Raw genomic sequence first — 70,107 nt, forward strand, 5'->3', positions numbered from 1 at the left:
ACCCAGGTTCGATCCCTGGATTGGGAAGATAGCTTCGAGAATGAAATGGCAATTCACTCCTGTATTCTTGCCTGGAGAATCCCATGGACAGAGGAGCCTGGCAGACTACAGTCCATGGGGTCTCAAGAGTCGGACATGACTTAACGACTAAAGCACCACCAGCAGGCTTCTCAGTCTCAGCACCAGTGGTATTGGGGTCAAGTCTTTGTTGGTAGCCAGGATGTCTTGTAGGATGTCTAGGATCATTCCTGGCCCCGACCCACTACTGCCAGCAGCATTCCAACCCCCTTCCCAGGTTGTGACCACCTCAAATCCCTTTAGACATTGCCAAATGGCCCTTGGGGGGCAAAAATCACCTAGAAAAACTAAGCTCCCCACAGTTCTTATAGCCATTGTGACATTTATCACCCTGGGTTCACAGTGAACTGCATTTTGTTTTTTTTCTGTCCCCATCCGTGACTAGAGGGTACCTAGAAGGTGGGGGTGGGGCAGGGACCAGATTTCTACTGAAATCATATTCAAATCCCCATCCTTACCACTTACTTCTGTGACTTTAGGTCAATTACTTGGCCCCTCCAAGCCTACATTTCCTCATCTATAAAAAGGCAATGCTAGTCCCCACCCCAGAAGACTGCATGCTGAGTGCCTGACATGCATGATGGCCAGCCCACAGCAGGGGTGGACAGAGACTGGCACTTATTAATAAATGGGCTTCCCTGGTGGCTCAAGCAGTAAAGAATCTGCCTGCAATGCGGGAGACCCAGATTGAATCCCTGGGTCAAGATCCCCTGGAGAAGGGACTGGCTACCCACTCCAGCATTCTTGCCTGGAGAATCCCATGGACAGAGGCTCCAGTCCGTGGGGTCACAAAGAGTCAGACAAAACCGAGCAACTAACACTTCATAACATTAATAAATGCCTTGACGTGTTACAGATGCTACAAATCTGCCCAGGGTGTGGCAGGACCACCAGAAGTTCTCTGTTCCCTGATGTTCATGTGCGCAGGAAGGGTGGTCGGCAAAGGCTTCAGAGGAGAGTGACACCTGGTTTGGATCTTGGGAGATGACACCATGCGCCCCAGGTAGCAGGGCCTGGCTCACATGGAGGGTTTATGAAATATACAAATGAGACAGAGACCACATGTGACTTGGTGTGAGAAACAAGTCACCCAATCTGCTGACACAGCCAGCCTTCCTCACTATTAAAACCTCTCCCTGCAGACACCCGCCCTGACACGTGCACACCCACCTACCCCAGCATCTCCCACTCAGTGGTTTGAATGACCTTTAATAGGAACGCTGTTTCTGTCTGTCCCTCTCTCCAGAGGCATCCAGGACAGGATGACATAGTGCAGTGTGCAGATACACCACTCCCTGCTCTGCCCCACCCCCAGCAAAGGTCAAGCAGAGGATGGAGCTGCGACATCCATGCACTTCCTGTCTCCCAGGAGGTTTTCTGAGTCACCATCTCCAAGGGATAGCGTTCTGCTCCCATGATAGGAGCCAGGGAGGATGGGGCTGCTGCAGTCCCACGGTCATGTGGGGACTTGAGTCTGACCCAGGTCTCAGTATCAACCCTGGAGCAGAAGGCCCCTGAGGCTGCAGCTCTGCTGGGGAGAAGCTCTGGGGTGTGACTTCTCACCCCTAGAGTCTCTCTGGGCAGCTGGGTCAGCCTCTGTTGTGCTCAAGCACTGCCCCCTGGAAGAAGCAGAGGAAGTGGGACTGGGTTTTTCAGGAAGATGGGTGAGAAAAGACCAGTTGCTACAAAGCAGTGAAAGTGAACAGTTTTTCCCTGGAAGACATCCAGAGCACCAGGAAGGTCCCAGCCAAGGAGCTATGCTCTGCCTCTGTCTGGCCTGCGGCCCCGTCTCTCCGAAGGTGGCTCAAAAGCAGTGAGAGGTCAAGAGCCTGGAGGCTGGATCCCGTTCCCTGGGCCCCGAGGCGCCGGAGGCTGCTGGGCAGTGGTTGTTGACCAAGAGGAAAAGGTCTGTGGTGGCCGCTCCCAGCCAGTTAGGGATCGACGAAGGAGACTGCGATGTAGCGGGTGCCTTTGGTGGTGGGGAGCCCCTCGTGGTAGTGCGTGAGTCGCCCGGGGTGCATCAGGGTCCAGCCCTTCCGTGGGGCTCGGATGGAGCAGTTGTAGCGCAGGAACCGACAGCCCCCGCCCTGCGAGACAGGAAGTGTGGATTCCCCAACAGGAAGTGCCAGTTCCCCAACGGACACCGGGCTCTCCCCCCACCCCCACCCCCATTCTCCCATCTGAGCCATCACAGCCAAGGGGCCCCTCAGTACAGCCTGCCTGGGGATGCCCTGTGGAGCGACAGCCATGAGCTGCCTAAGGAAGACACTCAGCAAAGAGCAAGGAATCAGAAGCACTGGCCTTGGAGGCAGGCAGCACTGGGCAGTGACTCTGTGACCAACCTGAACCTCAGTTTGCCCTTCTGGAAAATGGACATTAAACTGTACAGAGTTGTGAGAATTAAATGAGAAGATACAAGTAAGAGCTAGCTTAGGGCTGGGTTTCTCAACCTTAGCACTATGGACATGTTGGGTTAGATAATTATTTTTTAATTGTGGCAAATACACATAACATAAACTTTACCATCATAATCATTATCAAGTATACAATGATAATAAGTACATTTACACTGCTGTACAGTTATCATCACATGGGCCAGATAATCTTTCTTATGGGGGAGCTGTCCTGGGTACCCCTGGCTTCTACCCAAGAGATGCCAATAGTACCCTCATAGTTGTGACAACTGAAAATGTCTTCAGTTATCGCCAGTGTCTGCTGAGAGGGAATCACTGTCCCCTATGAAAACCCCTGATATACTGTAAACTCTCAAAAAAATGATAGGTGTTTTATGGGTGTCCTTCACAATGCCTGCCCAGGGCTGAGTCCCTAGAAGCCTTTATAAATAGTAACTTGGGACTTCCCCTGCGGTCTAGTGGTTAAGACTTTGCTGTTCAACACAGAGGATGTGAGTTAGATTCCTGGTTAGGGAACTAAGATCCCACATACCTCATGGCCAAAAAACAAAAACAAAACATAAAGCAAAAACAATATTGTAACAAATTCCACAAAGACTCTTAAAAGAAAATAGCAGCTTAAGGAGTAAATGGTGAATAAATGGCTGTCTCTCTAGCTGATCACACCTAGAGGCCCTTCCTTGGGGCCCTGAAGCCCCCAACTACTCCCTCCGCACTCTCAAGTCTTCCTGGTTTCCCCATCCCCCACTCTGGTCACAAGCCTGTGCCCCACACCTACTCTAATCTTGTCCTGCCATTCCCAAAGCTGCCCTCTTATTTCAAGAGTGATGAAAACCCTAAACTTTTTATTACTAATAGCTATTATTTTCCTTGATTACTTATTATGGATTCACATAAGCAATTACCTGGATGAGCTCATTTAATTCTCACAATTCTACAGAGGGTCCTCTAGGTTTTCCCATCTAAGATATGAGGGAAATGCTAAGAAACGTACCTGGTTACCTGTTACACAGAGCTGGTGAGAGGGAGGTAGGACCCAAGCCCAGCCAGTCTGGCCCCCAGACATCCCGAATCCTTGCTCTGTTGTATCTAAAGCTTTCTCCCCCCAACCAAATTGTGCTCTGAGCCCACCTCTTCTAAGAAGCCGTCTCCACGCACCAGGCACCTTCTCCTTAGGGTTCTCTGGCACTGGCATACCCTGACTGGCCACTCTGTGAGCTGCTTACTCCTGTCAGCCCTGGCCCTGGCCCGCCCCTGGCCCAAGATGCCCCCTGCTCACCTCATAATCCACTCCAACCCGGTTCAGGGCGATGTTGATGGTGAAGGTGGAGGCGTCGTGGTGTGGCACCAGCGAGGGCTGCTCATCGGGCTTGTAGCGGACGACAAAGGCCAGGTCGAATTGGGCCTGCGCCAAGGACGTGGGACAAGAGAACTGGAGTTAGAGAGAGGCCCCCAAATGCTGGGAGAGGCAGGGGTGCACAGAAGGGACCCCTCATCCAATCGCTGCAAAGTCGACCAAGACAGCAGATCTGCTTATGCTGTGTTCTCCAGCGTCTGGCACAGACAAGTTTCTCAATTAAAACATGGGGTGGAAGGGAAGGAAAAGTAAAGAAAGGGAGGACGTGGAGGGAGGAAGGAAGAGCAGGAGAAGAAGATGAAGAGAAGAGAGGAAATAAACGTAACCCTCACGACTTTCTGGCTGGTGATTCCTTGGGGGCAAGGCCCTGGCACACTCAAAGCAGGTGTTTGGAGAAAACCAGGGTAAACAAGGAGGAGGTGACTGAGTGAAGGAGGGCAAAAGTCAAAAGAGGCAGCCAGACACACGAGGGAGGGAACTAAAGGAATGAGCATGCCAGCCAGCTAACACGGGCTTATATGAGCCTCTAGAGCAAGATTTAAGTACACAGAGGAGGATGCAAAGAAGTGAGTCCTGGCTGGAGGCAGAGTGGCCTCCCCTTACCAACTAGATGACTCCCGAGGCCCCGCCCACAGTATCCGCCTCCCGAGGCCCCACCTTCCGGGGGCCTAGCCTCACCCCTGAAGGGAGGAGACGCCACTCCTGGAGACTAAATATTCAGTAAACTCTCCCCCAAGCCTGGAACGCCTTCCTCCCCTCCCCCAACCACTCCACCCCACACCCTCATCCCGGTTGCACCCCAGTCGCACCCACCCTGGTGTAGTAGCCCGGGTAGAGTTTCTCCGTCATGGGGGCGATGTACTCCACCAGGAACTTGTGCCACTCCCGCTCAAAGTTGATCTGGTTCATGTGGATGTCGATGGTTGGCACGTTTTCGTAGCCACCCTGGATGCGGTTGTCCTAGACGTGACCAAGGAGAATTTGGTAAGCAGAATTCTAAGATCTAACCCCCTAACACACACCATGAAATTCCAGCTCCCTGGTGTAGTGCGTGTTTCAGTCGTGTCTGATTCTGTGCGACCCCATGGACTGTAGCCTGCCAGGCTCCTCTGTCCATGGGATTTTCCAGGCAAGAATACTGAAGTGGGCTGCATGCCCTCCTCCAAGGGATCTTCCCGACCCAGGGATAGAACCCTTGACGTCTCCTGTGTCTTCAGCATGGCAGGTGGATTCTTTACCCCTGAGCCACCCAGGAAGCCCCCCTGGTGTACATGCTCTGTCTAAATTCCCTCCCTTTGACCTGTGAACCTGATGGGGTAAGGTTAGGTTACAGGACAAAAGTGAAGGGATTCAGGAGATGTAATTAATGTAATATCTACTGCCTTTGGGTTCATCCAGAGGGAGATCATCTCAGGTGGGCCTTCAAGGAGGGTTTGGAAGACAGAGATTTTGTGTCCTGCTGGCCCAGAAAAGGCAAGCTGCCTGAAATGATGCAGCTGCAAGGATGTGAGTTCTGTCACATGAGGTTGGAAAAGGACCCCAAGCTTCAGATGGGAGCCCAGTCCCGGATGACACCAGGGCTGCAGCCTCGTGAGACACTGAGCCGGACTCCCAACCCACAGAGACTGGGAGATAATAAATGGGTATTGTTTTAAGCTGATAAGCTTTGTGGTGATTTGTTACGCAGCACAGAAAACCAACGCAGAGGCCACAGGTTAGTTGGGGTACTAGAGCCCCAGTGCTGGCTGGGTCACTGGAGCACAAGAGTTCACCAGACCCCACATGTGGGCTATTTGGGTTACTGGGTTCTGGAGATGAGCTCTGGCACCAAGTATGTCAGTTGGGCAGACCCATGAACCATGCTTAGTCCAGCTGCTAGCCCAGATGTTAGCTGGTCCCAGCGGCATATAGGCCCAGGGGTTCATGTGCCTTTAAAAATGGCTCCTGAACTTTCTAAGAGGCTTGCAGGTATGAATTCCTCGTACAGGGAAGGCACAGCCTGTCACATGCACCATGCCCCTTGCTTCTTAACACTGGTGTCTGGTGATCTTAACACTGCTGTCGCTTCCAAATCCTTCTGCATCCCACATTATCTCATTCCTCCCCATCTCCATGCCCAATCTGGGGAAGGAAGAGAAATCATTCTAATGACACACCAGGAACTGGAAACCTAGCAATTCAAGACAAAGGCAGCTCTAAGTCACCCAGCAGCAATGGCAACTTGAAGACCAACATTCCATCCCATTTCTCACTCCCTCTACTCCTAAGTGTCTGCAGGCACCCCTGCCAATGCCCCCATCTCTAGGAGTCCCAGAGAGGTTGGCTAGCTTGTCAAGAAAAGAGCCCCGAGGGCAGGCATGGGGAAAGGGCAGCATCCCACCATCGCAGTCCAGGCATCTGGACCCCCACCTTGTTATCTCCCAGGGACCACTGGCCGTAGTGCTCCATCTCTTCCACCAGCTCATCACAGGCCGTCTCCGTGAAGATGGGGAACCAGTAGACGTCCGGGCAAGGCTGAGGAGGGCGGGGATTCAGTCACAGGGTCCAGAGAAGCATCACTTCGTCCTCCCGCTGCCCCCACGGCCCTCTGCAGACCCCGCTGCAGGCAAGGCCCCTCATGTGGCCTATGTCAGTCCCAAACCCCAGTCTGTGAGCCCTCCGTGTCTCCACAAGTGTCCCCAGGGAACAGGAGCTCAGCAGGCTGCTGAAGGGAGGAGGAACCAGAGCTCAGAGCTGGCCCTTCTCAGCCAAGGTCACAGAGTTGCCTAAGCCTGGAAAGGAATATGCAGATCCAGGGAGCAGAGGCCCACAGACTCCAGGAGAAGCAGAGAAGGAAGCATCTGTTTCTCATTCTAGGCCCACAGTCCACAGCTGAGACCACAATTGGGGACATTTTCTTCTTTCCTGCTCTGGCCAGGGAAGATGCCTCAGGCCCCTCCACCCCCGAAGACTCCAGCTGCAAAGTGCCATCAAGATGCAGGGGCACCCCACTGCATGTTCCCTTGCCCCATGCAGCACCAGAGCACAGGATGGGGGCTCCTGCTCCTCCCCCAGGTCAGCTGGTCTTGTTGCTCTGCCGTCTGTCCCCTGCAGCCGCTGCAGGGTGTAAATCCAGCAGCTTTGTTCACAGAGGGCGCTGGGGCCTTACCATCTCCACCATCTTCCCCGCCAAGGCCTTGGTGTAGTTCTCGTGGATGTATTTCTCCTTCCAGTCCTGTGGGGAGAGGGGGAGCTGGGTCCTCGGGCCAGCCTGGGCCAGCTGGGACTCACCTGCATGGGCTGTTCCAAGAGGGAGTTCTGCCCCCCAGGCCCGGTGGGGTGCGGGAGCATTGGGGGTGGGAGTGGGGGAGCCTGTATGCGCCTCTGCCCGCTGGGTCATGTGAGCTGTTTGGGCGCACAAGTATGTCCATGGGAGTCCATGTTTGCATGTGAGTGCACATGTATAGGTCCCCCTGCAGGTATGTGCCTGTGCCCACATCAGCCACAGGCTTGAACATCTAGTGATGCTGTCAGGACTTCCTCCTCCTCTGATCAGCACAGCACCCTCAGAGGTGAGGCAGGCTGGGATAGCATGCCCATTTTAGAGCTGAGATAACTGAGGCCCCATAGATTCTGGACAAAAGATAACGGAAGGACTAAACAACCTCCACTGCCACTTCTCAAGAGCCAAGAGCAAAATCGGGGTACTGAGCATGCCCCCTGCACTCAACATCAGAGGGCAAAACACCTAAGCTACTGCTCCGCCCGGACCCCTGGACACAACCCAACTCTCACCCTATACAGGGAACAAGCTCAGGACTCTCTCAGAACAAACTCTCCTCAGGAAGAGAGTGAGCAAGGGAGCCTGACGTTAGTTCTCACTCCCCACTGCTGCAGAAGGGGCCCCAGTAAAGCCTTGCCTGGAAAAAAAAGATAACCGAGGCCCCAAAGGCGGACAGGTTTAACTGTCACAGCTGATGGACCACAAACCTCAGCCTCTAACTCCAGGTCCCTCCTCCACCAGATGGCGCTGCCTCGAGAGACACTCTCCTCTCCACACTGGAATCCTGCCTGACAAGCCCTCTGGGGTGGAGGGAGCCAGGGGGGACCATGGGGTCCCAGCCCAGCCAAGGTCAGGCTCTGGGAGGGAGATGCCTCAGGTCACAGGATCACAGAGGTCCCTTTTGTTCCCATGCCTGCCCACCCACCCAGGGCCTCACCTCGGGGTTGCTGAACACCTCCCAGAGGTCGTTGTGGAGGTGGGTGGTCTGGTAGCTGTCCAGGGAGAGCAGGTGGCCAAAGGAGTGCCGGTTGGTCAGGAACATGAACACATCCTGGGGAGAAGAGGCTGGATGGAAGAGAGCCTCCCTTCTCCTGCACACCCCACCCCTGGCGTGGGCAAAACTGAAGCCTCCTCTACCCACCATATTTAAATTCACAACCCATTGTGGGTCACTCCATTTCCCAAGTGCCCAAGGCCTGAGGCAATCAAGGAAGACTTCCTGGAGGACTGAACAGGAGTGAAAGAATGAGCGTGCAAAAGAAAAGGATGGAGTTCTGATCCTGGAGTGAGTTGTGGGCACAAGGAAAACATCATCCCGCTGTCACATTTAAAAAAAAAATAACCACAAAATAGTATCGAGTGGGGCACAGGGAAATAGTAAGGGCATCTCTTGGGCATATTACTTGGAGTAAAGGTGGAAAGTTCAGTTTTCTGTGGGCTCTGTCAAAATGTACATAAAAGAGATTGTGTAGGGCTTCCCTGGTGGCTCAGTGGTAAAGACTCCACCTGCCACTGCAGGAGATGTGGGTTCAATCCCTGGTCCAGGAAAATCCCACAGGCCATGGAGCAACGAAGCCTGTGCGCCACAACTATTGAGCCTGTGCTCCAGAGCCCGGGAGCCACAAGAAGAGAGGCCATTGCAATGAGAAGACCAGGCACTGCAACTAGAGAGCGGCTCCTGCTCACTGCATCTAGAGGAAAGCCCGCACAGCAATGAAGACCCAGCACAGCCACAAATAAATAAACACAAATTTTTAAAAAGATAAAGATAGTGTGATAACTGGGTCTGCTAAAATGATCCTACAGATCCCGAGGGGCAGCCCTCATGCCTGGGGCTCCAAGTGCCCCCACCAGGGCCTGGCAGCCTGTAAGCAGTCCTGCTGGGATCTCAGAAGCCACAGGGCCCACGGGAACAAGGTAACTCGTCTTCCCCATCAACGGGGCCTCTTCTGACTGCCCAGCCCAGCTAACCTGCTGCCGGATGTTGGCACAGAAGGCCATGTCGGGGTCCAGCTTGCTGTGGTGGAACAGGTCTGTCTCCTGCAACTCAGCCCGCAGGGCGCTTCCCTTGATCAGGTAGATGTTTGAGATGTAGGGTACATTCCAGACACCCCTAAGGGAGAGAGGGGAAGATGGAGGGGGTCACAGGCAATGGTGTGGAGTCATAGGCTGGGGGTCAGGGGTCAGACGAGGGGGAAGTCACAGGCTGGGAGGGCAGGATGGTGCTGATTTGATTCCCCTACTCTGGGCACATGGCCCCAGGATAATTGTCAGGAAGTCCTTCTGTGTGTCTGACTGCAGTCTTCCTTGCTTCAGTTCAGCAGGAATTTGAGCACAACAAGGACAGGAATACTGGGGGAGGCAAGGCCAGGTGGAAGACAGAGGAGGGTGTCCCCCCATCCTGCAGGTACTCACACACGCCGCCCCTGCACGATGTCCACGTAGTCCTCGGAGCGGGCGTAGTAGCCATCTGCACTCAGTGCCCCCCAGAAGTTCGACCACAGCCTCCCATGGCGGGTCATCAATGGGGCGATAACGTTCCTGGGGAAGGGAGCATCTCAGAGGGAGTCCCTCTGCCTGAGGGGAGGTTGGGGCAGGTCCAGGTGTGGGGAAGGGGAGGGAGAGTGCCTTCAACCTGCAAGGACCTCCCTGGAGTAGGGCCTGGGGTGGGGTCTGGCCCATCTGGTGCCAGCTCCCCCTGCCCCTCACAGAGCAGCCAGGAAAGGCACAGAGGAGGAGGGGTGGGGGTAGGGGGTGGGACAGCTTGGAGCTTGGAGCCAGGAGGTGGAGAACATCCTAGACTAAATCAAGGTAGCCAGGACTTCCCTGGCAGTACAGTGGATAAGAAATCCACCTGCCAATGCAGGAGACACAGGTTCGATCCCTGGTCCAGGAAGGTCCCATATGCCGCAGAGCGACTAAGCCTGAGCACCACAACTACTGAGCCTGTGCTCTAGAGCCCATGAGTCACAACTACTGAGGCTGTGGGGTGCAACTACCGAAGCCCATGCGCCTACAGCCTGTGCTTTGCAATAAGAGAAGCCACTGCAATGAGAAGCCTGTGCACTGCAGAAAGAGTAGCCCTCACTCACCGCAACTAGAGAATGTGTGTGTGTGTGTGTAAAGACAAGATAGCCAGGCTGGGAACAGCCCAGGGTCACAGGTGAGGCCAATGTGGAGGAGGAGACAGGCAGGGGAGGGGCCCCCACCCCAAGCCCAGACTCGGGTCCAGGGCCATCGTGAGCCCTGAGGGCCTGCCTGCCAGCCGGCCGCGGCCAGCCCACAGCCTCACTTGTTCTGCTCGATCAGCAGCCGCAGGGTTTTGGGCTCAGTCAGGGCCACGTCGGCATCCACGCTGAAGTAGTAAGTGCAGCCACGGTCCTGCCGGCACAAGTCCCTGTGGGGAGGGAACACAGGGTCGTTGGGGTCAGGGTGCTGGTGCTCACCTCCCCACCACCCAGGATCCCTGCACCTGCAGTCCCCATTGCTGCCCACATCTGTCATCACCAGGTACCAGCCAAGGGTCTTTAGGGAGCTCAGGTCAGCCCTGCTGCAGGCTGGCACCAGCCGCCTCGAGGTCCCTCCCGACTCTGAGACCCAACCCCTGGACTACAAAGCTGTCAAGACAAGGCCCAGAGCCTGGCATCTGGCAGCCAGTGCCCTGGAAACCTGGGCATTGGGGAGAGCAGGCCCACAGACAGGTCCCTACACTGCTCTGTGCTATGGGTAAACTGGCTGTGCCTTTCCAGAGGACAGTCTGGCAACCTACACCAAAAGCTTTAAAAATCTCACACTAGGTAAAATCAGTCAGACAGAGAAGACAAATGTCATATGATATCACCTGCATGTGGAATCTAAAAAAATAACACAAACCAACATATTTACAAGACAGAAATAGACTCACAGACATAGAAAATAAAAACACAGTTACTAAAGTGAAAAAGGGGGAAGGGGAAGAGATAAATTAGGAGTATGGGATTAACAGATACACACTAATATACAAAAAATAAACAACAAGGATTTACTGTCCAGCACAGTAAATAATGGCCCCATAGCACCAAGCAGTGTAGGAACCTGCCTGTGGGCCTACTCTCCCCAGTGCCAAGGCTTTCAGGGCACTGGGTGCCAGATGCCAGAAAGATAATGATATTCAATACCTTGTAATAACCTTTAATAGAAAAGAATCTGAAGTTGTACACCTGAAACTAGCACAATATTGTAAATCAGTAATAGTTAAAATTTTCTTAAAAATCTATGTTCTTTCTGTTTACTGGTGCCAGGCTCAGCAAACTATGGAGCACAGTGCAAATCTAGCCCACTGCCTGAGGTTTTGACCCTTTTCTCTTTTTTTGACTGTGCTATGCGCCATGCGGGATCTTAGTTCCCTGACCAGGGATCGAACTCGTGCCCCTCTGCAGTGGAAGCATGGAGTCTTAACCACTGGACCACTAAAAGAATCCCCAAGAACTTTTGTCAAATTACTTTATTGACGTATAGTTGATTCACAATGCTAATTTCTGCTATACAGCCAAGTGATTCAGTTGTACATATATATATACACAGACATTTTTTTCATATTCTTTTCCATCATGGTTTATCACAGGATATTGAATATAGTTCCCTGTGGTACACAGTAGGACCTTGTTTTTCCATTCTCTATGTAACAGTTTGCATCTGCTAATCCCAAACTCCCAGTCCATCCCTCTCCCACCCCGTGGCAATCACAAATCTGTAAGAACAGTTTCACATTTCTAAATGGGTGGGGAAAATAAAAATCAAAAGAAGTCATGTGAAAATCATATGCACTTCAAATTTCAGTGTTGATAAAGAAAATGTTATTGGAGCACAGCCACGCTCATTCATGCTCTAATAGCCAGGCTGAGTGGTCACGGCAGAGCCCTCAAAGCCAACTTACATAGATTTACTAGCTGGTCCTTTAGAAGGAGTTTGCCAATCTCGGATCTGCACTTTCTAACTCTTTTATAGTCAACACAAATTAAACTTGTTTATTTCCATGATAAAGGAAAAAAATCAGAGGCTGTTTCTCCAATTGTCAGCATTTATCTCCTCTGGCCTCCAGTCCTTCTCTGTCTCTCCTTTGCTTCTCCTTTGCTCAGCCCTCCCCAGGAGCATTGAGGTTGACTCAACGGTTTCCCCATTTGAGAGATGAGAACACCAAGGTCAAGGGAGGGGCAGGACTTGCTGAACACCACATAGCCTTCTGAACCTCTGTCTCCCCGCCCGGGGCTCCTGATTACACGGCCCCTCCGCCATGACCCTCAACTCACGCGCCCATGTTCCTGGCGTCTGCGTTGGCCACCCGCACCTCGGGGCCCACCAGTTTCACAGACTGGTACTCATCGCCGTGCTCTGCCAGGAACTGCTCCACCTGAGCCTTGTGGTGCTGCTCCTGGGGGCAAAGGGATGGAGGCTTAGGATGAGGCTCCACCCCCTGGGACCACAGCGTCTTCTGCTGCCCCAGGCTGCTCCCTCTCATTGCTGGTGCATCCCCGGCCACTTGCTGGAACTTGCTCCCTGGAACTCTGCCATCGTCAGACCTTCTGCCTGGAGTGCCCTTCCTGGCCAGCCTCTGATCGTGCGTGCATGCTAAGTCACTCCAGTCGTGTCTGAATCTTTGTGACCCCTGGACTATAGGCCACCAAGCTCCTCCACGCATGGGATTCTCCAAGCAAGAATACTGGAGTGGGCTGCCATTTCCTCGATACTCTCAAACCAGAGATCGAACCTACATTTCTTATGTCTCCTGCATTGGCAGGTGGGTTCTTTACCACTAGTGCCACCTGGGAAGCCAGCCTCTGACCATCCTCCCCTGACTAGACCAGGTCTACAGGCCTCTTAAAAGCCTCTGTCACCAGGACAGCGCCCCTCACCCCACAGGCCCCACATCAGTCACTGATGACCAGTTCTGCTGGTCCCAGGTATGGCCCAGAGTTTGCTATAAAACACTCCAGGTAATGTTCAAACGGCACTTCGAAAAAGTTTATACCTGGAGCCCCTTGCATGGGGAAAAAGGAAGAGCAGGGTGTTTAAAAACAAACCCAGGGTTCGGAGCGAAGCCTGGATCTGCTCCAGTGAGCTGCATGGCCTTGGACAAGTCACCTGTCTCAGCTTCAGTTTCCTCCCTTGTAAAATGGGAGGGCAATCCTGTCTCCCCATGGGGTCACTGCAAGGAGTTGACAAGTCAGACAAGAGCACACAGTAGGTCCTCAAAGACCATCTGGGACAATTCTCTTTTTCTACACAAAGTCACAATTTATGCGCATGAGGTCTGATGACTCCAGGGAAGCTGGGAGCCTCCCAAGGGCAGGGTCTACAACCTCCTCCTGTTTTCAGGAAGGACAGTTGAATGTCTGTGAGACAGACAAGCTGAGCTGAGTCGGGGCCCACAGGTCCCTGGAGGTGGGGTGCAGACAGTCAGGGCCACGAGGTCTCCGAAGAGGGTGACTATAGACAGGGCAGCTAAGACTCTATGGAAGACAAAGAGCTTTGACAGCAGGCAGGACTTAAGAGCATGTTTGGCTTCTCTCAGCAAAAGCTGAGATGTGGGACTTTATCCTGCTGGAATGGAGAGGCTGGCGAGGCAGGGAGCTCAGAATACTTATTCCAGGCCTGGATTCACAAAGTAGAAGGCCTTCAGGTGCCCCTTGACTCCTCAGAATGTATTATACTCAAGGAATGAAAACCAATTTAACTATCACCAGATCGAATCAGGAAAGACTGGGACTCCTCTGGCGGTCCAGTGGTTAAGACTCAGCACTTCCACTGCATGGGACACAGGTTTGATCCCTGGTCGGGGAACTAAGATCCCACATGTCCTGCAGCTTGGCCAAAAAAAAAGGGGGGGAGGAATGAAAGACTGACTGGAGCAGGAAGGGAAATAACGATAACGACGTCAGCTAAGAGCACCTACTATGTGCTTCCTATTCATCAGGCGCTTGTCTTCATGCTTCAGAGGTCAACTTGTTTAATCCTATGTGGCCAGCACTAATAGTATCCCTATTGAATAGACCTAATAGATGAGAAAACTGAAGCCCAGAGAGGTTGAATAAGATGCCCAAGGTCACACAGCTAATATAAGCAGCGATATTGGGGTTCAAACCCAGCCAGTCTGACTCCAGAGTCAACCCAGTGATTGGGAATACAGCCCACTTCCCACTTCCATCTGACTCAGATAACCCTGGTTTGGTTACTTCCTCAGAGGTCTCAGGGCATCTTGCAAGGGTGGACCCTCGACCCAAACCACATGGTGAGCCCACCAAGAGCCTGCTACTCACGTGGTTGTGAATGAAAAGCCTCAACCGTTTTTGGGGGTAGTGGAGGCGCAAGAGCCGCTGGAAGAACAGGGACAGGAACGGGGTGGGCTGTTCGATGAACACGCCGACCAGAACAGCAGGCAGAGCTTCATCCTGCAGGGAGAGAGGGCGGCACAAGAGTCCAGCCATAGTCCAGCCATGGAGTGGCTGCTGAGCCCTGAGGATGGCCAGAGGGACTAGAAATCAGAGGCTTTGCAGGACTTAGCAGGAAAGGGGCCTGGGCAGGAGCTCCGAGCAGCGTGTGCAGGGGGCAGGGGACGGGACCAGCAGGGATGCAGCTGGAGGCTGTCTCTACAGGGGACAGGTGCAGCGTGAGTCCAGACTCTAGCCAGGACAGGTTGACAGCACACTGTCAGAGAGCTTGGCTGGCATGAGGTCTGAGATGGACCATGAATGAGGAGTAAGGTTCATGGGATGGGGAGAGGGCTACAAGGGCCCCTGAAGGACCAGGCAGAAGAAACCAGAACTTAGGCTTCCCAGGAAGCCAGAGCCATGTGCAATCTGAGAAGGCTTTCAGGAGGAGGTGCCTGGGTGAGGACGAGGAGGAAGGTGACCGCTTTAGGGCCCACCAGAGATGACAGAGTCTCTTCCAGAACCCCTCCCCTTCTCCCACTCCAAGGACAGAGCCCCGGGGCCCAGCAGCCTCACCCCGATGCCCTTGAGGCTGCGCAGGCCCTCGTCACACACAGCGCACCCCGTCTCGAAGGTCCAGAAGCGCGGGATGTAGTTGCCCAAGTAGTTCAGCTGCAGCTGTCGGGAGACGAGGGATATGACTGAAACCAGGCCAGCCCCACTCCTGCCCCAGCCACCACCAAGGAGGGGGGCCTGCACCCCAGCCCTTTGCCCTCCCAAAGAGGGCAGGAATGTGGCTTTGTTGGGGGCAGGTCTTGGAAAGTATATCCACCCTTGGAGATGACCAAAGCTGGTCTGAGCAGGGCAGAGGGAGGACACAGACTTTGGTGCTGCCTCATCTGTAACCGCCTGTGTGTGCTAAGTTGCTTCAGTCGTGTCCGACTCTGTAACCCCATGGACTGTAGCCTGCCAGGCTCCTCTGTCCATGGGATTCTCCAGGCAACAATACTAGAGTGGGTTGCCATGCCCTCCTTCCAGAGGATCATCCCAACCCAGGGTCTGAACCTGCCGCGTCTCCTGCGTCTTCTGCATTGGCAGACGGGTTCTTTACCACTAGTGCCACCTGGAAAGCCCTGTGGACCTCCTGGGAGCGTGTAAAATACAGATTCCTCGGCGCCCCCCCTGCAGACATTTCAAAACTGCAGCTCTTGGGTGGGTGGCGCTAGTGGTAAAGAACCCACTTGCCAATGCAGGAGACACCAGAGATGTGGATTCAATCCCTGAGGGTTGGGAAGATCCCCTGGAGGAGGGCATTGCAACCCACTCCGGTATTCTTTCCTGGAAAATCCCATGGACAGAGGAGCCTGGCAGGCCACAGCCCATGGGGCCACAATGAGGGGGACACAACTGAGCAACTAAGCACACACGCACTTGGGCGGCGTCAGGAAACCTGCATTTAAACACACTCCCCTTCCCCTCCCATCCACCTGATTCTGAAGGAGTGGTTGAGGACCACACTCCTAGAAACCAGTTGGGATCCAGGGGCCTGTCCCTCAAGGGCCAGGGGAGGCTGGCCTGCACCCCTGCCCCTCCTGCAGCTCTGGGAGAACAGGGAACATTCTGTCCTGTTCAGGGCTGGCGGGGCCTCACGCCTTGGTGCAAACATGCAATGATAGTTGAATGTAGGAACAAGTCTGCCCTGGGGTGGCAGAGTACAGATGACTCAAGGCAGCCCCGCCTGGGCCTGATGGAGACAGTGCCTCCTCTGTGGTCCAGCACAGACAGACAGGGCATCACTGACCGTGCGGGTACAGAGAGGCAGCACCATCCTGAACTCAGATGTGAGGACAGAGGCAGTGAGCGTGTCCCAGGTAGGTGGCCCCAAACCCAAGGGGAAGCTTGGGGTCACAGTGAGAGCACAACCCCGGATTCTGGATCTCTCCCCCCACGACTCTCCCCTGGGGCTGGGGCCCCTCCCTACCTTGGTGGGCCCGTTGCCATGAATCAGGACTGGGAGGGTGTCGTAGGCCAGGTTCCTCGCTCTCACTTGGCCCATTTCAAACTTGAGCACGACCTCATCTGTGGGTCAGAAAACAGAGACCTGTCCAGCATCAGGCCCAGAGGCCAAGTTCTGGGCTCCGACCCAGACAGTCTGCACATAAGACAGCAGGTAGGACTGCTCTGTCTGACAGTTATAAAATGCAAACGGGCCTTTTCCCAGAGGCCTGAGAAGACGCCTGGCATGGAGGCCTTTTGTGGTGAGTGATCATGTGAGGGGAGCCCCTCTGTGCAAGCCCCTGACCCACCCAAGAAGCGGTCTGGACCCAGCTTCTTAACCAAGGCTCATGAACTCCCAGAACCCACAGACCAAAGGGTGTGATGTCTCTGCACCTCGCTGGGATGGGACCCAGAGCTCTCCTCAGACTCTCAAAGGGGTCCATTTACCCCCATTAAATCACCAATCAACGATCTGGTCCAACTTCTCTTTTCTAAGGGTGGGAAAACAGACGCCCGAGGGTATGTGTTTGTGTCTTGCCTGAGGTCATCCAGCAAAATAGTGGCAAAGCAACGTCATCACCAGCCACTGACTTGGGACCAGGCCAAGAGCATTTGTGGTTTCAAGTGTCAAGCAGCCTCTCTGCTTCCCATGTCATCCATCAACTCCCTGCCCCCAGCTCAGGAAGTCTTCACTTGGGAGGTGGGAGAGCAGGGGAAGGAGGTGAAGTAGGCTCACCTTGAAGGACCAGGGACGCAGGGCAGGGATGGGGTACCCACTGAGTGCATCACCCAGCCCCTCCCAGTCTGAGCCCTGGTGTCCCGCAGGTTCTCTGGACTGACCTTCTGGCCCTCCTTTCTTCATCCCCAAAGAGACATAGCTCTGCCCCCAGAGAAAATCCCAGCACAACAGCTGAGAGGAACCTTCTTCGCTGGAATCCTCATCTCCTTACCACTCCTCTCAGGATTCCCCTCCCTGTCGGGGCTGCTCACCCAAGGCTCCATCCAAATTCTGGAATATTCGGCAACGGTGGTCCAGGGTGATATTGATCTGCTCCTGTAGGAAAGAGGGTATTGGACTGCACCAGGAACAAGCCCTGGCAGTGGACAGGGCTCCATCACCCAGTGTGGGGAGCCAGCCCTCCCACTTCTGCCACTTCCTCTCCCTCCATCCACTTTTCCCCGTCACATCAGGGCAGCTAGGATCCCTGGGAAGCCAGTCAGTGGCCAAGCCCCTGGGATTTACTGCTCTAGCACCTTTACTCACGAGAACTAGGGACTCTCTGAACTGGAAAGAATCTAAGGGGACAGCTGGTTCAACAACAGCCGTTGTGATAACAGATGCTTGTTTAGCACTCAACTGGGTGCCAATCACTATTCTAAGTATTACATGCACACTCATTTAATCCACAGAACATCCTTGTGAGAAAGTATCATCATCATTGCATTTCACAGATTTAAAAACAAGGCACAGAGAGGTTGGATAATTTGCTCAAGGTCATGCAGCTAGTAACTGGCTAAGCTGGCATTGGAAACGGGCAGCCTGGCCCTGAGGTCCATGTTCACAACATAACGCTACTGCTTGCAGATGCGACTATGTCTCAAGGAGCCCTAGGTCAGGCCAAGTGACACTCTAGGCTCAGCCTTCATCCCACAGAGAGCAGCTCTACCATTTTAGACCACAGGCTTCTACTAGCAATGTCACTGGAGGCAGAGGGGAAGGAGAAGGAAGGACTGAGCCAACAAAGATCAAGTTCATAGTTTCCACTGCACAAGTCCAACTGCTTCACTTCATTATTTCATGGATAATAAAAATTGAGACCCAGAGAGGGAAAGTGACTTACCCTTTGTCAGGCAACACAGCATAAATTGGGGTTGAGGGGGTGTGCAGGGCAGAATCCAGGAATACTGACCCTCTCCCCAAGAGTTCCCTAACTTTCCTGCCTGCCCAGAGGACACTGGCTGGCTTTGGGGCTACACCTGCTCGGTTCTACCACCTCCACTCCCCTCAAGGATCCCTGCCTTGAGACAGGCTCAGAGGCCTGGCCTGTGGGGCCCAGGTCCAGTCAAGACCTCATCAGTCCCTTAGAACTCCTCCAAGTTGGGTGGGCCAGGGGCAGCTCAGGCTGTCAGTTCCTTTCATGACCATCCTCACCACCTGCCACGAGGCTGTAAATTCCTCCTCTGCCCAGTTTGAGGGTTCAGGAGGGCAGAAACCCCAACTGTCTCGTTCATTACCTACGCCTGACAGTGTCTCACACACAACTCAGCAAATATCTGCTGGGGCTTCCCTGGTGGCTCAGTGGTTAAGAATCTGCCTACCAGTGCAGGAGACACAGGTTCAATCCCTGATCCAGGAAGACCCCACAGGCCATGGAGCAACTAAGCAGGCGCACCGCAACTACGGAGCCTGTGCGCTAGGGCCTGGGAGCTGCAACCACTGAGCCCACTTGCTGCAACTACTGAAGCCTGAGTGCCCTGGAGCCCAGACTCTGCAGCAAGAGAAGCCACTGCGATGAGAAGCCTGAGCACCAGAACTGGAGAGTAGCCCCCATTCTCTGCAACTAGAGAAAAGCTGGTCCAGCAACAAAGACTCAGGACAGCCGAAAATAAAAAGGTAAATACTATAAATAAAATGTTTTTTAATACCTGCTGAATAAATGAGTGAATCAAAGAATATGTAAGTGGGGTGTCAATGCCCAGCCCAGGGGGTCAAGTCTGGGGGGTAGGGGCTGCTCCCAGTGCAGCCCAGTCTGGGGGATCCAGTGTCAAGATCTCACAGCCCTACCCACTGCTGCTTACCCTCTTCTCTGGGTCCAAGAAGATCTTGGTGTAAAAGAGCTGATCGCTGTCGCTGTCCTGGCCTTCCCACTCTGCCACCAGTTTGCTAAGGTTGGGAGCATAACCGATGAAGCCTGGGGGTGGGGGACATATAGACAGACACTCAATTTCTGGCCTCTGAGTCAGGGGCCTCCTCCCAGCCTTCCCTCTCACCCACCTTTCACTTCTTTATTCATAAGCCCTGCCTCCTCTCAGAAGCCCTCCTGGATTGAGGGGAGGTGCTGTCTATAGGCTGGAAACAGCCTATCTGTTAATGCCACTTGGTGACAAGTTCCCACTGAGCCCAGAGAGAAAAATCACTGTTGTCCATTAACCTGCACCAGTTCAGGTCCTGGGCAGCACACAGGAGGGGAATGAATGAGTTACACTGAAGCCCAGGAGTAAAGGGCTGGTGGGGCATAGGTTTGGAGCCCCTTTTCGACAGGTATCCAGGAAACTTGACCCAGAGAAGGGCAGAGGCTGAGCCGAGGTCACACAGTGCAGGAGGGGATAGAGGGAAAAGCCCACATAGCTCCTTAACTACTGTGCAGCCTGGTGGGAGGGGAAGAGAAAAAGCAGGTGGGCAGCCAGGAAAGGGCCCCGCCCCAGAGGACACCTCCACCCCTGGGCCAGGGCCAGGCCATCTGGGCTGCGCTATCTCAGCCAATAGGGAAACAAGGTTGCTGGAGCAGATCCTCCCTTCGTGGCTAGACAGGGGAATCCAGAATAAAATATGGGTTTTATTCTCTGTGCAAGGGGAAGTCACTGAGCAATATGTGTGGACTCGCATCTGTGCTGGATGGAGAATGGACTGGAAGAGGAGAGGCTAGAGGCGGGCAGAGCAGTCAGGGGACTACTGCCCATGCCAGCAGCCCGGAGAGGCGGTGGCCAGGGGTGTGGATGTGAGAGGGCAGACTCCAGAGATCTCTTGGAGTGGGAGTGGTGTGACCTGCTGAAGGTGAGGTGGGGGAGGGGAGGGAGGAATTGGGGGTGACTCCCTGTTCTATCCTGTGCAGATCAGGGGAGCTATTGAATGAGATAAGCAAGACTGCAGTGGAGCTGATTTAAAGGTTAAAAACTCAGGAGTTCTTCTGAGGACTCTGCATTCAGCAGCTCGTGATAGCCATGTGGGATGTCGAGCCAGGGGGTCCTCCCCAAGGCAGTGGATGGACCTCTCTGGAGCCTGCCCTGTCCGCCACACACTGTGCACCCGGGGTCCTCACCTCCAGAGCCCAGGAACCTCTTGCCGTCGGACACCACCGGGTACTTGGCCTCCAGCCTGCGGTCCGGGTAGATGAGCTCCTCGGCCGAGAAGACCACCTGGCTCCTGGCCTGCCGGAACTTCTTCAGGAGCTCTCGGGGCCCCGAGGCAAACACCACATCATAGCTGTGGCCAGAGCCGGGAAAAGATGGAGCAGGGCGGCGAGGAGACGGGGTTGGTAGGGGAGCAGGGGCTCAGAAGGGCACAGGCAGGAGGAGCCCAGGCTTCCCTGGTGGCTCAGATGGTAAAGAATCTGCCTGCAGTGCAGGAGTCCCAGGTTCGATCCCCAGGTCAGGAAGATCCCCTGGAAAAGGGAATGGCTACCCACTCCAGTATCTTTGCCTGGAGAATCCCATGCACAGAGGAGCCTGGTGGGCTATAGGCCACGGGGTTGCAGAGTCAGACACGACTGAGCGACTAACACTTTCCTCCTCCCACGCCTGCCCTGGGCCACATCTAGTAAATAGATCAGCTCTGTTACCTTTGACCCTGCCCATCAAGTTTCCACCCCCTCCCTGGGCAGAGACATGGTCCCCATAATCTGTGACCATTTCACACTCAAAGCATAGCTCAGCGGGCTTCCCTGATGGCTCAGTGGTAAAGAATCCACCTGCAGGAGACACAGGTTCGATCCCTGGTCTGGGAAGATTCCACATGCGACAGAGCAACTAAGTCCATGTGCCACAACTACTGAGCCTGTGCTAGAGCCCAGGAGCCAAAACTACCGAGCCCAAAGAGAAAACTGAGCCCCGTACACCACGACTACTGAAGCCCGAGAGCCCGAGAGCCCGTGCTCAGCAACAAGAGAAGCCACCGTAATGAGAAGCCCCGTGAAATGCAACCAGGGAGTAGCCCCTGCTCATCACAACTAGAGAAAAGCTTGCAAACAGCAATGAAGTGCAACCAAAAACAAATATATAAAATTATATATACTATATATACATTAAAAGAAGCACAGCTCACCATACCTGAGCAGGTCCCCCCACCCATCTTTTCACCAAGAGTGGAAATGAGTCTTTTCTGGGGTGCATAGATCCCTTAGAACTGTAGGCAACCCTAGCTACAGTAATCCCCACCTCATCCCTGATGTCCTGGCAGGGCCTCATTCTAGAATATTCTTCTACCTCTCAGATGCCTACCTGTCTGTGAAGAGAATGACCAGGTTCTCCTTGTCGGCGTGCTTCTCCAGGGCTTTCTTCAATAGCCGGACCTTCAGCCCTCCGCCTGCCAACATCGCCTCCCCAGGCCAGTCCTCCCCCAGCCCCAGCGCCTGCAGAGACAGGCCCCTTAACATGGGCTTTTGCTAAAAAGAAACCTGGCCAGCTCAATTTCCAGCCCCACCTGGGCATCTGACAGACCGAGCATCGTGACTTCTATCTGTCCAGCACCTCCCCTCGGCTGTCTCTGCCCCCACCCAGGGAGCCCCCTACCTGGATCTTGTAGTTGAAGAACTGAGCTGAGCGCTTAAAGCGTCGGAACCCCTCGGTCTCCTTCGTAGCCACAGTGAGGACCAAAAGGTTGTCTAGGGACAGAGAAGGGAACGGAGGATGAAGAGAGGTGACGTCAGGAGTGGGTAACTGTGCCCAAAGGGATGTGTCAAATCTCACGGGATGTATCTTCACATCAACCCATCACAGACAAGGGCCCAGGGAGGAAGGGGCACATCTAAGATCACTCCTCAGGTTAATGTCAGAGGTGGGACATGACATGGGTCTCTGTCCATCTGGTGACTGACCAACATGGCAGGAAGCGCCCAGGGCAGAGGCGTCTGCACCTTGCATTGTGGGACTGGGTCTCTGGATTTGGGGGCAGAGGAAAGGATTCGCTCTGAGTGTTGGACACCAGGAGGACCTCTCTGGCCACTGTCAGACATCAGCCTGGGAACAACCTCCACTCTCCCTGCCTGCACTCAGGGCAGACATTGCTAACTGATCTCAACACATTTTTGTGTTGAGCCTCACTTGGCCTTGGATTCTCCCAACACCATGAGAACCAAGAAGAGTTGGCCTGCAGTAGAAATTCACTTGAAATCCTGGCCTTCGGCCAAGAGTGGCTATGCTACCTTTTTTTTTTAAAAAAACAACACTTTTTAAAATTTTATATTGGAGTATAAGCAATTATCCTGGAATAGGAAATGGCACCCCATTCCAGTATTCTTGCCTGGAAAATTCCATGGGCAGAGGAGCCTGGCAAGCTACAGGCCATGGGGCCGCAAAGAGTCAGGCGTGACTGAGCACATAATTGATTAACAAGGTTGTGATAGTTTCAGGTGGACAGCAAAGGGACTCAGCCACACATATCCATTCTCCCCCAGGTTCCTCTCCCCCAGGCTGCCACACACTGAACAGAGTTCCCTGTGCTAGACAGTAGGTCCTTGTTTGTTATCCGTTTTAAATAGAGCAGTGGGTATATGTCCATCCCAAACTCCCTATCCCTTCCTCCCATCCTTACCCCCAGCAACTGTAAGTTCGTTCTCTAAGTCTGTGAGTCTCTTTCTGAAGTAAGTCAGACAGAGAAGGAAAAATATTCTATGGCATTCCTTATATGTGGAATCTAAAAAGTGATATAAATGAACTTACTTATGCTACCTTTTTAACAAGGAACCACTCTGGACTCTGCAGGGTGGCTTTATCTCTACAACAGAACCTCCTGGAAACTCTCCCACATGCCGTCTCTGGGAGCCCTGGACAAACCATTCCCAGACCATACTTTGAGACTGCATTCTCTGGGAAGTAAAGGCTCTGGGAGTTCCCTGGTGTACTAGTGGTTAGGAGTCTGGGCTTTCACTGCTGAGGCCCAGGTTGAATCTATGGTTGGGGAAAAAAAAAACTCTGTAGCTGGCTTGGCTAGGCTCCTGGCTCTTTTCCTTACCAACTGCGTGAGCCTGGGCGAGTCCTTAACCTTCTGAGCTGCAGTTTCCCCCTTGTAAAACAGGGGTAATAACCGTACCTGCTTCCCAGGGCTGCTAGACTAATTAAATGAGATCAGGCTCTGGTGGTTCAGACAGTAAAGAATCCACCTGCAATACAGGAGACCTGGGTTCAATCCCTGGGTTGCAAAGATCCCCTGGAGAAGGGAATGGCTACCCACTCCAGTATTCTTGACTGGAGAATTCTTTATGGACGGAGGAACCTGGCGGGCCACAGTCCATGGGGACCCAAAGAGTCAGACACGACTGAGTGACCAACGCTTTCACATTTTTCACTTTCTGTGCTCAGTCATGAGCGCTTTTTCACTTTCACACGCTCAGTCATGTCTGACTCTTTGTGACCCCATGGACTGTAGCCTAGACCCCTCTGTCCATAGGAATTCTCCAGGCAAGAATACTGGAGTGGGTTACCATGCCCTCCTCCAGGGGATCTTTCCAACCCAGGGATCAAACCCAGGTCTCCTGCATTGCAGGCGGATTCTTTACCGTCTGAGCCACCAGGGAAGCTCATTTCACTTCCAGGCCTGGAATATCCTTGTTGGAATGCTGGCACACACTAAGAGCTACTCTTGGTGCTGATCACTGAGAGGCAAACGCCTTGCTCTGGCATTCAGGGTCCCTGCCCACTGGCCTTTGACATCCTCATTCCCTCCACCAAGCAGGCCCTGCTCCTCACCTTGCTGGGCACCTCCCTCCTGCCAGGGCTTTCTCTCTCTGCCCTTTCTCTAACCTTCCTCCCGGTCTCAGGGCCAGTGACACTTCTTCGCTACCTCCACGTCTATGAAGCCTTCTTGGATTTCTCTTGACCTCTCTCCTGCCCTCAGAGGCAGGACTCCATCATCTGCAGCACTCATCATTGATTCGCTGGGTGAGTCTTGTTTCCCTGGGGTCCAGGACCTAGCACTTTTATGGCCACTCCAAGTGGCCAGGCCAGCACAGGTAGGTCAGGCCCTCTCACCCTGACCTCCCCAAGAAGTCAGGAGGAGCCTGGGCTAAAAGAACAAAGGGGCAAAGCCGGCTGAGCCCCCTGCTCTGGGACCAGGCAGCTGGTCCCAGAGCAGGGGGTTGGCGCCAGGCAGCCGGGCCAAGATTGGCAAGAATCCACTGATGGTGGGTCCAGAGACCTGGGACAGAAAAGGGTGGATTCATTAGGCAGGTGTGCAGAGGGGAGGCCTCACCATCTGACCCTGGGGTCCAGAGAAGAGGGGTGTGGCTCACACTCAGGGGAAGGATTCCCCTCAACCCCTCTGGATGGTTAATTCTGCCCCCAGGCAAGGAGAGCCAAAGCCTCAGCTCTCAGGCCTTCTGGTCGACAGCAGGGACTGCTGGGGACAGGAAGAGTGTCACATTTCATGGATGGAAAAAGCCAGTGTGTGCATCTATGTGAGATTCTGGATTCTCTACTGGCAAGGGCTCCTGAAGTCCGGCGGCAGGAGGAGGGGCGGGGGAAAGACTCAGACACAGTAACCTGCCCAAGGCAGCACAATGATGTGGACGCAGACATCGGGCTCTAAAGGCCCCTATCTTAACTCTGCATGTCCTGCTCAGGCCTGGATTGTGGTCAGGCATCCGTCTCCATCTAAAGAGACGGTCCAGCCAGGCCCTCCCCATATGCCCCCTTCCACCTGCCCAGCCTGTCTCTGCTCAGTTTTCCTTGCCAGGGTCTTGCAAGGGGACCTTACAAATTCTATACTCCTTGGGCAACACAATGTCCACTCTCCTGGCCATGATCGCCCAATACAGGGGGTCCCAAACCTGCCTGCATATTAGCATCACAAAGGAGGTTGTGAAATCTACACTCCTGGGTCCCAGGACCAGCAATCTGAGATGGAGCCAGGAGGCTGGATTGGATTCATCCTCCACTTCCCTGGTGATTTCTGATGTCAGCCATATTTAGAAACCTCTGGTTCCACCCATCCCCTGGTCTTCTGACTCTAGGCTCCAATGCAGGGCCTGGGAGGCTGATGTTGTTCAGTTGCTCAGTTGTGTCCGACTCTCTGTGACCCCATGGACTGCAGTAGGCCAGGATTCTCTCTCCTTTACCATTTCCCAGAGTTTGCTCAAACTCTTGTCCATTGAATCAGTGATGCCATCCAACCATCTCATCCTCTGTCGTTCCCCTCCTCCTCTTGCCTTCAATCTTTCCCAGCATCAAGGTCTTTTCTAATGAGTCGGCTCTTCACATCAAGTAGCCAAGTATAGGCATTTTAGCCTCAGCATCAGTCCTTCCAATGAATATTCAGGGTTGATTTCTTGTAGGATGGACTGGATAGGACCACCCATCCCCTGGTCCTCTGACTCTAGGCTCCCGTGCAGGGGCTTGGGAGGTGGTTCACAGCAAGAGAACTCAAGGCAGGCTCCTGCCCTAAGGGACCCTGGCACCAGCTCTCAACATCCCCAGGAAACTGCCCTGATGAATCCAACCAGCACCCTATTCTTTTGTCCTGCCTGCAAAACTTGCTCCTTCCCCAGACCACCTCCAGGAAGCCCTCCTCAATCTCATCCCCTTATCCATCGGTCCTCAGCTCAAGCAGTCTCAGTGTGCCCAGCAGGTGCAGTACCAGTACAAACCTGCTCGCCCTCCCTTTGTCATGCTGAGCCCAACATGTCTGTTTCCTCGGTGCCCCTCCCCCTCTCCAAGGCTGGGACTGAGTGTGACTTGGGCCTGATGTGCAGAGTGTGGCCTGCGGAGCCCTGTGGGAAGTGACTAGTAGGCACTAGCACCAGCTGAGCCTTGACTCAATGCCATGAACTGCCTGAGGCGTGTCACATCTGTTACCGAACTTAACCATCAACATCTTAAGCGGGGACTTTTCTGGTGGTCCAGTGGTTAAGAATCCTCCTGCCAATGCTGGGGACACAGGTTTGATCTTGGTCTGGGAAGATCTCTCATGCTGCAAGGCAACTAAGCCCGTGCACCAGAACTACTGAGCCTGCACTCCAGGGCCTGTGCTCCATGACGAGAGAAGCTACCGCAAGGAGAAGCCCACTCGCCGCAACTAGAGAAAAGCCTACAGGCAGCCATGAAGATCCAGCACAGCCAATTAAATAATTTTTTAAAAAACCATCCTATGTGATAGGTGATATTTCTACTCTCCTTCTTATAGGTGAAGAAACTGAGGCACAGAGAAGCTACATAACCTGCCCAAGATCACAGAACCTTGAAGTATAGGACAGGAATGAGCTGGAATCCCACACGTCCATGCCCTTCACCTCCCTGTCCAAGATCCTGGAATGCTGGGAATCCCAGCTGCCGGCTGAATCCAGCCTTTCCAGCCGCCTTCTCTCAGGCCTCCCCAGCATGGGCACCCGGCTCCAGTCATGCGGTAAGGTCTCTTACCAATTCACCGCGCAGCCAGAGCTCTGGGCAGCTCACAGGGTAACAACGTGGAGGATTTGCCATCCATGAACACCAGGGACCCGCCCACCTGCTTGCTGTCTGGTCCAGCTAGCTGCCACGGGCTGAGGCCAAGGCCCACGTGAGGCTGGCCATCCAGGGCTCTCGGTCCCCTTGACCTGCTGCTCCAAGTCCAGCAGTGGTTTCCCTGGAAAGATGATGACCCATGATCCAGGGTCAGCAGAGATAAACCAGACAGCAGAGCGGAGTGGCAAACTGCGAAAGACAGACTGCTGGGAGAGTAACTTAAACTCTCTGCGCCTCTGTTTTCCTATCTGCAAAATGGGAGTAGTAACAATAGTATCAGGGAATTCCTCGGCAGTCCAGCAATGGTTAGAACTCTTCGCTTTCACTGCTGAAGGTCCAAGTTCAATCCCTGGTCACAGAACTAAGATCTTGCAAGCTGTACAGCGCAGCCAGGAAAAAAAATCACCTTCCTCCAGAGACTCTTGTGAGGATTGAATGAGCTTGGCTGGGGAGTCCCAGGAGTTTTTGTCATAGGGAACCTCCCCTAACAGAGGGAGCTGTGCTGGGGGGACCAGGATGGAGGGGAGCTGCCTTCCTGAGAGCAAGAATGACCGGAAAGGCTGAGCCAGGGGCTTGCAGGAGTGCAGACATCTCTCTGGGATCCTAAGAGAAGGCTGAGGATTCAGGCCAGTTCAGCTGTGCTCCATGGTATGCCAACTCCTCGCCCCAAGCAATGCCAGCCCAGGCAAGGGGGCAGACGGTCTGTGTGTCTTGGATTTCAAGGTGTGGTCAGGACACACCCGGTCTGCTCCCTAGGGAGGTGGAAATGAATGAAAACTCCTCCCCCGTCCCCAACGCCCACCTGAGGCTGGAACGGAAGCAGAGCCGGGAAATGGGGATTCCCAGGGCCAGAGCCAACCCTGCCTCTCCCCAGAGGTATGGCCTCCCACTCACACCCTTAGGTCTCCTCAGACTCCCCCCTCCCAACACACACACACACACACCAACCAGCTGGGTCTGCCTGCTTCTCCATTTCCCACTGTTCCACAGCAGGGCTTGAAGCTCCCACCCGAGCCTAGCTGGTAATCCTGGAGCCTCAGACTACGGGGCTCAGGCTTGTCCTCCCTTCTCCGTGGCCAGATGAAGGCCTGCAGGGAAAGGCGTGAGCCCAGGAAGAAGGGAGAGGGAAAAAAGGCAGAAAGGACAGGGCTGCCTCTGGGGACTCTCCTGCTCCCTCAGCTATGTGCAAATTTGCTTGTTTGGATCCTGCTTTATTGAAAGCCTTTTCTGGTCCCCCCCATCAGTCTGGGGGCTCCCCCAGGAGGGGGCAATGTCTCTTCCCTCAGGCACAGAGGGCTCTGTATCCCCCACCAGATTGGGTGTCCACTGCGGTGAGGAGCTCTGTGTCTTCCCGCCTCAGATTGGGAGCACCCTGAAAGTGAGAACCATCCATCTTTCCCTCCCTGTGTCGAATCCTTGGGTGTTTGAAGGGTGGACAAGCTCTTGAGAGAACCTCCACCCTACCGCCCAAGCCCCAAACAGCAAGTTCCTGGCCCCACTTCAGGCCTCGCTGGACCCCCAAGGGACATCTGGCCCAGTGCCTGCGCCTGCCCCATGGAACTTTCCTCTGCAGCTGCACCATCTTGGCCACCTGGTGCTGGGCTGGGTGTCCCCGCCCAGCCAGGGGAAGGAAGGAGCTGGCCTCGACGGGAGGCCAGTAGGCAGCTTGAGCAAGGCCTAGAGAAAAAACTTCCATCCTCCGCTGTCTTCTTAGCCAGCAGACTGAGGGGTCTCAACCAGCTGGGTCTGGGAGAGCTGGAGAGACTCCTCCTAGCAGCATCTCCCAACAAGGACACCCCTCTAGCCAAAAGTAGGGGTCAGCAGGATCAAGCAGAAGGTCTGAGTTGCAGTCAATGACGCCACCTCCAACCAGCTGTGGCAACCTGAGACCAGGGGTCTAACCTTTTAGGGAACTCAGTCTTTCCAACTGCAAAATGGGCCCAATGATTACTTACGCTATCAAAAAGGTCTGAATGGAGCAAGGGAAGCACAGGGCAGCCACTTGAGAGCAGCCTGATGTTGGCCACATGTCTGGGGACCTGCTTATCTACCAGGTGCTTTACCTGGATTATCTCAGCAACACCCAGAATCCTTCACACTCTGTGGAGGCTGCCTTGCACCTACTCTGCCCCCTCTCATCTCCTGCTGGGGCCTTGTCCTCAATTTGGTCTCTCCAACTCACCCCCCTGGGCTTCATCATAGGTGGCTGGGGTTTCTCTCCTGGGATGGTCTGAAGTGGAGGGAGCCTACATCAGTAGAAGCAGAAGGAAGAGAGACTCAGGGGGTAAAAAGGCCAGCAACTAGACCCCGGCCACAGGCCCTTTGCACATACCACCAGCCCAGCCGTGTGCTTAGCACCGCCCTCACTGGATTTTTTGATGGGTCTTACTGTCCTGGGTACTCCACAAAGTAGCACTGGGCACAAGAAAGAAAATGCCTTGATGGCCTGGGCATTGAGCTGAACTCTCCCCAACAGGGCTCAACCCATGGAATCCCTGTTCGAGCTCTGGGACTGAGGTATGTTCACTCCTGTTTTGCAGGCTAGAACACCAAGCTTCACGGAGATGAAGCAACACTGCTTCCCCATGGGAGACATGCAGCCTTGGGCAGACCCTGACACAAAGGAAGTAGTCAAGAAACGGTGGTTCCCACCCCTTCTCCTGGCCCAAGTCTGCTAAACTACCATCCTGTGTTCGAAGGTTCTCTTGGAGGGTGGACCAAGGAGAACAGGGATGATGGAGGCTGTGGCCAGTCTGGCTCTGCTTCGCTGGGCTTGCCTCCACAGCCTTCAGTGTCCTCCTGGGGGCTCTCAGATGCTCACTGGGCAGGTGGTCCAGGTAGAGATGAGGAGGAGCGTAGCACCCACTTGGGATGGTGGGACACCTTGAAATCCAATCTGCCTTTTGTAGGAGCACTAGACCCGGAATCCAGCAGATCTGAGACCTACCACTCCAAGGCTGGACCTCCCTGGGCAGTCACTGCACCTGTCTGGGCCCCAGTTTCCTCATGGGCAACCCAGACAGAGTTAAGACCCACCTGGCAGGGGCAGAGCAAACCACAGAGGACACAGGCAAGTACCAACGGTTCTGGCATTTGAGCCACCCCTTCCACCCCCAACCCTGCCCAGGGGCCCCTCACTCCATGGTTGTGAGTCCTAGGTGTGAATCCAGGTTCCAAAGTCCACAAGCAGAATGACCTTGGGCAAGTGAGTCAACTCTAGAGCCTCAGTTTGCCCAGCTGGAAAATGGGAATAATAGAAGGATGGGCTTCAGCTTGGGATCGGCTTAACTGATGTCTGACCCGTGGCCAGTGCTCCATACATGGTAGCTACTGTTCTTATTATTATGAGGGCTATTATTATTTGACCCTTCGGGTACTGAACGTCTGGACTTCGGCCATTCTTCCCCTCCAGCGGCATGAAAGTGGGAACCACAACCCTAAGAGGGGAAGTGACTTGTCCAAGTCACCAGCGAGTCAGGGAACCAGCAGCCTGAACCCAGAAACCCTCGGAAGCCCAGGACTTCCCTACAGACCGCTCCTAACGGAGGCAGCCCCTAGACCAGCCCTCCTGCCCCCATCCTCCCGCTCCAGCCCCTAATGCCTCCCTCCCGCACCCCACCTCCCCAGCCCAGAGCCCTCACCCTCCGGCTTGGCGTCACCCTTCGTTTCGGCTAGAAGCAGCCAGCCCAACGGGGCCAGGAGCAGCAGGAGCCGCATGGTTGGGGTCTGGGAACGTCCAGCCGGTCCAGCGGCGCTCGCAGGCTGGAAACTTCGCGATGGGGTAGGCGATCCCCCTGCCACGCACTGGGCCCGCCCCGGGGGCGGTGTCGCGCCGCGCGGCCTGGGGGCAGGGTTTCCTGCAGACTAGCCCGTACCCGTTGTCTCTCCGAGTCCAGGCAGCTCCCTGCGGCCTGTTCCCGCGGCTCCCGGGTCCTTCCGCCGCCGCTCTGCTCCTTCTCGTCTCTCGGGGCTTCATTCCGACCGGGAAAAGGAGGCGAGACGGGGCGAGGCAACAGTTTCTATACCTAGGACCCTGCGCCAAGCCTTGATGGTAACGATCAATGTGAGCCTCGGTTTCCACGCTTGAAAAGTGGGGTTTACGATGGCCGCTATGCATTGGATCTTGCACGGGTTCGTGACATTGTTATCAGTGGGGCACTTAGAACAGCCCCGTGATAAGCTCTCAGTACATCTCAGCCCTTCAGATTTCATTAGTCCTTGTTCAAAGCGAAAGTGGGCGTGAGGGTCTGAGCCTGGAGTAGGCGAGGCCCGCAGGAATGTGTTCCGAGGCACCCACACCCTTGCGAACCCTCCTGGCTGCTGGACGGACATGTAGAAAGCGCATCTCCGACCCACAATAAGGGCTCACTTACTCTGCCTGTCTCTGGGAGGTAAAGGGAACCTCTGAGCCTAGGAAGGTCTTGTCCCTGAGGTCATTGTTGAATGAATGAATGAATGAAATTGTTTACGGTCTTTCACAGAAGTGAGTGCTTCAAGCATGTGGGACTGCTTCAGCATGAGGAATACACCACTGATAGAATGTCATGAGGGGAAAGCAGTATATACACTATGATCCCACTCAGCAAAAATATATCCTTACAGATATGATGCTGAAAGAAAATGGCAGTCAAACGTTTACTGTCGTAATTTCCAGCTTGTAGGAACACGTGTATGTTATTCCCAGGTAGTTTTTATTTTCTTTTTTATATTTTTCATTGTTTTTAGAATCATTTTACAATGAATATATACTATTTGTACAATCCAAACAAAGTCAACACATTATTTATCTATGTATTATTTATTTGACCTCACCAGGTCTTAGTTGCAGCACATGTGATCGTCAACGATCATTCTCGCAGCACGCACTCTAGTTTCAGCATGTGCACTCTGTCTGTGGCCTGTGGGATCTAGTTCCCCAACCAGGAATCGAACCTGGGCACCTTCATTAGGAGCTCTGTCTTAGTGACTGGACTACCAGGGAATCCAACATGTTCTTTTAGAAAGTAGGCACAGTCCCTGGGAACCTGGGAGATCATCTCATTGTACAGAGATTCACTCGTGGTAAAGATGATAAAAATGAAGGCCAGGGGCCCCGGCAGCAAGCTCAAGGTCAAAAGGCAAGTGAAGGGAGGCATGCGTGCCAACCAGGTCCTCTGCCAGCCAAATGGGACCTGGGAACCCATGGCGGGGAGTTTCTGCAGCTGGGGACAGGACTTGATGCCAGGATCCACCGGATGTTTTTTGAATTCAGGAGGATGCAGGCTGAAATTCCAGCTCCTTCGAGGAGGAAATGGAAGGATAAGCAGAGGGGAAGAGAAGGAGCATGTGTTGACTGGCTCAGTTTTCAAAGCTCTGGCTCATGCCCCGTTCCCCAGAGCCCTGCCACTTGGGCAGTATTGCCCCTGTTTGTGAAATGAGGAAACCAGAGCTCAGAGAAGTGGAGCAACTTGCTCAAAGTCACACAGCTGACGTGGGATCACAGAAAGGGAGGCAACTTTTCTCTAACTTCCCTTTTGCTCGGGCTCAAGAAGAATCTCGATGATGGTGATGTACTCTGGACAGAAAAAAATCCTAGGGCAGTGGGGTTCCCAGAGTCATTGCAAATCAGTAGGGGAAATCAATCTTGGAGGCTGGTGGCCTCCCCTGGAGAAAGGATCACCCTGGTAAAGCCTGCTCCACTTCCCCAGTTTCGATCCATTCTTCTCTCCCCACAACCCCCTTCACTAAATTGCTGAAATTTGAACTCGGTCCAAGCGTCATCGGAAAGGAAGGCCTGTATCTTTAAGCAGCCAAGGGTGGCAGCCACCCAGATGTTACTCCCAGTACGTGCTGCACGTGTTGTGCACATTTAAAGGAACAGGACTCTGCTTTTCTGGGAAGGTACAGAAAGGATACAGAAGGTACAGAAAGGTACAGAAGGTACAGAAAGTCGCAAGGAGTCACGCAAAAGAGACACGACTGAGCGACTTCACGTTCACGTTCAGGTTCACGTTCACAGAAAGGATAGCTGGGCTAGAGGGCAGTGATCTGGTGCCACAAGAGGCTTTTCTCCCTTTCATTCTCTGCTTTTATCCATTTTTATCATTTCTTTTGTTGACCCGAGGAGGTGTGATGGTCTCAGTGAACAGCTATTCTCTGTGTTTTCAGCCGATTCTCAGCCTCCGCCCCCTTCACAGCCATCAGCTAGTCCCACTGGTACCTACTCCTTTTAATAATAATAATAATAGTAATAGAATTTCCAAGCTGTTTCCTTAAATGAAAAAAGTAATATGCTAAGTCCCACTGGCTTCCACTCCCTTTAATAATAATAATAGAAATTCCAAGCTGTTCTCGTAAATGAAAAAAGTAATATGCAAGTGTATATCATATGCTATAATTTCTGTGAAGGAAAAAATATAGATCTCTGTCTATATGTTTGTTAGTGAATAGAGTTTCTGGAAAAGTATCCAAGGAACAAGAAGCAGTGGTTCCACCTAGGAAGAGGAACTAACTAGCTGGAGCTCCCGGAAAGAGGAAGACTTAAAGTCCACGCTTCACCCTTTTGTATATTTTGAATTTTGTATCATGTACGTGTGTTTTCTGTTTCCTAGCCAAATAAATAAATAATGAGTGTTATTTTTTGAGTCTGTGTGTGTGTGTGTGTGTGTGTTAGTCAGTCAGTTGTGTCTGACTCTTTGCAACCCCATGAACTGTAGCCCTTCCAGCCTCCTCTGTCCATGAGATTCTCCAGGCAAGAATACTGGAGTGAGTTGCCATGCCACTCTCAAGGGGATCTTTCCTGATCCAGGGATCATACCAGTGTCTCCTGCATCACAGGCAGATTCTTTACTGCTGAGCCACTGGGAAACATATTTTAAGCCAGGCAATATGCTAAATGTTTAACTTGTTTGTCCAGCTTAAGTCTCAGACAAATACAGCGCTGTCTTATGATCCCGATTTTATGGATGGAGAAATCGAGGCCCAAGGAAGTTAGTTGACTTGCTAGCAAGGGGCAAGGCCAAGCAAGATTCAAAACCCAGGTAGCCTCATGCCAGGGTCCTCACTCTTTTTTTTTTTTAATTTACTTTTAACTGCGCTGGATCTTTGTTGCTGCATGCTGGCTTTCTCTAGTTGAAGCAAGAGGGGGCTACTCTTTGTTGTGGTCCATGGGCTTCTCATTGCAGTGACTTCTTCTGTTGTGGAGAATGGGCTCCAGAGCCTCAGGCTTCAGTAGTTGTGACTCACTGGCTTCATTGCCCCAAAGTATGTAGGATCTTCTGGACCAGGGATAAAACCCATGTTTCCTACACTGGCCAGCAGATTCTTTACCGCTGGACCATCAGGGAAATCCAAGGTCCTTTCTCCTGACCTTCTGACTTTGTTATGGCTATATTGCTGACCCTGTGATTCCTTCCCCTGGGGTGTTTGAGAGTGATAAGAAGTTAAGAGAGAGGGGGGGCTTCCCTGGTGGCTCAGTGGTAAAGAATTCACCTGCCAATGTAGGAGATGGGGATTCCATCCCTGAGTGGGGAAGATTCCCTGGAGGAAATGGCAACCCACTCCAGTATTCTTGCCTGGGAAACCACATGGATAGAGGAGCCTGGTGGGCTAAGAGTCGAGTTGGATACGACTTAGCGACTAAACGACAATAATGACAAGGGAGTTAAGAGCACCAACAATGACCCTTCTCTTTGACGTAGAAATCTACTTCCAGAAATTGCTCCCCTAGAAACAATCTCAAAAGTAGACCAAGCTATATGTCTGTCACACAGATGTTTGTGATAGCAAAAACAATTACATGGGTTTACATGTACTGTGGACTTGTACCTTGCTTGCTTTGCTTGTATTAACTTATTTATTCCTCACAAATCTGAGAGGCAGGTTCCCTGGTCATTCCCATTTTACAGGTGGGATCAAGCCTGGTTTAGTCCTTTGCTCTCATTTCACTGTTCCTCCCAAGTACTTCTGCCTTGCTGAGTTGGTTGGATGGATTCTATCTCTCTAACTTTAGGTTACGGATTCCTGCACATTCTTGAAGCTGTCCTGTGGGGCTTGTGAAATCCTTGTGGGAGTTAAGAATTCTGTGTGTATGTTTTGATAATGATCTTAAAAAAAAAAAAAAGGTGAGCATACTGAAGGATCACCTGGAGAGTCGCCTTCTCTTAGGGTGCTGGCCCTAGAACTCAGCAAACACATCTGCATCTGCACACAGCTCACAAGAAGCCACCTCAAATGACCATATAATTTTCAACAACTGGGAAGCACACTGTCTGACTTTGGAATGTCCTGAAAGTAAAACAGAAACAATCGTCCCCTTGTCTGCTCCTGTGCTCAGATTGAATTTTTTTCCCCCAGAAACAAAATTTCTCTTCTGCATTGATAATTCACAATTGAAAAGCATTTTCAAAGCATGCAGCTTTAGTGTTGTATGTTATTTAATAAGTGAAAACTCACAGCTGACATCAAGAAGATGACTCAGGGGCCTTCCCTGGTGATCCAGTGGTTAAGAATTCCCTGGTGGCTCAGACAGTAATGCAGAGCAGGAGACCAGGGTTCCATCCTTGGATCAGGAAGATCCCCTGGAGAAGAGAATGGCAACCCACTCCAGTATTCTTGCCTGAAGAATTCCACGGACAGAGGGGCCTGGTGGGCTACAGTTCATGGACTGGCAAAGAATCATACAGGACTGAGCCACTATCATTTTCTTTTCCAATGCAGGGAACGTGGTTTCGATCCCTGGTCTGGGAAAATTCCACGTGCCTTGGGCAGTTAAGCCCTCTAGAGAGGCCGCATGCTGACACATGCCAAATAAATAAATAATTAAAAGTTACTTATCTAAAAGAAAAAGAAGATGACTTGGTATGATAGAGAAATGGAGTGTCCTGGAACTGGTTTGTGTTCCATATACTGTACATGCAGCCAGACTGGTCTGGAAAAGTGTCAACAAAATATATCCTAGGAAATCTGATTGACAATGGTTACTTTCTTTTCTTTTTCTTTCTTTTTTTTTTGGGACGGGGTACTATTCTGCACTGTTGTTAAGTATTTTTGCAGTGAGGATCACTTTTACAGAAAAAAGTTTTAAAATTATTAAAAAAAAAATCTTAGGGCTGTTGAATCCATCAGTAGCAGATGGGGCCCAACACGTGTTAGGTTTGGCTAGCGCGGTGGGTTTTTTTCTTTTTTTTTTCCATGAGCTGGAAGCTTCCAGTCTTCAACAGGCCCCTATCAGACTCTTTCTCGGACTTGGCAGAGCTGAAGAACCCGTGGCCCATCCCCCGGCGGCGCCCGCCCCCTCCTCGCTGTGGCCCCGCCTCCTGTAGGGCTCGCTCTCTCCCCTTCCTCCACCCGCCTCTTTTCCATCTGTCGCAAAAGATTCGGCGGCGCTTGACGGCCGGTGTTGTTTGACGGCCGGAGGGAGCCGAGAAGGAGGAGGAAGCCGCTGTGGTGGCTGCCGCGGCGCCTGCGACTGGAGCCGGGGTGGGCGCTGCGGTCCGGGCCCGGGAGTGAGGCGCGGGCGGCCGGGCCGGTGGGCTGGGCGGCGGGCCCGGCGGCCGCCCCCGCGCCGCGCCCGCGCCTGGCGGCCCGATGTGGCTGCAGCAGCGGCTTAAGGGGCTGCCGGGACTGCTGTCGAGCAGCTGGGCCCGCCGCCTACTCTGCCTGCTCGGCCTCCTGGTGCTGCTTCTCTGGTTCGCGGGCTCTGGGGCGCGGCGGGCGGCGGGCGGCCTGCAGCTGCTGCCCTGGCCCCACGGCGAGCCGGGCGCTGCCGAGCCCTCTGCCTGTCTGGAGGCGGCCACCCACGCCTGGCGCAGCCTGCGGGAGCGGGGCGAGGCTGTGCTCCTGGGCCCTGGAGTGCCATCTCTGGTGGCCAACGGCTTCCTGGCCCTGGACGTGGTCGCCAACCGGCTGTGGGTGACCCCTGGGGAGCGGGAGCCCGCCGTGGCGCCGGACTTCGTGCCCTTCGTGCAGCTGCGCCCGCTGAGCGCGCTCCCTGAAGCTGGGGAGTCAGTGTTGCTTCTGCGGGAAGGGCTGCTGCGGCGAGTACGTTGCTTGCAGCTGGGGACCTCGGGTCCCGGCCCTGCGGCCGCCGGCCCGGGCCCCGCCTCGGCCTCCGGCCTGCTCACGGGATCCGGCCGAGACTGCGTGCTGCTGCAGGAGGACTTTCTCGCTCACCGTGGCCGACCCCACGTCTATCTGCAGCGCATCCAGCTCAACAACCCCACGGAACGCGTGGCCGCGCTGCAGACTGTGGGGCCCACTGCCGGCCCGGCCCCCAGGGCCTTCACCAGCACCCTGGAGAAGGTCGGAGACCACCAGTTCCTCCTCTACTCTGGCCGGTCCCCGCCTGTTCCCACGGGGCTGGTGCACCTGGTGGTGGTGGCCGCCAAGAAGTTAGTGGACCGTCTCCAGGTGGCTCCCAGGACGCAGCTGGACGAGACTGTGCTGTGGGTGGTGCACGTTTCTGGCCCTCTTAACCCCCAGGTGCTCAAAAGCAAAGCAGCCAAGGAGCTCAAGGTGCTCCAGGACTTGGCCCGGAAGGAAATGCTGGAGCTCTTGGAGATGCCAGCAGCTGAGCTGCTCCAGGATCACCAGCGCCTCTGGGCTCAGCTCTTCAGTCCAGGTGAGGTCCAGCTTTGTCTGCCGTCCACACCTTGCAGCAGGGTGAGCACAGCCCACCCTGGGGATGCCCCTGCAAAGTCAGCAGAGCTGACATTGAAGGAGGGTCCTGGGGTGGCTCATACTTGGGCTTGGCATTGGGTCTGGGGCTGACTCTTTTGCTCCACCACTTAGTATCTGCGTGACCTTGAACCGGTCGCTGACTCTCTCTCTGCCTGTATTCAAAAATAATAGTAACGCCTACCTCAGAAGACATTTAGCAGAGTCTTAAGAGAGAAGTGCGTAAAGGGCAGGTGTTATTGTTATTTGTTCTTGTAGGTGAAGCCTGGTTTGAGCAGAGTGGTTTGGGGAGTGGGGGAGGATCAATTGATAAAGGATAAATGAAGGGCCTGGCCCGTCCCCGGATTCTTTCCTCAGTTCCCCACAGTTTCAGCTGGTGACAGGCTTGGGCTTCTTTTTTTAAAAAAAATTACTTATTTTTTGGCTGAGCTGGGTCCTTGTTGCAGCATGCAGTTTTCTCTAGTTGTGGCTTGTGGGCTCCAGAGCCCATGGGCTTAGTTGCTGCGTGGCATGTGGAATCTTAGTTCCCCAACCAGGGATCAGACTCTCGTACCCTGCATTGGAAGGTGGATTCTTAACTGCCGGGCCACCAGGGGAGTCCCCGGTGTACGTTTTTAAGGGTCCCCCTGGCTGCTGTCTCAGCGTACAGACAGTAAGTGGGAGTGGGGGGACAGTAGAGTGTGGAGACCAGACACGAGGTTTTGCAGGAGCCCAGGTGAGAGGAGGGTGGCTGGGACCAGAGCTTTGACTGTGGAGGCCGAGGTGGATGACGCTGATACTTTCGGAGCTGGAGCCACTGGGGCTTTCAGTGAACTGGCAGTGGAGAATGAGAACATGAGGGTGACTCCTGAGTTTGTGGGGGAGGGTTCCAGCAGGTGTCTGGAGATGATTTAAGGAAGGATTAGTGGGGGACTGAATTCAAACCTTGTCAAGTTCAAAATGCCTGTCAGACATCCAGGTAGAGACACACATGTGCGGTTAGCTGTCTGAGGCTAGCATTCATACAAATCTGGGAGCTCTTCTGATAAGATGTAGTTTGAGGCTATGAGCCCAGGAGAGAGAAGCAGCCCACAACTGGCCAGGGCATAGGTGACCATTCTGGAGACAGGGGACTGGCCTTTTGACTTGACGTCATAGGCTTGGCTAAGTCGGTGTTCTTCTGGACTCTGGCAGGAGCCCCACTGGCAGGTTTCAGGCCCTCAGGGCTCCACGTGGTCATGTGAGGAAGCCAGGCAGGATATATTCTCTGGAGCTCTAGGGAGACTGGAACTGCTGTTTTTATCCTTAAGGACAAAAACTTCGTGTCCCTGCTGCTCTTTTTGTTGTTGTTGCTGTTAATATTCGGAGAAGGCAATGGCACCCCACTCCAGTACTCTTGCCTGGAAAATCCCATGGATGGAGGAGCCTGGTGGGCTGCAGTCCATGGGGTCGCTAGGAGTCGGACATGACTGAGCGACTTCACTTTCACTTTTCACTTTCATGCATTGGAGAAGGAAATGGCAACCCACTCCAGTGTTCTTGTCTTGAGAATCCCAGGGACAGGGGAGCTTGGGGGGCTGCCATCTATGGGGTCGCACAGAGTTGGACACGACTGAAGCAACTTAGCGGCAGCAGCAGCTGTTAATATTTATTTGGCTACACCAGGTCTTAGTTGCGGTACTCAGAATCTTTGATCTTTGTTGTAGCATGTGGGTTCTTTATTTGCAGCACACACTGAGTTGCAGCATGTGGGAACTGTTCCCCAACCAGGGATCAAACCCTTGTTCTTTGCATTGGGAGCATGGAGTCTTAGCCACTGGACCACCAGGGAAGTCCCTGACTCTGCTGCTCTTGATCTTTGTTCCATAACCTCAGCCTCCCAGCTGTGTTGGTCCTCCTTAACATGCAACCTCTGTGGCATGACAGGTGTGGAAATGAAGAAGATCACTGATGCCCACACTCCGTCTGGCCTGACCGTGAACCTGACGCTGTACTACATGCTGTCCTGCTCCCCAGCCCCGCTGCTCAGCCCCGACCTGAGCCATAGGGAACGGGACCAGATGGAGTCGACGCTCAACTATGAAGATCACTGCTTCAGCGGCCACGCCACCATGCACGCTGAGAACCTCTGGCCAGGCCGCCTGTCCTCCGTCCAGCAGATCCTGCAGCTCTGGGACCTGTGGAGGCTGACCCTGCAGAAGCGCGGTTGCAAGGGGCTGGTGCGGGCGGGCGCCCCCGGCATCCTTCAGGGCATGGTGCTCAGCTTCGGCGGCCTGCAGTTCACCGAGAACCACCTCCAGTTCCAAGCTGACCCTGATGTGCTGCACAACAGCTACGCCCTGCACGGCATCCGCTACAAGAACGACCACATCAACCTGGCCGTGCTCGCGGACGCTGAGGGCAAGCCGTACCTGCACGTGTCTGTAGAGTCCCGAGGCCAGCTCGTCAAGATCTACGCCTGCGAAGCAGGCTGCCTGGATGAGCCTGTGGAGCTGACCTCGGCGCCCCAGGGCCACACCTTCTCGGTCATGGTGACGCAGCCCATCACGCCGCTGCTCTACATCTCCACCGACCTCACGCACCTGCAAGACCTGCGGCACACGCTGCACCTCAAGGCCATCCTGGCCCACGACGAGCACATGGCCCAGCAGGACCCGGGGTTGCCCTTCCTCTTCTGGTTCAGCGTGGCCTCCCTCATCACCCTCTTCCACCTCTTCCTCTTCAAGCTCATCTACAATGAGTACTGTGGGCCTGGCGCCAAGCCCTTCTTCAGGAATAAGGTAGAAAGCCCCTGTGTCTGCAGCACCCAGGGCCCCAGCCTTGATTTCTGCCCCAAGTCTAGGACAGGGTGAGGCTGGGGGAGTGGTGGGGTATCCTTTTTTTTTTTAATTTATTTTTAATTGGAGGGTTATTGCTTTACAACGTTGGGTTGGTTTCTGCCATACATCAGCATAAATCAGCCATCGGTATACGTGTGTCCCCTCCCTCTTGAACCTCCCTCCCGTGAAGTGTCCTTTTAAGCTAGTGTCCTCTGTCCTCATCACAGAGGGGAGCAGGTATGCTTTGAGAGGACATTTAAAAGTACCTTCTTAGAGGAGCCCATTGGAAGGGCACCTGTGGAATCCAGGCATGCATAGATATGTCTGCTGTGCTGGCCTCCCAGGGATGTGGGCAGTCCTGTCACCACATCCTAAATCTCAACAGTTAAAAATACCTGCCAAAACCCCTAGATGGACTTGAAGCCTCTACCTAAACCGCTGATGAGACCCACACCCCCGCCCCTGAGAGCCTGTTTACCGAGTTCAGAAGTCAGTCCCTTGCGGTGAGCCAGCCTCAGGCAGTCGTCTCGTCAGCCAGGACAAGATCATTTCCCTCCTGTTTCCTGAAACATCTTTGCTCCCAGGAAGCCATGGTTTGGGCCATGGTGGCTGTGGGACTCTCATCGAAACATATCTTGGAGTTCAGGATGGGTTTCCCGGGGGGAGGCCGCCTGCCATTCCTCTCATTAGATTGTAGTCGGGTGGAGGGTACATTTAACTCCAGGTCTGTGCTCCCAGTGGCTTCTGGTTCAGAGAAGGAAGTAGCACTTGACCTAAAGGGGTGGGAGAAGGGTCAGAGGCAGGTCTGAGCTTGTCAAGCGTGAGGAACATAGAAGTCAGATCAAAGACAAATGTGCATATGGCCTTCCCGGGTGTCTGTCACGGGCTGCATTGCATTGCATGGGTCTGGCAGCCTCAGTGAAGCAGGTGGGCGGGCTGCTTCTCCCTGCTGGGTGGTGGACTTCTCTGCTGTTAATCTGGCCTAGCCCCATCCACCCATGGTTCCCACCTGATCAGGGGGACAGGCCAGGCAGTCTTCTCAGATCTTGCCCAGTGACTTCCCACCCCTGAAGCCAGGCCTGGCCAAGCAGAGCCTGTGAACTTGCTGCACCCACCTAAGGAGACACCCAGGCCCCGAGTCCAGGATGGCTGAGGCCTGTCTCTGGGCTGGGCGCTGTCATCCCAGCCGGCTGCGAGCCAGGGTGGGATGCCAGCAGGGTGTTCCCATCACCTGCTTCCCTCGAGGTTGCTGTAGCTGTCCCCTGGGGTTGGCATGCGCAGTAACGTCCTGTCTTGTTGGTTGAACAGGAAGATCCCAGTGTCTGAATGACATCAGTCCTGCTTTCAGTGGCGACTTGCACAAGATGCCCAGCACTGAAAGTCCTGCTGCTGCGAACAAGGGATCCTGTGAAAGCACCCAGCCTTTTGTGCCTTGTTGGGGGACACCAGTGACTCAGAAGTGCGTGTAGATGTTCAGGAGTTTGCATCGGGGAGGGGAGGGGAGGGGCCGATGGACTTTTTGTAAGCTTTTGATTCAATAAAATGAACCTGTACGGAAAATACTTGAAATTGAACTCACTCTTTCCACTTTCCCCCTTTCTTCTATCCCAGGAAATAGACTCTCTTTTGAAAAGACTTGTCTAGGAAAAAATGTGTTCTTTTCCTAATTTAATGTGTTCTTTTCTTGAATGAATTTTTATTAATAATTTATTGTTGAGATTTGCCGGATGGCTTTTGTGTCCACTCTTCGGTAGTGAATCTTGGCGGTGATTTCCAGGAGGTCTGGAGCCCCGTAGGCTGCCTGCGTGGAGGGGGCGGGTCTCCGTCACCCTCGGGTTTGCACATCGTGTCCTTACCATGAGCCTGTGGAGACGCCGTTTTGTACCTCTGGGCCTTAGGGGAGGTGTTTAACTTTCCAGTGACTGTTGATTGTTGGGTTTTGGAATACCAAAGCTTTTTTTTTGTCGTTCTGTTTTTAAATAAATCTCTTTCAAACTTCCATGAGCGGTTTGTGTGTGGTTAAAACCTCTGGAGACGTCAGACCTTCCTCAGTCACCAGACGTGGGGAGAATCTGAAGCACAAGGCCCTGCCGTGGTGACAGTGTTCTTTCCCCACGTCCTCTCCCCTTCAGAAGAGCCCCTCAGAGCATGTGGATGTGGCCTCTGCCCCCACCTCAGGGTTTGCTGTGTGTCCTGGCAGAGGGGGCTGCTCCAGGAGTGTCACCGAGGTCTCCTTCTGCTGTGGTGCCTCACCCCCAGCCTGCTGCCCATAGGACTGCTGCTGCTATTTACTCAGTCGTGTCTGACTCTGCAGCTCCATGGACTGTAGCCTACTAGGCTCCTCTGTGGGGTTTCCCAGGTAAGAATACTGGAGCAGGTTTCCATTTTCTACTCCAGGGGATCTTTCCAACCCAGGGATCAAACCCAAGTCTCCTGCATTGGCAGGTGGGTTCTTTACCGCTGAGCCACCTGGGAAGCAGGCCTCCTGCCAGTTCTGGAAGCTAAGGTCTGAATCCTTCGTGGGGAGAATGGAGCAAAGGGGCTGTGCTGAGCATGGCAGTCCACCTTGGGGACCATCACCCTGTTTCCTAGGTGTGTGTTTTGAGCACCTTGACTCAGCTGGTTGGTTTCGGTGCCAAGGTCCCAAGGGTCTGGCCCCCAGCAGGCAGCTGGGAGAGAAAAAACAAGTGCCTCAGGGTCTTCTACGAGCAGCCCTGGTTTACCAGGTGCTTCAGTCCTGAGTACTGTCCTCTCCTGCTCTCAAGGTGCAGAGCATTGAATGCCTCCTGATTCCAGCCAGGGGACCCTTGGCTGGCAGGGGGCGAGGTAGACTGCAGTTCACAGTGTGATGTGGCCTCTAGTCACTGCATTCAACTGGAAGCTTCTTGGCCACAGAAGCAGTGCTTCATGGCTCCCATTCCTCCTGTTTAACTTGCAGCAAGGCATGGTGTGGGCTCCTGTACATGTAAAAATGAGCCTATGTACCTGTGCCTGGAAAACACTGACCTAGCAAGTTTAATTTCAGTAGATGAGTATCTGATTTATAGATCTCATTGAAGTCAGCACGTGTATTAGGTATTTTACAGCAACACAGCCTCATGTGGGGAGGAGGTTGCTGAGGGTTAAGGTGCCAATTTAAGAGATAAGGAAATGACCTCTGAATAGTTTGCTCAGGACTTCCCTGATGGTCCAGTGGTTAAGAATCCACCTGCCAGGGCTTTTCTGGTGGCTCAGTGGTAAAGAATGTGCTGGCCAATGCAGGAGCCAGGGGTTTGATTCCTGGTCCAGGAAGATCTCACACGCTGGGGAGCAGCTAAGCCTGTGGCCACAACTACTGAAGCCTGTGTGCCCTAGAGCCCGTGTTCTGCAACAAGAGAAGCCACCGTGATGAGACGCCCCCACTCGCTGCAACTAGAGCAAAGCCCAAGCAGCATCAAAGACCCAGAGCAGCCAAAATAATAAAATTTTAAAAGAATCTACCTGCCAACGTAGGGGACATGGGTTCGATCCCCGGTCTGGGAAGTTTCCACATGCCACAGGGCAACTAAGCCCCTGTGCCACAACTACTGAGTCTGCGCTCTACAGCCCAAGCTCCACATCAGAAGACCGCAATGAGAAGTCCGAACACCACAACTAGAGAGTAGGCCCTATCACCGCAACTAGGGACAGACCCAGTAGAGCAATGAAGACCCAGCCCAGCGCAACCAAAAATAAATAAAAAAAATAATTTGCTCAAGGCCGTGCAGCTCAAGCAGGGATGTAAGCTGGGGCTCGCTGTTGGCCCAGCCTCTCTCAGCCCCTACACTCCATCTCTTCCTTTGAATTCCTCTGATGGCTCCTGTGGGATGGGAGGGGGGTGGGTAATGCATTTTTTGCCATGAGCCTCTGCAGTACCTCCAGTTTGGCCTCGGTTGGAGCAGGCCATCTATAATCCTAGTGGATCTGTCTCCCACAGTCCAGTAATGCACCAGAGCTTTCTTCTTGGGCTGGACACACAAAGTTCAGTTCAGTCGCTCAATGTCCGACTCTTTGTGATTCCATGGACTGCAGCATGCCAGGCTGTCCATCACCAACTCTGGAGCTTGCTCAAACTCATGTCCATCGAATCGGTGATGCCATCCAAAGAGGCCAGGTCAAGTTGCTTTTCCGGGGCAAACACTTGGTATGGAAAATGTAATCGCATACTATCCGGCACTTCTCAGCAGCTAAAACTTTGGCTTGGAAATGTATTAACTCCCTGAAGACCGACAGGCTCCTCAGCATCTCATGCCCCAGCTCACATCCTCGTAGGCTACTTTTCACTCCTGCCATGGCTGCAGCCACCAGCTCTTTCCCGGGGTGGGTTCCTGGCAGCAGCCGGCCTCAGCTTCTCTCTGAACTCAGGAAGCTGTTCTGCACTCAGCATGTGTGTAGCCTTGAAGCAGGTCAAGGATAACACTGCTCAGGGCAGCCCTTCTCCCATGGGAGCTGGAGCCAGTGCTCCCTCCACCATCCCCTGGGTGGACAATTCTGAAAGACTTCTTAAACCACTTCTCAGATGGGATAAGGCCCCTGCTGCCCACAGTGGAGAAGAATTCAGGAAGACACCCTTGATTTGCTTTTGCTCCCTCCATTTTACCCTCTCCCAGTCTCCCTCTGCTATCCCCTGGGAACTCTTACTAAATAAGCTGCCTTCACACGAGCTTTTGCTTCAGTAAGACACTAACCATGAGGTCCATGATTAGCGTCCATGATTCAGTCAGTTCAGTTCAGTTCAGTTGCTCAGTTGTGTCCGACTCTTTGCGACCCCATCTATCGCAGCACGCCAGGCCTCCCTGTCCATCACCAACTCCCGGAGTTCACTCAAACTTACATCCATCGAGTCAGTGATGCCATCCAGCCATCTCATCCTCTGTCGTCCTTTTTTCCTCCTCCCCCCAGTCCCTCCCAGCATCAGAGTCTTTTCCAATGAGTCAACTCTTCGCATGAGGTGGCCAAAGTACTGGAGTTTCAGCTTTAGCATCATTCTTTCCAAAGAACACCATCCATGATTAGCTCTGGACAATTTTTCCAAGAGGAAGTTGAATTCTCCTGTGAGTGTATGGGCAGAGTGTTAGGGATCCCCAAAGTCATATGTTGAAACCTAGCCCCCCACGTGATGAAGTTTGTAGGAGGGGCCTCTGGGAGGTGAGTAGGTCATGAGGGTGGAGCCCTCAAGAACAGGATTAATGCCCTTATAACAGAGACCCAGAGAGCTCTCCAGTCCTCCTCCTGCTGAGTGAGAGCACAGAGAGAAGACAACTGTCTCCAGCCCAGAAGAGGGCTCTCATCAGATCCTGATCACGCTGGCACCCTGATCTCAGACGTTCAGCCCCCAGAACTGTGAGAAATAGGTTTCTGTTGTTTGTGAGCCACCCAGTCTATGGTATTCTGCCATAGGAGCCCAGATGGACTAAGACAGGCATATTCTTCCAGTGGGGGAATACAACTTTTCAAGGTGATAATAAGCCAAGAATACAAATATTCATAGGATCTTAGATTTAAAAAATCTTTAGAGTTATTTTTGCTTAAGAGTCTGCAACCTGGCTTCAAGGGACCTGTGAATCCCTGGAATTGCAAAATGTGTGTATATATACATGTGTGTATATATATATATATATATATATATATATATATATATATATACATATACACATATATATGTATATATTTTCCTTTTTCTCACGAGGAGAGTTCCTGCAGCTTTCCTCAGATTCTTAAAGGATTCCTGACCTTAAAAAAAAAAAAAAAACCCTTAAGAACAAGTATTCTGCACTTTGGGATCTTGTTTTTAGCTCCCCACCAACCCCAAGAAGCAGCAGTGGTCTGACCTGCCATCTGCTTAGGGGTCTGGTGACTGGGCTGATCACCCCACTTACTGAGGGCACTGGCCACCTTGCAGAAAGGAGGCTTATCTCAGCAGGCAGGTGGTGGTTGAACAAACAGCCTGACCATCAATAAGCTACCAAGTCTCACAATCCTGCTTCCTGGAGCCTCTCCTCTGGACTTTGACCAATGGAAGCTTCAAATAAATCATTCAACTCAGTAAACGTTCATGGTGATTCTTTTAGCAGGCCATGCATATATCTGGCCCTTGGGTGTAAAAGGGGGAATGGTTACCTTTGACAAACATCTGCATGCTGGGCACTTCCCCACTAGTTCAAGGTCCACGAAGGCAGTGGCCATACCTGTCTTTCACTCTGGATGGACCGGAGACTAGCACAATGCCTGGCACAGGGTGGGTGTTTAAAGAATACTTGTTGACTTACATTTGTATGCCTTTATGTCATTCAATCCTGTGTTTCAATTAAGACTTTGGGGTTGCAAGTGATAGAAAACTTAATTCTAACTGGCTTAAACCAAAAGACAAGTACTGCTTCCTTAACAGTATAGTCCAGGAGGACTTCAGGAATGGCTTGATGCAGGAATCAAATAATTTCAGTTATTCAGATCCATCTCTTAGCTCTACTTCCTGTTGATTGGCTTCCATCTTCAGATGGGCTACCCTTGTGGAAATAAAATGGCCACAGTTATGGCCATTTGCCCTCTTAAAGAGGCCAGCAGAGTCCGAGTCCCAGCATTCCTACCCAAAGTGCTGAGGTTCACCTAGATTGGACAGCCAATTACCATGACCAGGGTGCAAGAGATATGTTAACTAGGTTAGACCATTCAGGCCACCTCAGAGCTAGGCACTGGGTCAGTCTCAAACCACTGCACAGAGAATAATGCATATGTACATGCATGTGTGTTAAGTTGCTTCAGTTGTGTCCGACTCTGCAACCCCATGGACTATAGCCTGCCAGGCTCCTCTGTCCGTGGGATTCTCCAGGCAAGAATACTGCAGTGGGTTGCTGTGCCCTACTCCAGCGATCTTCCCGACCCAGGGATGGAACCTGCGTCTCCTATGTCTCCTGCACTGGCAGGTGAGTTCTTTACCACTAGTGCCACCTGGGAAGCCCCCAGGAGAGGAATGGCTTGCTAAAGGAAATTAGGAGTTTTCTTGTCAGGAAGGAGGGGAAATAGATGCCTGGCAGCAAAGCACAGGCCTCTGGTTACCCTGGAAGGCAAATTTTATTCCCATTTTACAGATCAGGAAAGTGAGGCCCCAAGATGATAAAGCACTAGGCCAAAGTCACATAATTTGTGGAGTCTGGGATGTGTCCCAGGTCTGCCAGCTCCAGACCAGTTGGCCAAGTCACAATGGATGTATTTTGGAAATAACTGCTTGAGTATTTGCTCAAAGCTGCACTGATTTCTTCTATGCAGGGATGCTTTGTTTTCTAAAAGTCTCTCTGGGCAGGACTTTAGGTACAACTGTACTTGTCTCCAACCAGTATTCTTGCCTGGAGAACACCATGGACAGAGTAGCCTGGTGGCCTACAGTCTACGGGGTCACAAAGAGTCAGACACAACTGAGTGACTGAGCACACACACACTCACCTCCAATCCTGTTTATCTGCTGTGGGGCTCTCAGTCCCTGTATTTGACCAAATCCCCTTAGCAATCTTGTTGATTGGAAAGAGGTCAGGTACAGACCCTTAGCTGGTGGAATGGACAGTCTAAAGGGGAGACAGATGAGAAAATGGACAGTTATACTGTGACTGGGGCTTTGAAGTATAGGGCTGGCACATCTAACCGCCACCAGAGGCTCAGGGATGGCTTCCTGAAGGATGATGGGTGTTTGCTAGGTGAAGCTGTGTGAGAGGACCATCAGGCAGTGGGCAGGGTATGGGTAAGCATACAGAAATGGGGAAGTTTAGGGAGGCATGGAGAAGGCAATGGCACCCCACTCCAGTACTCTTGCCTGGAGACTCCCATGGACAGAGGAGCCTGGTAGGCTGCAGTCCATGGGGTCGCTAAGAGTTGGACATGACTGAGCGAGTTCACTTTCACTTTTCACTTTGATGCATTGGAGAAGGAAATGGCAACCCACTCCAGTGTTCTTGCCTGGAGAATCCCAGGGACGGGGGAGCCTGGTGGGCTGATGTCTATGGGGTCGCACAGAGTCGGACATGACTGAAGCGACTTAGCAGTTGCAGCAGCAGGGAGGCAAGTGAACAGCAACACATCAGTTTGTCTGGAGTATACAATCCATTTTCAATTCTTTGGCGCTCAGCTTTCTTTATAGTCCAACTCTCACATCCATACATGACTACTGGAAAAACCATAGCTTTGACCAGACAGACATTTGTTGAAAAGTAATGTCTCTGCTTTTTAATATGCCGTCTAGGTTGGTCATAGCTTTTCTTCCAAGGAGCAAGCATCTTTTAATTTCATGGCTGCAATCACCATCTGCAGTGATTTTGGAGCCCAAGAAAATAAAGTCTGTCACTGTTTCCATTGTTTCCCCATCTATTTGCCATGAAGTGATGGGACCAGATGCCATGATCTTAGTTTTCTGAATGTTGAGTTTTAAGCTGGCTTTTTCACTCTCCTCTTTCACTTTCATCAAGAGGTTCTTTAGTTCTTCTTCACTTTCTGCCGTAAGGGTGGTGTCATCTGCATATCTGAAGTTACTGATATTTCTCCCGACAATCTCGATTCCAGCTTGTGCTTCCTCCAGCCCAGCGTTTCTCATGATGTACTCTGCATATAAGTTAAATAAGCAGGGTGACAATATACAGCCTTGACGTACTCCTTTCCCAATTTGGAACCGGTCTGTTGTTCCATGTCCAGTTCTAACTGTTGCTTCCTGACCTGCATACATATTTCTCAGGAGGCAGGTCAGGTGGTCTGGTATTCCCATCTCTTGAAGAATTTTCCACAGTTTGTTGTGATCCACACAGTCAAAGGCTTTGGCATAGTCAATAAAGCAGAAGTAGATGTTTTTCTGGAACTCTCTTGCTTTTACAGAGATCCATTAGATGTTGGCAATGTGATCTCTGGTTCTTCTGCCTTTTCTAAATCCAGTTTGAACATCTGGAAGTTCACGGTTCATGTATTGCTGAAGCCTGGCTTGGAGAATTTTGAGCATTACTTTGCTAGTGTATGAGATGAGTACAATTGTGCAGTAGTTTGATCATTCTTTGGCATTGCTTTTCTTTGGGATTGGAATGAAAACTGACTTTTTCCAGTCCTGTGGCCACTGCTGTTTTCCAAATTTGCTGGCATATTGAGTGCAGCACTTTCACAGCATCATCTTTCAGGATTTGGAATAGCTCCACTGGAATTCCATCACCTCCACTAGCTTTGTTCATAGTGATGCTTCCTAAGGCCCACTTGACTTTGCATTCCAGGATGTCTGGGTATAGGTGAGTGATCACACCATCGTGGTTATCTGGGTCTTGAAGATCTTTTTGTACAGTTCTTCTGTGTATTCTTGCCACCTCTTCTTAATATCTTCTGCTTCTATTAGGCCCATACCATTTATGTCCTTTATTGTGCCCATCTTTGCATGAAATGTTCCCTTAGTATCTCTAATTTTCTTGAAGAGCTCTCTAGTCTTTCCCATTCTATTGTTTTTCTTTATTTCTTTGCATCGATCACTGAGGAAGGTTTTCTTATCTCTCCTTGCTATTCTTTGGAACTCTGCATTCAGATGCTTATGTCTTTCCTTTTCTCCTTTGCCTTTTGCTTCTCTTCTTTTCACAGCTATTTGTAAGGCCTCCTCAGACAAACATTTTGCCTTTTTGCATTTCTTTTTCTTGGGGATGGTCTTGATCCCTGACAAAACGTGGTCCACTGGAGAAGGGAATGGCAAACCACCTCAGTATTCTTGCTTTGAGAACCCCATTAACAGTATGAAAAAGCAAAAAGGTAAGACACTGAAACATGAATTCCCCAGGTTGGAAGGTGCCCAATATGCTACTGGTGATCAGTGGAGAACTCCAGAAAGAATGAAGGGATGGAGCCAAAGCAAAAACGACGCCCAGTTGTGGATGTGACTGGTGATAGAAGTAAAGTCCGATGCTGTAAAGAGCAATATGGCATAGGAACCTGGAATGTTGGGTCCATGAATCAGGGCAAAAAGGAGATGGCAAGAGTGAACGCCGACATTTTAGGAATCAGTGAACTAAAATGGACTGGAATGGGTGAATTTAACTCAGATGAAAATTTTATCTACTACTGTGGGCAAGAATCCCTTAGAAGAAATGGAGTAGCCATCATAGTTATCAAGAGTCCAAAATGCAGTACTTGGATGCAATCTCAAAAACAACAGAATGATCTCTGTTCATTTCCAAGGCAAACCATTCAATATCATGGTGATCCAAGTCTATGGCCAGATCAGTAATGCTGAAGAAGCTGAAGTTGAATGGTTCTATGAAGACCTACAAGATCTTCTAGAACTAACACCCAAAAAAGATGTCCTTTTCATTATAGGGGACTGGAATGCAAAAGTATGAAGTCAAGAAATACTTGGAGTAACAGGCAAATTTGGAGTACAGAATGAATCAGGGCAAAGGCTAATAGAGTTTTGCTATGAGACCACACTGGTCATAGCAAATACCCTCTTCCAACAACACAAGAGAAGACTCTACACATGGACATCACCAGATGGTCAACACTGATATCAGACTGATTATATTCTTTGCAACCAAAGATGGAGAAGCTCTATATAATCAGCTAAAACAAGACCGGGAGCTGACTGTGGCTCAGATCATGAACTCCTTATTGCCAAATTCAGACTTAAATTGAAGAAAGTGGGGAAAACCACTAGACTATTCAAAAGACAGAGTGTAAGAAAGTGAAGTCACTCAGTCATGTCTAACTCTTTGAGACCCCATGGACTGCAGCCTCCTAGGCTCCTCCATCCATGGGATTTTTCAGGCAAGAGTACTGGAGTGGGTTGCTATTTCCTTCTCCAGGGGATCTTCCCAACCCAGGGATCAAACCTGGGTCTCCCACATTGTAGGCAGATGCTTTACCATCTGAGCCAACAGGGAAGCTCTACACCATTCAGGTATGACCTAAATCAAACCCCTTATGATTATACAGTGGAAGTGAGAAATAGATTCAAAGGATTAGATCTGATAGAGCGCCTGAAGAACTATGGATGGAGATTCATGATGTTGTACAGGAAGCAGAGGAGGGAGGGTTCACCTCACTGACCTGTAAAAAGCAAGGGGGTAGACAGGCTCTGGCCCTAATCCATGGCAATGATAACTTTACAGGCAGTAATTCCTCCCAAGGATAGATCACTTTCTCTCACCTGGTTACCATCATAACTTTACCCAGTCTTCACAGCTTCCCCCAAAACCAAGGAGGACAGTTCATGACCCTGTTTTACAAAAGTAGAAACTGAGATACAGTGAAAGAGACTTGCCAGAAGTCACTGACAACTTTGCAGGGTTGACACACTCGCCCAGTGGCAGGTTAATTATCACCGCTGCTAGTATGTGAAGGAGAGTGCTGGAAATCAGAGCTCCCAGTTGCCTGCAAGCACCAGAGGAATCAACATGAGTGCTGGTGGCCAGGGCAGGGTGGGATGGGGTGGGGCTGAGCAGGGGAACACTCCTGAGAGATGACCAAATAGACAAGAGTGAGTGGGTGAGTTCAGGAGAGAAAAGCTGTGGCTTCTCTCAAAGGAAAACTTTGAGAAAAAGCAACTAGGCAGCATTTTGGGGGGTGGGCACTGGGTGTAGAAAAAGTAGCGAGTGGGCTGGGAGTTAGGGGACCTGCGTTCGGTCTCCAGGTCTGTCATTATCATTGTGTAACCTTCAACAAGTGAGTTAAGTATATACACTTTAGGTTCCCACCTGTAAAATGGGTCTAATAAACCTTCCAGCTTTGGAAGACGGTTAGGAATTCCCACGAAATAAATGACTATGTGAAAGTGTTTTGATAAATTAAAAACCTTCTCCACACCCAAGGGGGAATAATTTGTATAGTGTACCTGGAGAAGGGAATGTAAATCAGGGCTTCTAAACATGGGCTCCAGGGATAGCATTCAGGAGATCTGCAAAGCTGGATTGAAAAAATATATATATTTTCACTAAGTTCTAACTGAAATTCAGCCTTTCCTTCCATGATTAACTTCGGCATTTGCATCGTTGTCAGTAATCACAGGCACATTCATGACATGCCCAGGGTTGGCAAGCATCTTGAAATATTGTTCATGTTCATTATGGACTTTGAAATTATGGTAGTCATGAGATTTGCCACTAGATTTCAGTATTTCATCTATTAATACAGAAGCACATGTGTTACCAGTCACAAATTTGTTTTTAAAAATCTATTCAAAACTTTAAAATTATGAATCATGTTTAACATACACATAAGTAGACCTAATAGAATACAGAAACTCTGTGTGCCCTGGTGGCTCAGTGGTAAAGAATCTGCCTGCAGTGCAGGAGACCGGGGTTCGATCCCTGCGTTGGGAAGATCCCCTGGAGGAGGACATGGCAACCCACTTGAGTACTCTTGCCTGGAGAGTCCCCATGGACAGAGGAGCCTGGCAAGCTACAGTCCATAGATTCCCCCAGAGTTGGACACGACTGAAGCAACTAAACAGCTGTGTGCCCATCATCAAGTCCAACAACCATCATCTGCTTCTCTCCCACTCACATTATTACTTTTTTCATAAATAATATTTTTGTGGGGTACATTTTTTGCAGTCCTATAATTTTGAAGCAAACCCAAGATATAATCTGTAGATATTTCTGTATGTACTTCTAAGTATAAGAAGGTTACAACAAAAACCGTAACCACAATATGATAATCATATCCAAAATCCTCCAATAATTCCTTAAAATCATCAAAGACGCACTAAGATTAAAAAACAAAGACATCTCACAAATGTAATAAATTTTGAAAATACTGTTTGTTTAAACCAGGATCCCATTAAGTTCTGCACAGTGAGACAGGTTGCTTTTAACTCTCTTTTAACATATAAGTTTCTCTTTCTTCTCTCTCTCATCTTGCAATTTATTTGTTGAAGAAATCTGGTGGCTTGCTCCAAACAGCTCCTTGCAGTCAGGACTTTGTTGGTTGCATCCATCCCCCGCAGTGCTGCAGAAAAGCTCCACTGTGCTCTGCTCTTCTGTTAATTGGTAGTCAGATCTAGTCTTGATCAGGTTCAACTTCAATTTTTCCTGGCAAGATTACTTAATGGGAGCAGAATGCTCTTTCACCTGGGGGCATAGAATATCTAGTTCTCTTTTTCTCTGACCTTAGCAGCTGATTGTCTAGATATGTCTGGGCATGGCTGACTCCAGCCATGAGCCAGGAAACATAGCATCTTGAAGAGGCTCCCAAGAACCAGACGGCCATTTTCCCAAGGAGACAGCTTTCAATCGAGAATGGTGTTTGGAGAATGTAATCTGGGTGCTAGAAGCGCTCATTACAACAGGGTTTTTTGTTTGTTTTTTTGCCAAAGTTGAACAAGCAAGTTAAAATCCCCATGTTAGGTAGACACCCAGACACCCAGTGAGCCCAAGAAATCACTGGCCACCAGCATTTAGTTCTACTTAAACAGATTTGGTTGTGAGAGGAGCAGTTTGACTAAGGGAGAGAAAAGTAAGTTACCCTCCCCAGTGGAGCAGGGCTAGACTGTGGGCAGTTGCCTTAGGCTCCCTGTGCCTGGTGTCCTGGTTCTTTACAAAAGAACATCAAAAGGTCCTGGGAAGGGGTAATCCCCACAACCCTGTTTCAGCCTCAGAGAGGGTCCCTGCACATGACCACAGGGAGGAGCCTGGAAAGCAAAGGAATGGAGCCTAAGGAATGAACTTGGGGATGGATTCTCTCCCTTCTTTACTGGGGCAGACATGGCTGGTTTTCTTCTCCAGTATTCACTAAGATGATACCACTCTAATGGCAGAAAGTAGAGGAACTAAAGAGCCTCTTGATGAGACTGAAAGAGGAGAGAGAGTGAAAGAGCTGGCTTAAAACTCGACATTAAAAAAAACTAAGGTCATGGCATCCTGTCTCATCACTTTATGGCAAATTAAAGGGGGGAAAGCAGAAGCAGTGACAGACTATTTTCTTGGGCTCCAAAATCACTGCAGATGGTGATTGCAGCCATGAAATTAAAAGACGCTTGCTCCTTGGAAGAAAAACTATGACCAATCTAGACAGCATATTAAAAAGCAGAGACATTACTTTTCAACAAAGGTCTGTCTGGTCAAAGCTATGGTTTTTCCAGTAGTCATGGATGGATGTGAGAGTTGGACCATAAAGAAGGCTGATCCCCAAAGAATTGATGCTTTCAAATTGCCGTGGTGAAGACTCTTCAAAGTCCCTTGGATTGCAGTGGCATCAAACTAGACAATTCTAGAGGAAATCGTCCCTAAATATTCATTGGAAGGACTGTTGCTGAAGCTCCAATAGTTTGGCCACCAGATGCAAAGAACTGACTCATTGGAAAAACATCAGCTGGGAAAGACTGAGGGCAGGAGGAGAAAAGGGAACAGAGGATGAGATGGTTCAACAGTACCACCAACTCAATCATGAATCTGAGCAAAGGGGTCGCTAAGAGTCGGACACGACTGAGCGACTTCACTTTCACTTGCATGCATTGGAGAAGGAAATCGCATCCCACTCCAGTATTCTTGCCTGGAGAATCCCAGGGACGGGTGAGCCTGGTGGGCTGCCATCTATGGGGTCGCACAGAGTCGGACACGACTGAAGCGACTTAGCAGCAGCAGCAGCAGCAGTGAAGGACAGGGAAGCCTGGCATCCTGCAGTCATGGGGGCGGGAAGGGTGTCACAGAGTTAGACACCATTTAGCGACTGAACATTCTCCCTTTTTCCTGTGCGCGTGCTAAGCCGACTGGGTCATGTCGGATTCTTCGGGACCCTATGGACTTGTAGCCCGCCACGTTGCTCTGTTCATGGGATTCTCCACGCAAGACTATTGGAGTGGGTTGCCAAGCTCTTCTTCAGGGGATCCTCGTGACCCAGGTATCCAACACGTGTCTCTTATGTCTCCTGCATTTACCGGCGTGTTTATTACCGCCAGGGCAAAGCTCATGGCTGCCTAGGGGAAAGACTACATTTCCCAGCTTACCTTGCAGCTAAGCTGTGAACAGGAAGCTCAGTTCTGGCCAATGAGATAGGTTAAAAAACCTACTTCCTGCCGTGTTTTGTCAAATCTGTTATAAGCACCATCAAAATTCTTTCTTGACTCCTAAATTTAAATAAGTTTAAAATTTCCTCTCCCAGTTTTAAAACGAAACTAAAAAACCCTCACAAATATACCACAGGAAAAGCAATGGGTTTACACTTCAGTTTTTAAAATTTTAAACGCACACGTACCTATCTGTCCAGTATTCTTGCCGGGAAACTCCGAGCAAACGAAGGCGTCTGGTAGGCTGCAGTCCATGGGGTCCCTAAGAATCGGACACAACTGAGCGGACTTCACTTTCACTTTTACGCACTGGAGAAGAAAATGGCAACCCACTCCAGTGTTCTTGCCTGGAAAACCTCAGGGACCGCAGAGTCTGGTGGCTTGCCGTTTACGGGGGACACTAAGTGACTTACCAGCAGTACTCATTAGTCTGGGGAATAGCTGGGTAGCATCACTAACCGAATGACTGAACTGCGCTACTTGACTAGTTTTTTTTCCTTTTTGATTCGTTTTTCCTATGCACCCAATTTCACTCATCTACTCAAGCACTCCGTAATCTATACTCAGAACTCAGTATTAACAAGCTCAAAGTCTATTTTTTGTAACACCATAAGTAGCCTTGCAAAGGCAAGGCCTCAAAAAATTGAGTAAAAACTCAGAATTGTTCCTCTCCACGGAAATCTTTAGTAAAAGGCGAAAGATTTATACGATCTGAAGAGAAACCAGAGTATGCTTCGATTTCGGGGCACGCATTGCTCAGGTAACTGTTACTCCTAAACCAGTAAGAGTGATTATTTAACTGACAGAGCCGTTCTTATCTGTCTTTTCTCAGACAATTCTATGAAAGTATTCTCACTTTTGGGGGGAAATAGTTCAAAGAAAAAGAAGAATATAGCCATTTTTAGGTTGAAAAATTGTCCTAGGTGCACTGCATTGTGGGTATGCAAATATGACTCTCAGTTGTCACGCCCCTGTTTCCGGAAATTCCTTAAATAGTTCATTCCTCTTGTGCGGGACAGAGACCACCACCAGAGGGCAGAGCCGAGGCGAGACTTAGAAGGTTAGAGACCTGAGCCTGATTCAGCTACAAAAAGACTGTTTTAGGTGTGAAGCGGAGGTAGGGTGGGGCATGCGTGTTCAGTCGTGTTCCACTCTTTACGACCCCGTGGATTGTACCCCGCCAGGATCCTCCGTCCATAGAATATTTTCTTTCTGTTTATCATTTTTGCCAAGCAAAAGAATTTTTTAAATGGCCCAAATGATCAAATATAGAAAATTATACCTGGGGAAAAAGTGTACTTTATACAATGAAAGTAAAATTTGAAATCACATGAACAGCTAGCAATAGGCAATTAACTAAATTGTGGTAGGTCAATAAAATGCACCATTCTGAAGCCACTAAAATTTTTTCTCCAAAGAATATATATGAATATATTTACCATTTATTCGGTTAAAAAGAAAGATACAAAAGTATATTCCAGTTAGGTAGAAAAAAGATGTGTGTGTATATGAATGGCTTGAGAATAAACATTAAAATGTTAATAATAAACAATTTATTCCCAGCGATAAGTAAGCTGCTGCTGCCAAGTCGCTTCAGTCGTGTCCGACTCTGTGCGACCCCATAGACGGCAGCCCACCAGGCTCCCCCGTCTCTGGGTTTCTCCAGGCAAGAATACTGGAGCGGATTGCCATTTCCTTCTCCAACGCATGAAAGTGAAAAGTGAAAGTGAAGTCGCTCAGTCGTGCCGACTCCTAGCGACCCCATGGACTGCAGCCTACCAGACTCCTCCGTCCATGGGATTTTCCAGGCAAGAGTACTGGAGTGGGTTGCCATTGCCTTCTCTGGCGATAAGTAAGAGTTGTTTTAATTAATTCTATTTGATTTTTGGCTGCGCTGGATCTTCATTTCAGCTCACGGGTTTCCCTAGTTGCAGCGAGTGGGGGGGCTGCTCTTCGTTGTAGTGCTTGGGCTTCTCGCTGTGGTCTCTTCTCTTGTAGTGGAACACAAGCTTTAGGCTCACGGGCTTCAGTACTTGCAGCACGTGGGGGCTCAGTAGTTGCAACTCTGGGGCTCTAGAGTTTGGTCCTCCCTGGTGGCTCAGATGGTAGAGAATCCGCCTGCAATGCGGTAGACCTGAGTTCGATCCTTGGGGTGGGAAGATCCCCTGGAGGAGAGCATGACAACCCACTCCAGTATTCTTACCTGGAGAATCTCCATGGACAGAAGAGTCTGGCCGACTACAGTCCATGGGGTTGCAAAGAGTCAGACGCGACTAAGCACAGCGCAGCACAAGAGCGCAGGCTCAGTAGTGGTAACTCAAGGGCTTGAGTTACCCCCCGCGGCAAGTGAAATCTTTCCAGACCAGGGATGGAGCTGTGTCCCCTGCATTGGCAGGTGGATTCTTTACCACTGGACCACCAGGGAAGTCCAAGTTATTTTCATAATCAGGAAAAAAACCTGGTTAAGGGTGGGAAATCTGCAGAGTTCAAGTCTCCGGCCTGAACCTTGTGCTGTGGGGAGGGGAGAGGGGGCCGCTTCTTCTGCAGCTCCACCTGTGCTTCTCTTAGTCTGACTTGGACCCTGGGCATCCAGGGGAAGGCGGCTTCCTCCCATTTCACTGCTTCCCCACTCCCTGCCCCCACCCTGCTCCTACCTCCTAACCCGGGTCACTTTCCATCACCCACACCGACACAGCAGGCAGAACAAAAACCTCAAGGTATTTAAACCGTTTTGCCTTGGCTTGGGAGTGCATGATGTGACCCTGTAGGAGTTTAGTTTCCTATTTATATTTGGTTTACTCAGAGATAAGAGAATTCCTCTTCATTTCTCAGAAGATGGCTTGAGAGAGAGAGGGTCTAGTATTAGTAATTTGCTGCTGGGAGACTTCCCTAGTGGTCCAGTGGTTAAGAATCTGGAATTAGCAGGAGACATGGGAGACATGGGTTTGATCCCTGGTCAATGGAACTAAGATCTCACATGTCTCGGGGCTCTGCAACTACTGAGCCCACGTGCCACAACTAGAGAAAGGCCCGCATGCTGCAACGATCCTGAGGCAATGACTAAGACTCAATTCAGTAAAGTAAGTAAATATTAGGAAAAAAAAAATTTGCTGCTGGTAACTTCCTACCCTCAGATCAAGAGAGAATGAGTCGACACTCTGATGACCATGTGAGTGTTAATTATCCTGAGTTCTTTTAACTCTTTTAATCCGTAAACTAACCCTATGAGTTTGGTACTATTAGTACCATCCTCACTTTACAAATGAGGAAACCGGCTCACAGTGGTGAAAGCCCACAGGTGGTAAGTAGCAGAGCTGGATGTGAATCCAGGAGACTCCCAGAGTCCATCCCCTAACTATGACACTGCCCTCTCTCAATCGTAATCTACAGATTCCCATTTATTGAGCCGCTCCCATCCTTTCCTTCTCACAACTTAATGGGAAAAATGCTACCATCATTAGGGATTTGCAGATGAGGAAATGTCACTTGGTCAGGGCCATCACCTTGGATATAGTCCTGGATCTGTGACCTTTGCTGACTCTCATGTGGGCTCCTGACTTTTCCATACATCTTTGCCCTCCCTGGAAAATACTATAAAATCATTAGCTTCTCCTTCTTCCACTCCTGGCTCCCTGGGCTCATTGAAGTATCCACCAGCCCATCCCTGGGCATCTCAGTGATGTGTTCCATCCTCAGGTGCCTCCTGTTCATCCCTGGAGCCAGTCAGATGTGGATTCTGGCCAGCTGTGTAGTTTCTCCAGTGACCTTGGTGGGGGCTGTCATCTTGAAACTGAGGACTTGAAGAATAGCCTGGGCCAAAGGCAGCCATGGACCAGGCCACTGGGGACTCTGTCCTGAAGGCCTGTTCTCTGAACCTTGGTGATCTGTTTCCTCCAAGCAGAGCAGGTCCTCTGCTGCTGGGACCTCCTGGGAGATGCTGAGCCCTGGTTCTGGGCAGGTTGATGCCCAGAGGATGAAGGCACTCCACTCTGTCAGGTGGAGTTGGGAGGCTTCGTGCCCACCATGTCTGGGGTGGGGGAAAATCAGACTTAGTCTGTGAGCAACACATGGTTATGGCAGCAGGGACTGTTCCCCCGGCCACCCGCATCCCCACCCCCCTCCCCCCGCCAATGTGCCCTTGGCTCCTGACAGCTCCTGAGCCCAACTTGCCTTTCTCAGGCATCATTCCTGAGGTTCCTCCCCACCTTGGAAACAGTTGCCAGGCCTAGAGTAGGAACATCAGGGTCACCACGGCAGCCAAGCCAGAGCTGTGAGGAACCCAGGTACCATAGTACCACCCACTTTGGCTATACTTTGGCAGTTTCTGAGCAACTTCAGGTTTCCTGGAGGGCAAAAGCCAACCCTTCCCTCCCCTGGCCCTGGTCTAGGGGCAGCCTTGCCTTCTTACTGTCAGCCTGAAGGCCAGCATGCTACTGGTGGCCAGCCTCCTCGGCCCCTTCACCCTGGATGGCCGGTGGCTATCTGTGTGGCTGAACCACACTCACTCCGTTTTGTCAGCTCCACCTTATTAATAGAACCACAGACCATTTCTGCAAGACTGGTCTTTGGCTTACTCACCAGGAATGCATCTAGGTCAGATAAGCTCCTCACCAACTTTAATCCTTGTCTTTATCTGATAGGAAACTGGAAGAATGCCTTTTACTGATGCAGATGGTTAATGGCCCTTAAGGAATAATGGTCACAAGATCCCCAGGAGGTGGGGGTGGGGAGGGAGGAATCCTTCCTGGGTCCTCCCAGTGCAGATGTGTTTCTATTTTTAGATGTTTATTTTTATTCATTTTAGACGTGGTTCTATTTTTAGCTTTGGCCTCTTCTAATGCTCCTGTGCCCCTTTTGTTGCTGCAAAGTGTAGCTGCAAATGCCTCCAGATAATCTCCTGCCTGGGTGTCAGTTACCTACAATAAACGTCATAATTGCACTTTATGGAGTTGCCCGCTCTGAAGTGACTTAGCAGCAGCAGCAGCAGCTGCTCTGTTTTTCAGTCTCAAAGTTCCTCTTCAGTTCAGAGGATGTTATTCAACATCCCCTCTGTGGTGGGTCTACTTTTTCTTCTACTTGTGTTGCTTCTAGATTTCCATGTTTGAGCTCATTAATTCTCTCTTCCATATGGTCTGCTCTATTTAAAATGCTTTCCAACGCTTTCTTCATCTCCAATGCTTTCTAATGCATTCTTTATCTCGTTTATTGAGCTCTTCAACTCCAATATTTCTGTTTGGTTCTTTTACAGCATTTCAATCTCTCTCTCTTTTCTTTTTTCATTTTTGGCCGCACCACACGACTTGTGGGATTTTAGTTCCCCAATCAGGGATTGAACTTCTCACCTGCAGTGGAAATTCAGAGTCTTAAATTCAGAGTCTTTTCACATGAAAGTGAAAAGTGAAAGTGAAGTCGCTCAGTCATGTCTGACTCTTAGCGACCCCATGGACTGCAGCCTACCAGGCTCCTCCATCCATGGGATTCTCCAGGCAAGAATACTGGAGTAGGTCGCCCCAATCAGGGATTGAACTTCTCACCTGCAGTGGAAATTCAGAGTCTTAACCACTGGACTGCCAAGGAACTCCCATAAAGCTTTTTTAAAAATATCATTCTAACAATTGAACAGATTAGAAATTAGAGGGCTTTCTTTTGTTTTACTGGAGAAGGAAATGGCGACCCACTCCAGTATTTTTGCCTGGAGAATCCCATGGATGGAGGAGCCTGGTAGGCTACAGTCCACGGGATTGCAAAGAGTCGGCACGACTGAGCAACTTCACTTGCTTTCTTTCTTTTGTTTTACAGTAGGTGGCGCTATCGGAGAAGGCAATGGCAACGCTCTCCAGTATTCTTGCCTGGAAAATCCCATGGACAGAGGAGCCTGGTAGGCTGCAGTCCATGCGGTCGCTAAGAAGTCAGACATGACTGAGCGACTTCACTTTCTCTTTTCACTTTCATACACTGGAGAAGGAAATGGCAACCCACTCCAGTGTTCTTGCTTGGAGAATCCCAGGGATGGGGGAGCCTGGTGGGCTGCAGTCTATGGGGTCGCACAGAGTCGGACACGACTGAAGTGACTTAGCAGCAGCAGCAGCAGCAGGTGGCGCTATAGCACTATTTTATTTTTTAGTTTTGTTAGCTTCTCTCCCTATGGCTTCCCTGGTGGCTCTGCTGGTAAAGAATCTGTCCGCAATGCGGGAGACCTGGGTTCGATCCCTGGGTTGGGAAGATCGCCTAGAGAAGGGAAAGGCTACCCACTTCAGTATTCTGACCTGGAGAATTCCATGGACTGTATAGTCCATGGGGTCGCAAAGAGTCAGGCCCGACTGAGCGACTTTCACTCACTTCACTCCCTCAGGTTATATTTGGGAGTCAGCACTTTCCATCCTCCACTGCCTCTGTATCCAGCACTATCATTATCACTGCTTGTGCCTCTAGAGGTTACTGGTGCCTTGCTGCTGCTGGTGTCACTGGCATCACTGTCTGGGACACGGGATGGTGGGCATTGAGTCAGGCTTCACTGCATTTGAAAGGGGAAGGATGGGGGGAACCCAGATTGTGGGTACATATACCTTGTCATGCATATGTCTAGGGCTTCCCTGGTGGCTCAACATCTGCCTGCAATACAAGATCTGCCTGTAATGGAGGAGACCTGGGTTTGATCCCTGGGTCAGGAAGATCCTCTGGAGACGGAAATGGCAGTATTCTTGCCTGGAGAATTCCATGGACAAAGGAGTCCGAGGTCGCAAAGAGTCAGACATGACTGAGTGACTAACACACACACATAGCTTGTCATATAGTCAGGTTTAGGCTTCACCTCTAGGGGCAGGGGACCAGAGTCGTGGATGTCTCTACAGCTGGAGGGATGCCATGGGAGTTGCCATATAGGGTCAGGAGGCTGGAGTTGTGTATACCACCTGCCCTGCTGCTGCTGGATTCTCTGGGGCTGCACATTCAGCCGTCCCAACTGGGAGTCTGGGATGGCAGGTGCCATCTCTACCATTCCCCTAGTTCCACCTCCTCTGTGTGCTCCAGTCCATCCCTGTTAGATGTACAAATGTGTGGAAATCTCAGGTGAGTTGGGCAGAGACATCTCTGTTTAGCTGTGAATGTTTTACTTGTTGCACATTGAAGGGGAGAGACAAAGAGTCCATCTCACTCCATCATGATGCTGATGCCACTTCTATCTTGGTCTTATTTTATACAAAGAATAAATTCTACGAATAATAGCAAGTCCTTCCTATTTTCCCACCTTTGGTCAACTGGTAATTTTGTCCGTTTTTTTAGCATGAGATGAAATACTTTACTGATAGAGTCAGATTTTTCCCCCAGGGGTTATTTCACTTGGCCCTTGATAATAACCTTTGGAAAGCCCTGGAATATTGATAATATGGTTGCTGAGAATGGCTTTTAATTATTTTAATTGCTTGGTTAAAGGACTCAATGATCATTGGCTGAATTGAAATGGAACTTCTCTCAGCAGTGGCAGACACAGCCTTCCTGTAGATTAGAGTACTGAAACAACAGGAGAAGGACCTCAGAAATGGTCCCAGCTCTTCAGACAAGACACGGGATGAGCCTGGACCAGGAAATACAAGCCCTCATAGACTCAGAGGCAATGAATGTCACCTGGGGTAAATGGGCCCCCTCTAAGAGTCACACTCACAGTTTAGGTCCAGATGCTGTGAAAGTGCTGCACTCAATATGTCAGCAAAGTTGGAAAACTCAGCAGTGGCCACAGGACTGGAAAAGGTCAGTTTTCATTCCAATCCCAAAGAAAAGCAATGCCAAAGAAGGCTCAAACTACCGCACAATTGCACTCATCTCACATGCTAGTAAAGTAATGCTCAAAATTCTCCAAGCCAGGCTTCAGCAATATGTGAACCGTGAACTTCCAGATGGTCAAGCTGGTTTTAGAAAAGGTAAAGGAACCAGAGATCAAATTGCCAACATCCGCTGGATTATTGAAAAAGCAATAGAGTTCCAGAAAAACATCTATTTCTGCTTTATTGACTATGCCAAAGCCTTTGACTGTGTGGATCACAATAAACTGTGGACAATTCTGAAAGAGATGGGAATACCAGACCACCTGACCTGCCTCTTGAGAAACCTGTATATAGGTCAGGAGGCAACAGTTAGAACTGGACATAGAACAGCAGACTGGTTCCAAATAGGAAAAGGAGTATGTCAAGGCTGTATATTGTCATCCTGCTTATTTAACTTATATGCAGAGTACATCATGAGAAACGCTGGGCTGGAGGAAGCACAAGCTGGAATCGAGATTGTCGGGAGAAATATCAGTAACTTCAGATATGCAGATGACACCACCCTTATGGCAGAAAGTGAAGAAGAACTAAAGAACCTCTTGATGAAAGTGAAAGAAGAGAATGAAAAAATTGGCTTAAAGCTCAACATTCAGAAAACTAAGATCATGGCATCCGGTCCCATCACTTCATGGGAAATAGATGGGGAAACAGTGGAAACAGTGGCCGACTTTATTTTTCTGGACTCCAAAATCACTGTGGATGGTGATTGCAGCCATGAAATTAAAAGACACTTGTTCCTTGAAAGGAAAGTTATGACCAACCTAGAGAGCATATTAAAAAGGAGAGACATTACTTTGCCAACAAAGGTCTGTCTAGTCAAGGCTATGGTTTTTCCAGTGGTCATGTATGGATGTGAGAGTTGGACTATAAAGAAAGCTGAGTGTTGAAGAATTGATGCTTTTGAACTGTGGTGTTGGAGAAGACTCTTGAGAGTCCCTTGGACTGCAAGGAGATCCAACCAGTCCGCCGTAAAAGAGATCAGTCCTGGGTGTTCATTGGAAGGACTGATGCTGAAGCTGAAACTCCAATACTTTGGCCACCTGATGCGAAGAGCTGACTCATTTGAAAACACCCTGATGCTGAGAAAGATTGAGGGCAGGAGGAGAAGGGGACGACAGAGGATGAGATGGTTGGACGGCATCACCAACACAATGGACATGGGTTTGGGTGGACTCCAGGAGTTGGTGATGGACAGGGAGGCCTGGTGTGCTGTGGTTCATGGGGTCGCAAAGAGTTGGACACGACTGAGTGACTGAACTGAACTGAACTGAACTGATCAAGGCTGTGAAGAAAGAGGGACCCAGTGTTGCTATTTCTCATTTTCCAAGAGAAGCTATAAATTTAGAATTTGATTTAGAATTTCCAGCACTTAAAAAAATTGAGAATTAATTCAAAACTAAAAAGTAAGACCAGACACATCTGCAGTCAGCAGGTAATCAGTGGGCTGCCAGCAGCATAGTCAGTGGTGTAACTAACTGAATGATAATAATGACATTAGCCAGCATTTATGTGTACTTGCTCTAAGCCAGGTGCTGAGAAATGCTTTATGATCCTTTAATCCCCTCCCAACCTTATGAGGCAGATGGAGAGAGGTTGTTCAATATATTTAACGTCAGACAATATAAAATATAAAAATGACAAACTTGAATCTAGTCAGGTCCAGAATCTTACAGATCTGAGGTCCAGTCTACAAGAAGCTTAGAGGATACAGGAAAAAATTAAATTTGGAGGGAGAAATACCTACCACGAGGGAAAAATTCAGACAAATTCATGATGAGGACATTCCTTAGGACAACTGATCCAGTCCTTCAAAAGTTACACACACACACACACACACACATACACACAGAGTGTTGGGAAGCAAAGCTGTTCAGATTAAAAGGGACAAAAAAAACCCCATAATGACAAAATGCAATATGAGGGTCCTTTTTGGATCTTAATTTGAACTGCTGCTGCTGCTGCTGCTGCTAAGTCGCTTCAGTCGTGTCTGACTCTGTGCGACCCCATAGATGGCAGCCCACCAGGCTCCCCCATCCCTGGGATTCTCCAGGCAAGAACACTGAAGTGGGTTGCCATTTCCTTCTCCACTGTATGAAAGTGAAAAGAGAAAGTGAAGTCGCTCAGTCATGTCTGACTCTTTGCGACCCCATGGACCACAGCCTACCAGGCTCCTCTGTCCATGGGATTTTCCAGGCAAGAGTACTGGAGTGGATTGCCATTGCCTTCTCCGTGATCTGAACTAGCTAATGATAAAAAGTCATTTTGGAGATAACTGGGGGCTTATCAGATTAAAAAAAAAAAAAAACAGAGCCTAGAAGACACTTTAGAATGTTGAAAGAAAAACAGTTGTGACTGCAAAATTCTGTATCCAGCTAAGATATCCTTCAACTCAGGGGGTGAAATAAAGACTATTTCAGACACACAAGAAGAGAGTTGAGAAAAATATTTCTCCAGCAGAACTGCATAACAAGGTACGCTAAAGGAAGTACTTCAAACTGAAAGGAATAACTTGGACACTGATGTTCATGGAAGAATGCACCAGAAAATGTAAACATAGGGCCAAACATAAAACTATCTTTTATGACCTTAATTTGTTTAAAAGGCAATTGTTTAAAACAAAACTAGTGATTTTGTTTTGGGGAGTTTGTAACATATTTAGAAGTGAAATATATAAAACTGAGAGCACAAGTGAAGAGGTTAAATGGAATTATACTGTTTTAAAGTATTTACCTTTTACCTGAAGTACTAAAATATTAATTCTAGGTACACTCTGGAAAATCAATAATGCATAATAGATTCACTAGAGCAATATAAAAAGGTATAGCTAAAAAAAACTAGTAAAAGAAATAAAATGGAATATGAAATTATTCAATTAGCCTAAAATAAGTCAAGGAAAGAGTAACAAAGAAGAAGTAGACTAAATAGAAAACAAATAGTAAGATGCTATACTTAAACCCAACCATATCAGTGATCACATTAAATTTAAATGAATGAAATCTTCCAAGGAAAGGCCAGAGGTTATCCAATAGGATGAAGACAATAGGACTCAGCTTGTTGCTGCTGTAAGTGAAAGTGAAGTCACTCAGTCGTGTCTGACTCTTAGCGACCCCATGGACTGTAGCCTACCAGGCTCCTCTGTCTATGGGATTTTCCAGGCAATAGTACTGGAGTGGATTGCCATTTCCTTCTCCAGGAGATCTTCCCGACCCAGGGATCAAACCCGGGTCTCCTGCATTGTAGACAGACGCTTTACCATCTTGAGCCACCAGGGAAGTCTGTAAGTAATACATTTAAAATAAAAGGACACAAATAGTTGAAACTAAAAGGATGCAAGATTATGCATTTATTATAAAGTTTGTATGATTATAGTAATATGAAGCAATGTATATTTTAGGGCATGGAATGTTATCAGAGATAAGTGAGATATTTCATAACGATAAAAGTGTCAATTTATTAGGAAGGCATAACAATCCTAAATGATTATTTAATAATAGACTTTCAAAGTACAATGAAGCAAAACTGACAGAATTAAAGGAAGAACACTAAAATCTTAGAGAATACGTTGTCTGACCCCAAGAGAATTAAATTTGAAGTCTAGAAAAGCCCTAAATATCTGATAATTAAACAATATCCTTCTAAATAACCCATGGTCCAAAGAAGAACTCAAAAGGGAAATTAGGAATTATTTAGCAGTCTCAATGCTAATAAAACTAACACATCAATGTGGGATGAAGGGCTTCCCTGGTGGCTCAGTGGTACAGAATCGGCCTGCCAATGCAGGAGACACAGGTTTGGTCCCTGGCCCAGGAAGATACCACAGGCCATGGAGCAACTAAGCCCATGAGCCACAGATACTAGGCCTGTGTTTTAGACCCTGGGATTTGTAATATAACTACTGCATCCTGCACACCTAGAGCCCTTGCTTTTCAACAAGAGAAGCCACTGCAATGAGAAGTCTGCACACCACAACTCCAGAGGAGCCCCTGCTCACCACAACTAGAGAAAGCCTGTGCAGCAGTGAAGACCCGGTACAGTCAATAAATAAATAATAATTAATAAAAAAACAATGTAACAACTATATGGCAGAGTCACCAGTCAGAACTGACACCTGCTGTGCCAGCTAGGGAATAAAGAGACCTGGGTAGGTGCTGTTACAACCTCTATATCACAGGCAGAGAATGTGGGGCTCAGAGAAGTCAAGTAACTGGTCAAGATCACAGTGCTGGTCGGTGAGGACCAGGACTGGCAGTCTGGCTCCAGAGGCTGCCTCCTGACCACTCCATCATGCTTCCTCCTTTGTGGCTTGAACAACAGAAAGTGATCAGCAGGACTGGGTCATGGGGACCTCCGTCTAGACAGAGACTAGCGTGGCTACCTCTGGGTATGAACCTCCCTTCTTCATTGGTCACAATCAAAGTCAATGAGACCTGGCGTGTAGTGTGTAGGCGCATGATTTGACACAAAGGACACACTTGAGAGATGTTAGCTGTGGGAAACAGCCTGGATCTCTTCCCTCCGCTCCCTGGGGCTGAGCTGCTTGCTTCTCCCGGGTTCCTGGGGCCAATCACTCCAGCCCCCCGTTCAGTGGATGCTGTGGACACTCAGGCTGGGAGAAGAAAGATAGGGAAGGTTTATAGTGGCAGCGGCCACAGGCTCATTAATAGTCATGACTGTTGTGAAAATTTCAGGCTGATCAGAAATAGAGTTGACATGAGTCTCCAGCTGGCCTCTCTAATCATTTTTTTGGACTTAAACAGCCAGGGCATTGTGCAGAAAATTGCCTAAAATTGCCTTGTTTCCATGATACAGCAATTATCTAGCCTTCCTTCTAGCTTGGCCCTCAGCAGCTGACATGCCTCCATCCATCCATCTGTACTTGCAAGGTCAGGTGTATTTTGAGCGCCAGATGCAGCTAAGTTTCTGGCAGGAGGAACCCACACCTATTTATAGGATCAAGTATAGGACTAATCTCCTGAGAAGCCGTCTTGCCCTGCTCCCTGCTGCTCATCATACCTACCTCCCCAACCCCAGTTTCCTCAGTGGCCAGGGCTGACGTGTTCTGGGGATGCAGGGTCCGCTAGAGATGCTGCTACTGTGTCTCCAGCAGGTGGCGCTGAAGGCTCTCTGTTCACCTGCTCATTTGGTCCTCACTTTGGGAAGGAGCAGGCCGGCCAGATGGTAGGAACACAGGGCAGTGGCTCTGTCCAAGGCCGGCGGACTAGAGAAACTCACAAGAGATTTTAGGGACTTCCCTGGTGGTCCAATGGCTAAGACTCCATGTCCCCAGTGCAGGAGGCCCAGGTTTGATCCCTGGTCAGGAAACAAGTTCCCACATGCCACGATTAAAAGATCCCATGTACCGCAACACAGCCAATAAATTAATAAAATAAAATAAATATAAAACTAGATAGATCTTAGTTCTTTTGTGGGAGTTCCTAGACAGTTCAGGAGGCCCCATCTCTTCTGGTCAGGGATCAGCTTTGCAGTAGTCAAAACCAATCTCACTCTGTCTCCCCTGAGAGTCATGCCTGGTGCCTTGAAAGGGCAGGGACCTTGTAGTTACATAGACCTCAGTTCAAATCCCAGTTCTGATTTTATGGGCTGTGTGACTGTGGGCAACTTGCTTCATCTTTCTGAGCCTCAGTTTTCTCACCAGTAAAATGGGGGTGTGTACGTGCTAAGTCGCTTCAGTCGTGTCCGACTCTCTGTGACCCTGTGGACCATAGCCAGCCAGACTCCTCTGTCCATGGGATTCTCCAGGCAAGAATACTGGAGTGGGTTGCCATGCCCTCCTTCAGGGCATCTTCCCAACCCAGAGATTGAACCCACGTCTCTTACATCTCCTGCATTGACAGGCAGGTTCTTAACCACTAGCACTGCCTGGGAAGCCCAGAATGGAGGTAATGCTCAGGTTAGTGGCAGGATTAAATGGGTCAGGATGCAAAAGCACCAAATCCTAATAAGTGGTCAGCTGGTTCTCTCTCCATTCCCAGGCCTCGTGTTGGTGGCCCTTGAGCAGCCAGAGCCCAGCATGGGGCCTATATTTCTTGCTACTGTATGCTGTTCCCTGAGCAAGGATAGAATTGAGCTCCTGGTAAGATAGAACAGAGGCGCCAAGCAAGGAAAGTCCCAGAAACTGCTTCCTCAAGCCCACTTCTGGCCATACTCATGTCTGTCCCCACTTTGGGAGACCTGGGTGCATCACCCTGATTTTCCAATAACTCTTCCATACCTTTTTTTTTTTTTTTTGGCCATGCAGCATGCAGGATCTTAGTTCCTAGACCAGGGATTGAACCTGTGACTCCTGTGGTGGAAACACAGAATCTAACCCCTGGACCACCAGGGAAGTCCCATTCAATAACTCTTGCTTCTCTCACAGCAAGTTGGAGGGAAAAACTCTACTTAAGAAATCATTGCTTTCTAGAAAAAAAACCCTTGATGTTTTAAGGCAAACATCATAGTGGTAATATATGAAGTTAAAACATGTCAAAGATGAGGGATTTCTGAAAAAACAACAGTCCTAGAGATGGGGGTTCAGTTCCACTCCCTTGAAAAGGCTGTGTTTGGCCCACTGGTAAACCGTGGGGCTTGGGGCTTGCTTCTGAGCAGGAGCAGCAGAATGTCCAGGGCCAGAGTTCCATCCACTTGGGATAGACGTTTGCCCACCTGGGGAACAGCAGTGAGTGATTACGCTAGGGAGGATGGGCAGAGAACCAGGGAAACTGCTAGACAGGTGTTTCAGAGGAATATCTATGTCCTGGGTGTTCTGAGGCTGGAGTCTCCTGCATCGATGGGTTGAGTGGGATTCCAAGTAGCTTCTCTGGGGTCTCTTTTCGGACATCAGTAATGCCATCTGGTCTCGAAG

General features: G+C 50.7%; 2 protein-coding genes, 1 long non-coding RNA gene and 1 other non-coding gene across 4 annotated transcripts; 2 read left to right on the forward strand and 2 right to left on the reverse strand.

Annotated features, from left to right (window-relative positions):
* Positions 1–1,270: 1,270 nt before the first annotated feature.
* Positions 1,271–30,756, reverse strand: PLOD1 (procollagen-lysine,2-oxoglutarate 5-dioxygenase 1). The gene is made up of 19 exons (XM_019976596.2): positions 30,588–30,756; positions 22,024–22,115; positions 21,733–21,863; positions 20,556–20,719; positions 19,315–19,427; positions 17,506–17,569; positions 16,499–16,596; positions 15,094–15,195; positions 14,407–14,538; positions 12,400–12,521; positions 10,404–10,508; positions 9,527–9,652; positions 9,083–9,224; positions 8,049–8,162; positions 6,998–7,063; positions 6,259–6,363; positions 4,663–4,809; positions 3,772–3,897; positions 1,271–2,165 (listed from the first exon to the last, which is right to left on the reverse strand). The coding sequence occupies exons 1-19, from the start codon at positions 30,661–30,663 to the stop codon at positions 2,010–2,012; spliced, it is 2,181 nt and encodes a 726-aa protein (XP_019832155.1). The 5' UTR covers positions 30,664–30,756; the 3' UTR covers positions 1,271–2,009.
* On the forward strand, positions 30,607–35,074 carry LOC139176387 (uncharacterized). The gene is made up of 2 exons (XR_011560804.1): positions 30,607–30,727; positions 33,369–35,074. It is a non-coding gene; the product is annotated as an uncharacterized lncRNA (long non-coding RNA).
* A 1,239-nt stretch (positions 35,075–36,313) lies between these two features.
* On the forward strand, positions 36,314–42,399 carry KIAA2013 (KIAA2013 ortholog). The gene is made up of 3 exons (XM_019976650.2): positions 36,314–37,546; positions 39,508–40,361; positions 41,709–42,399. The coding sequence occupies exons 1-3, from the start codon at positions 36,514–36,516 to the stop codon at positions 41,724–41,726; spliced, it is 1,905 nt and encodes a 634-aa protein (XP_019832209.2). The 5' UTR covers positions 36,314–36,513; the 3' UTR covers positions 41,727–42,399.
* Positions 42,400–56,037: 13,638 nt separating this feature from the next.
* LOC139176578 (U5 spliceosomal RNA) lies at positions 56,038–56,153 on the reverse strand. Its single transcript, XR_011561035.1, has one exon. It is a non-coding gene; the product is annotated as a U5 spliceosomal RNA (small nuclear RNA).
* Between the last annotated feature and the right edge of the window lie 13,954 nt (positions 56,154–70,107).

Source organism: Bos indicus, chromosome 16 (assembly GCF_029378745.1).
Source record: "Bos indicus isolate NIAB-ARS_2022 breed Sahiwal x Tharparkar chromosome 16, NIAB-ARS_B.indTharparkar_mat_pri_1.0, whole genome shotgun sequence".
Classification (NCBI taxonomy): domain Eukaryota; kingdom Metazoa; phylum Chordata; class Mammalia; order Artiodactyla; family Bovidae; genus Bos; species Bos indicus.

Coding starts and splice junctions, on each gene's coding strand:
- PLOD1 (XM_019976596.2), bottom strand. CDS start 30,663: ATGCGGCTCCTGCTGCTCCTGGCCCCGTTGGGCTGGCTGCTTCTAGCC. Junction 12,522..14,406: donor GGCTTTTCATTCACAACCAC/GTGAGTAGCAGG, acceptor CTTTGCCCCCAG/GAGCAGCACCACAAGGCTCA. Junction 8,163..9,082: donor GTGCCAACATCCGGCAGCAG/GTTAGCTGGGCT, acceptor TCTTCTCCCCAG/GATGTGTTCATGTTCCTGAC.
- KIAA2013 (XM_019976650.2), top strand. CDS start 36,514: ATGTGGCTGCAGCAGCGGCTTAAGGGGCTGCCGGGACTGCTGTCGAGC. Junction 37,547..39,507: donor GGCTCAGCTCTTCAGTCCAG/GTGAGGTCCAGC, acceptor GTGGCATGACAG/GTGTGGAAATGAAGAAGATC.